Genomic DNA, 72089 nt, shown 5'->3' with positions numbered 1-72089 from the left:
ACGTGGCATCCAATGAGAGTCGTCGCCGCGACAAGAAGGTTATGAGGCTCTTTGGAGAGGACGCCTCTAGCGGTTCTAAGGATTCCATCACGCCAGAGGCTGCATGGATGGCGAAGCAAGGCTTCAAGTGGACTAGTTCTGAGGAGGACATCGAGGAGACCGTCCCCGCCGCCGAGTCTGACGAGGAGCACGAGGAGAGTTGCGATGATTTCTCTGCCTGAGCCACCCCTTGTGTGTAGGTGTCCTCTCTGCCTTTTTGGCGTCTCGATGCCAAAGGGGGAGAGAGTGTAGGGATTTGCATGCTTGCGAGTCGTGTGTCATGTTTGGTGTGTTTGCTTTGTCGTTTGGACCTCATTTGCTTTGGTTTGGTTTGCTCCTTTGATACTTATCCTTCATATGATGTAAGACATATGCACTCTATCCTATCTTAGTGAGCCTATGATTGTGCTACTTATATTATGCTCTCGTACTTGCTATCTTGTCTAGTGTTAGCCTTACTATTGCAAGATATGCCTTGTCTCTAAAATATAGGGGAGTTTTGATCCTAGTATGTGTGCCATGCAGTCCAAAGCACCCATCTTGTTTGCACACATCTAGGGGGAGCTCGTTTATATTCTAGAGAGGAGGGATTTGCGTTTGCTCAATATCATTTCCCTTTGTGCAAATCCCGTATTGTCATCAATCCACCAAAAAGGGGGAGATTGTAAGGGCATTTTTTATCCCCAAAGTGTTTTGGTGATTGATGACAATGCTTTTGCGGACTAATCGTGTGCCTTGAGTTTCCTAGACGTTTCATCGCTAGGCACAAGATGGTTTGGTGCCCCTCGAAGACTATTGAAGACGGCGGTTTTTTCTACGTTTCTTTTTGGTGGATTTGAGTCATAGGAAAGCCGTCCTATTAAGAGGGGGTTCGCGTCGGAAAAGGTTCGGGTGGAATTATCACATACACGTTTTCTTCCTTGACCCCTCCTTTCCCCTGCCTTTGGAGCATCCTCCGTTTATCCTCATTGCCTTATCCTGGTTGTTGTTGTTGGGCTTGCGGTAGTACTGCTCCCTGGAGCGGTAGTACCGTTCTACGGCGCGGTAGTACCGCTCCTTTGGAGTCGTAGTACCGTGGCCCCCAGGCCAAGTACCGCTCCATCGCGGTAGTAGGGGCGGATGTAATTTTTTACATCCGCGCCACCGCGGTAGTACCGCATCTCTTGCGCGGTAGTACCGTGCGCGGCCTGGCTCAGCTGCCAGGCGGTAGTACCGCTCCTCTGCGGTAGTACTGTGTCGGAATTTTGCTTCGTTCGTTTTCCAGCGGAAGTAGGAACGGATGTATTTTTATTCATCCGCGCTCTTCCCAGGCTAGGGGTTTCCTGCCTTGCGGTAGTACCGCAAGGGGGAGCGGTAGTACCGCGCCTACGACAGTACCGTCCTCAGCCCTTGTGCTATAGGTCTGCCCTAGCTACTGCTGCTGCTGCGGTAGTACCGCGGTTCCTCACGGTAGTACCGCATGGCCTTGCGGTAGTACCGCTTGTCAGGAGCGGAAGTACCGCATGGCCTTGCGGCAGTACCGCTGGTCTGCGGTGGTAGTACCGCTGGTCGTGGGCTGGTAGGTGGATAACGGTTGGATTTTTGTCCTCAGCAATAAAAGGGGTGTCTTCTTCCTCTAGTTGACTACCTCTTCCAACCCTAAGCTCCATTGTTGCTCCAAGCTCCATTTTCGCCCGATCTCATTCCCTAGCCAATCAAACTTGTTGATTTGCTCGGGAGTGGTTGAGAAGGCCCCGATCTACACTTCCACCAAGAGAAATTTGATTCCCTCCCACTAATCCCTTGCGGATCTTGTTACTCTTGGGTGTTTGAGCACCCTAGACGGTTGAGGTCACCGCAGAGCCATAGTCCATTGCGGTGAAGCTTCGTGGTGTCGTTGGGAGCCTCCAATTGAGTTGTGGAGATTGCCCCAATCTTGTTTGTAAAGGTTCGGTCTCCGCCTCCAAGGGCACCATAGTGGAATCACGACATCTCGCATTGTGTGAGGGCGTGAGGAGAATAAGGTGGCCCTAGTGGCTTCTTGGGGAGCATTGTGCCTCCACACCGCTCCAACAGAGACGTACTTCCCTTCAAAAGGGAAGGAACTTCGGTAACACATCCTCGTCTCCACTGGCTCCACTCTTGGTTATCTCGTGCCTTTACTTGTGCAAGCCTTTTGTGTTATATCTCTTGCTTGCTTGTGTACTTATCTTTGTTGCATCATATAGGTTGCTCACTTAGTTGCATTTCTAGACAACCTACTTTGATGCAAAGTTTAAATTGTTAAAGAAAAGCTAAAAAATTTTAGTTGCCTATTCACCCCCCTCTAGTCAACTATATCGATCCTTTCAGAGAGCATGATCTAGCTAGATATTCTATGCTAGCTTTACTTTCTAAATGTGATGGAGCTAAAACTCTTTGACAATACAAACCCACATGCTTTCTCAATGCTATATTTATTTTTTACTAAAGTAATTAATAAGGAAGTTATTAGAGTAGCTAATAATGTAGTTGCTTTGGTACAACTGTATTTATAAAGGGGAAATATATAGTATATGGTGTTACTATTTTACCAAAAGTTCATAGGGAAAAAAGAAAGTGTTGTTTTGTTCTAAATATATGTTGAGAAAGCATACAACAAATTTAAGTGGGAGTTTCTGGAATTTTTTATGGAGAAGAAAGGATTCTCTCATAAATTTATTAGTTGGGTTATGCAAACTATTGAGAGAGGTAAAGTAGTTGTAATGGTAAATGACCAGATTGGTCATTTTTTAAAATAAAAAAAGGTTTGAGCCAGGGGCATGTCCCCAATCCTTTTTTAACCTTGCAATAGATACTTTACTTTTGTTGATGGAAAAAGCTCATGAACAAGGTCTAAGTCAGAATCTAGCGCAACACTAATTGCGAAATGGTATCAACATGCCACGGTATGCAGACGACATTGTTTTTGTGTTTAAAGACGAGTTGGGAAGTGTTAGGAATGTAAAGTTAATTATTTATCTATTTCAACATTTTTCTAGTTCAAAAGTGATTTTTCATAAGAGCGACATTTTTGTTTTGTTTTGGTAGAGCTATAGAGAAGCAAGACAATTATGTTGCTATTTTTACTTGTGCTGTAGGAATTACGATTTGAATACTTATGTATTCCAGTTAGTTCAGTTAGACTACGTAATAGTGAATGGGATTGGCCATGGGAGAAAATGGAGAAGAAATTATGTGTATGGATGGCTAGAGGTGGTTCATATGGAGGGAGAATGATTTGAATTGATTCAAGGTTAGGCAACATACCTTTGTATCTAATTTCTCTATCGGAACTCTCTAAAGGTCCTAGTAAAAAGATGATTTTTTTATAGAAGAAGAATTTTATGGCAGGGGGAAGAAGACACAAAAAGTACCATTTGGTTAAATGGGGAGGATGTGTGTGGACCCAAGGATATGAGTGGTTTAGGTGTAACTGGTCTAGATGTTTTGAGCATTTGTTTACTTTCCTAATGGATTTTTAAAGTTGAAAATGGACAGGGTGTGTGGCAGAGTCCAGCTAGGAAAAAATACATAGGAAAGTCTACTTTAAGGTCATGTAAGAGCAAACCTGGCTAGTCTCGTTTCTTGCAAGGTTTAATGAAAGTTAAACCTATTTTCCTATTGTATGGTAGAAACATGGTAGGTGATGGGGAGAGGACACTTTTTTGGGAGGATTTGTGGATTGGAGATAGACTCTGCATCTTACCAAATTATATATACTTACCTCAGTGCAAATTTTATTAAAGCTCCAGAAGATGAAACGAGCAAAGTTAGATGTAGAAGAGTATTATGGGGAAAACCTACTGACATGTAGGCTTAGCCTAATGATATATGTAGAGATGTAATTATTTTTGACAAATAGGATAAGTATACATGGCTTTAACCAAGTCCGGTAAATTTATTATTAGATCATTGTACTTAACTCTGATAACTGATCAGGTGGTATGGCCGTATAGAACTACGTGGAATGCAAAAAATCCTCTAAAGATTAAAGTTTGCATATGGCTAGTGTTTAGGAATAGTGTGTTTACTAGAGATAATCTTGTTAGAAGAAATTGGAAAGGAAATGACGCTAAGTATAGTTTTTGTGATCGTGAGGAGATTGCAGAACACCTTTTCTATAACTTGTTGTTGCAAGATCTGTGTGGAGTGGTATGAAAAGTGTGGCTGGTGTGAGCAACATCCCCCAAAATAGAAATAGTTTAGTGGATGGATAGAGAGTTTCTCCAAAGAACACATACATGTAGTGTCCGTGGGTGCGCCAACAATAATTTGGACTTTGTTGAAAGCCAGGAATTCTACTACATTTCATCATGTCTACCCACATGATTGTGGTGTTCTCTTCTTTCAATCTTATCGGATATCATATTGGAAAGGTATGCAGAAAAGTGGCGGTCGGCTGATGCTTCAACCCATGGCATCATTGCTAATTGAGACTGCTATGGGCTTCTTTGCCAAGAGCATAGGATGGGCACCGAGGACGTGCACACTTGGAGTAGGTTAGACTCAAAGCTGATAATCATACGAGAGAGATAAAAAGTTCTAGAAGAAAATTGCTTTATCTTCCGGTCTACCTTGTTTCTTTGCCTCTTTTGTTGTAGTTTTATTATACCTGATACTAGTGTATGATGTAGTTTTATGCATAATACTTACATTTTCATAGTGTCGAGGAGTCATGTGTGATGACCCTGCTGCGTGTATTCCCTTTGCACATGTTGCCATGATAGGGTGCATGTGTTTGCTTCCCTGGTTTGAGATTTGGAACACTTAAATGGCCCTGGATGTTGTTTATTGGTTTCTTTTCTATTATAAAATGAAATTGGGGTGACAAGCTCCTCAATTCGAAAAAACGATAATTATATGTGTGTTACATCGACCCGAATGTGCATGAGCCATATTAGCCAATTAATGTGCAAAGTTTGCAGCGAATAAGAGCAACTCAACCAAATTCTTTACCATGTCAAGATACTAAGTTTTTTCCTTTTCGTTTTTGCTTCCATACCACTGAAAATACACATAATGAGCTCTCTTGACATATGGAAGTGTTGGCCTAAGAGATGCAGATGATACATGGGTTTGTCCGCAAAGTAGTCATGGACGAGTTGGTCATAGTTAGCTATTTCGTTCCATAATATTCACATGCCCTATTTGCGAACCTGGATGCTTCCTCTTCATGTTTCTTTCTACCCATCATTAATTTAGCAACAATGCAACCTCTTCAAAGCCATTTTTTTGAACAAACCCTCATCACAATCATATGAGGACGAAGTATCCTCGATGAGCGAGCTCATCTACATAAATTGTGCGATCAAACACACATTGTATATGATTAAAACCCCGGAATTAAAGCTGAAATGACCTCTTGAGCAATTCATAAAAACGCCTTAAATGTGTCTTTCTATGTGGAAGAATGGGTTGCGCGGAGACTCCACGAAGCCCTAGTCGGGGTGAAAGTCAATGGCGCAGGCTCGACGCATGTGGTCAGAGTTCTCTCCGCCGGATGGATGAAAAGAGAGAATGAGTTTGCGATAGCAGAGGGTTGGTGTAATGAGATCCCGCGGTGCAACCACGGTGGCGGTTGGCCAAGCCGCGATAGTGACGATCACGTGCAGACTGCATATTGCATTCTATCCAGGCAACCCATGGCGGGTGAGTAGATATGTTTGGCGACTATTTGGCAAAGAAAAGCGGGTGGCACAATTAGATGGTTGGCATCAAGAGCATGGAAAGAGGGAACACTTCCTTGGTGCTAATAAAGCGAGGTTATAGGGGCTTTTATATTTCCCCCCTCTTTCCCCCCTATTTTAGATGCCATGTGGATGATTTTAGAGGGTCCTCTTAGCATGTTAGGGATACAAGGACTTTTAGGAAAATTTTAGAATGGATATTTTGTCATTTTTAGTAGGTTTTTAGGAGGCGGATGGATCTGTTATAGTTGCTCTGGTGCTCCAATGACCTTGCCTTGTATTTCTCTCAATCTCCCTTCTCTCTGTGCAATAAGGGGCTCCTAGATGTCTTCTTCGATGACAGGAGGTGGAGGAAACCCTGTTCTGTGCGTGTCTGATGCATATCTACATTATAGTGATGTTACTCGAGGTGCGGCCCAATCCACTGTTATGTCGAATAGTGGAGCGAAGTTTCAACCCCAACTCGGTTACATGGTCGACAATGTCGAGGAACCAATGGGCTGGTGTGTGGTGTTGGTTTGTTCATCGACTTGTTGGTCTCGTGCCATCAGCCTCGGCTTGTGTGCAGGTTGTTCCCATCAGCCAGGTCATCGATTTTTGCCAATGGCACTAGCCTGACTTTCGACACACAAAATGAGACGTGGCCCCTGCCGAGTCAGCTTCTTCTTCCGGACACCACCGTCCACGGTGGGTATATACCGTGGGGCCAACAAGGAGGAGTAAAATATCTTTGGATAATCCATGAATCTCAAAGGGCCCGTTTGCAAAAAGAACAGCACCCAGGAGTCTAAACACAAAATATCTCCTTTAACAACTTCCTATAAAGCAACAGGAAGTGGAGCCGAAGCAAAGATAACCCACCCAGACAAGCAACCAAGAAAATCCCCCCAATGGATCATCGCCTCGTGGCCGCTCTCCTCGTCCTCCTGGGCCTCCTCCTCTCCCCGGCGCCGGCAGCGGCGGCCGCGGGGGACGAGGAGCCCCTGATCCGGCAGGTCGTCGGCGGCGCCGACCCCCTCGACAACGACCTGGAGCTCGACTCGCAGTTCCTCGGCTTCGTGCAGCGGTTCGGGAAGACCTACAGGGACGCGGAGGAGCACGCGCACCGGCTCTCCGTCTTCAAGGCCAACCTCCGCCGCGCGCGCCGGCACCAGATGCTCGACCCGTCCGCCGAGCACGGGGTCACCAAGTTCTCCGACCTCACCCCGGCCGAGTTCCGCCGGACCTTCCTGGGCCTCAAGACGACCCGGCGGTCGTTCCTGCGGGAGATGGCCGGGTCGGCGCACGACGCGCCCGTCCTCCCCACCGACGGCCTCCCCGAGGACTTCGACTGGAGGGACCAGGGCGCCGTCGGCCCCGTCAAGAACCAGGTTTCCCCTGATTCTTTGGCCGTTTTAGCTCCCGATCTGGCCTCCGTCCCTGACCCTTGTTGATTTTGCAGGGTTCGTGCGGGTCGTGCTGGTCGTTCAGCGCGTCCGGGGCGTTGGAGGGAGCCAACTACCTGGCCACGGGCAAGATGGAGGTGCTCTCCGAGCAGCAGCTGGTCGACTGCGACCATGAGGTGAGGCTCCTTTTTCTTCCTTTTTTGTGATTGGTTGATTGTTCACAAGATAGGTTGGATTTTTGTGGCATGTCACTATGTTTTGTCCGGTGGTGTAGACTTTTTTTTATGTTGTCGACTTCTGATTGGGCAACGCACCAAACGAAATAAAGGGTCTAGGTGAGTTCTGAGAGGGGAATTGGGATCAGTATTCCATGGAAAACTTTACAAGGGAAATTTGGAGGACAAGAGTGGCAAGATCCTGTTAGATTATTACTAGTTAACAGTCAACAAAAGCGATTGACTTCTTTTATGAAAAGAGCCAAAATAATCAACATAGTAATCACCTCAAACTTACTGTGGAGAACCTGTTGGTGGTGGTGGGTGGGGTAGCTTAAAGCCTTCCTTTTGTTGAGATGATAGCTTCAAACCTAGAATAAAGATGAAGATAAAAATGTTTGGTGAGTGGATGGATGTCATAATTTAGGATAATGGATAGGTTGAGACAGACATATCATCGGTCAGTGACTCAGTATTCAGTATTCACCAAGGCGCCTTGTGCTTATTCACTGATTCGGTGGGTGAGCTGTGAGGGTGCCACTTTGATCTCTATGGACTATCCAGCTTATTGTCCATCCACCAGAATAGGCATAGCCACTGAATTTTTTGTGTAATTAACCGAAGTTGTTTGATGATTTCTATATTGTCAACTCATTGAACTGGATGCCACTTAACTTGATATTCTGATCTCTAACTGAATGGGAAAGAAGCAAACTGTTAGCTGGGTAGGTCTTATATTGCTGTCATCAAACCAATAAGGGAAATGACAAATGTAATTATTGCATAGGATGTGTCCTTTGGTAGTGCCCGATGTTTGGTTCATGACTCCAAATTGTAAAATATTTCTTTTACATGGGATTTAGTATGTGTAATACATGGTATAAGATTCTGTGACCCGTACTAGTACCTGTAAGGGCACATCAACCGTAGCTCCATTTTACTCATATGCAGTGTGAGGCATCCAACTTTTGTTGAAGGGCCTTTTACCCGTGCTGTCTTGCTGTTTACTTAGTTTTATTTCAATGGTACTACATGTTTGTTTGTATTTATCTCAGTTTACCTATCTTCTCCAGTCGAGAACCGCTGGTATCACATGAAACTGTTGTCTAGAAAAATACTACTCCCTCCGTTCCTAAATACTTGTCTTTCTAGGCATTTCAACCAGTGACTACATACGGAGCAAAATGAGTGAATCTACACTCTAAAATATGTCTACATACATCCATATGTAGTAGTCATTTGAAATGTCTAGAAAGACAAATATTTAGGAACGGAGGGAGTAGTAAGGTAGATGCCGTGCTGTTTTGCATTGAACAATTCTTTCTGCAATGCGAATTCAAGGGTAGTAGAACAATTATATTACCTTTTATTGCCTGGTTACCTTGATGGGCGCCTCAACTTAATATGCTGCATCATATTGTGAATTTTTCAGTGCGACCCAGCAGAACCTGATTCATGCGATGCTGGATGCAATGGTGGGTTGATGACTTCAGCCTTTAGCTATCTGTTGAAATCTGGTGGCCTTGAGAGAGAAAAGGATTACCCTTACACCGGGAAGGACGGTACCTGCAAATTTGAGAAGTCCAAGATTGCTGCTTCAGTTCAAAACTTCAGCGTTGTCGCTGTTGATGAAGAACAGATTGCTGCTAACCTTGTGAAATATGGACCGCTGGCCAGTGAGTATAACTGTCTCACATGGAGTTTACATCCCAGATCTGTGTTTCTAAGCACATGGAACAATCAATCTATATATATTAGAAACCACTGACACATATTTTTCCTCTCCTGTGCAGTCGGTATCAACGCTGCATACATGCAGACATACATCGGCGGAGTGTCATGCCCATACATCTGCGGCAGGCACCTCGACCACGGTGTCCTTCTCGTCGGCTACGGGGCGTCTGGCTTCGCGCCTTCCCGCTTCAAGGAGAAGCCCTACTGGATCATCAAGAACTCATGGGGCGAGAACTGGGGGGACAAGGGTTACTACAAGATCTGCAGGGGCTCGAACGTGCGCAACAAGTGTGGCGTCGACTCCATGGTCTCCACGGTGTCCGCCACTCACGGCTCCAAGGACGAGTAGGCTCTGGTCTGATCTGATCTGATCGGCGGCCCTCCTGGTGTCGATCTTGGTTTCGGTGTGTGTATCGCTAGAAAGAAACTTTAATACGTAGTAGTCGGCTAGGCTCCATCGTCGTTGTGGTATCAGCAGCGAAGATGCGAAGCCGCAATAGAATGCTTGCTGTATAACTTATGCATTTGCTAAATTTGCTACGCCATGCATGTCTGCCACACGCTATTTGGATGTGGCTAAAGAACTCCTGAATAATTCTGTACATAATTTGTATTGCTTCCATCAGAATGGTGTTCCGTCTTTGTTGGCTTTGCTTGCGAGGTACTTCCTATGTAAAGAAATTGGAAAATAGTGCCAGCTGCTTCTCATTTCTTCAACCAGTAATTGTACTAAGTGGTCTTCTAGGTAATCCCTCTTTCCTAATAGTACGATACGAGTTCGAGTACCATGGACCAGGATCTTTTTTTTTCTTCAGCCACTTTATTGTGATTGCCAGTTTGCAAAAAACACCCACTACAAATTAACCAAAGCGCTAGGGGTCTAAGGTATGTTGACATGGCAGCCACATGGCCGTATTTTACCCCCTCAAACAGTTTTGCCTTATTTGATCAAATAAACAAGTTTATGGTTTAAATTGATCGATTCTTCGGTTACTTGGCCTAAAGCGTGCAATCGGTTTGAGTTAATGGACAAATGACACATTTCACTCTTGGGATGACACATCGGGGCTTGTTCATGATGAAGAGGTGAGGACGGCGAGGGGATTGGCAAGATCGGCGGCATGAGAGTAGGCGATGGAGACGAGGACGAGCGATGGGGTGAGTTTGAGGCTGGCGGGGACATGGGGTCAATGCGGGAGGTGTTATTGCCTTATCGGAGAGGATGCACGACAAAATTGAATGGGTTGTTTTGGAATCTCATCAAACGACGAAACCACCCTTGACCGTGAGATTTAAGCGAATCGATGGCGTGCGGCTGGTCTGACAAATGACTTCCATCCGACGTTTGTTGTAAATGTTTCCCTTTTTATTTAACCGAAATTGGGAAATTCGGGAGTTGCGGACACTTTGCATCGATCCCTTGCTGTCCCAGCCTAAACCAAACCCTAGACCAATGCGGCGGCCATCGATTCACCGCCAGGCGCTTTCCCCTCTGACATCTCGTCTCCGGCGATTGCCTGCTCGCCGCCACCTCTCTCGGTAAGACAAACTCCTTCGTCTCCTCCGCACACAACCCCATCTGAACCCATCATTGATCTGGTTCGCTCGCTTGCTCACGAGATCTACTTACCGCAGTGATGTCGTCCTCGAAGCTGCGCCCCTCCGCCTCCAGATCCGACGACCTGCCTGCCGATGCGCTGTACGAGATCCTCCTTCGCATCCCGGCCAAGGAGCTCTGCCGCCTGCGCACCGTCAGCCCCTCCTGGCGCGCCCTCACGTTCGACCCACTCTTCATCACGGCGCACAAGTCCCGCCACCACACGGCGCCCCCGCTCCTCGCCATAGCCTATTGCGATGATAGTGGGACCAACGGCGTTGCAATTTCAGATATTTCCGGCAATGTGCTGAAGCGGATACCAAGCACCGGGTACGAAATTGTTCTAGTGAACGAGTCATCGGGCGATCCGGTAAGCCAGATCTCAAGCAAGGGCGATAGCATCCGTGTTGTACGCACGCGGCTAGATCTTGCCTGCTTCAACTGGATTTTCTACTCTCGGGATCTCTGGGTGTTGAACCTGGCCACTGGATCTACCATCACCTTGCCGACTGATTTCTCAGAGGAATTGGTGCATGAGCTACAAGTGGAGGGAATAAAAGAGTGGCACTGCAAAGTCGAGTCGTGTGCGTTTGGGCAGGTCTCCTCTACCAGAGAGTACAAGGCACTCCGTGTCTCTACAATTGGTGACCGAAAGGTATGTGAGATTATCACCTTTAATGAGATGAACCATCGAAGATGGAGGAGGAAGCAGGACCCTCGGTCCCATATCTGTATTGGTCGCGAGATAAGATGTGTGGTCGTCAACGGGGTGGTGTACTTCTTGATGGACTTCTATTCCACATACTTTGAAACTGGGGTTATAACCATTGAGTCTGGTAGCGTGGCTTCGTTCAACCTCGAGACAGAAGAGTGGGGTGTTCTACATGGTCCACAACAGGTGCAGAGATTTGTGCAAGAAAACGAGGATTACAGTTACTCAAAACTTGAAATTGAGTTATCATTGGCTGAATTGAACGGATGTTTAGTTATGGTTCACAATATTCATAACATATCTATGGACTTGTGGTTTTTGACAGATTTTGAGAAATGTATCTGGGTTAAGAAATACAGCATGCCATCACATGTTGCTAGGCCTTGTATGTATCCTTTTCTAATGTTAGATGATGGGAGGATATTTTTCAGTGCAGAGGGTTATCTACAAGGTATCCTTGGTAGTGGAGAACCAGGAGATGGATTTCTGCGAAGTTATGATCCAAGAATGGACACCTTTCTTGATTCGTTAGAATTGGGAGATTCCAAGTCCATTGGCATTTATACGGGAAGTCTACTAAGTTTATAGAGTAGCTATCACCGATGAGGGAAATAATGTATCGTGGTACTTGTTGTTAGTTACCTTATGTGAACAATCAGTGAGACAATTACTGATGGATGTTCTGATGAAATCGTACTTTTGTGCCTTCAAAGTTTATTATGTCTGAAAATATTTATATGAGAGGATTTTGTAGTTTTATGTTGGCTCCATTATGCATCCTAATTTTAGGAGTTCGGTTAATTATTTACTATATGTATAACTATTATGTTTAGTTGGTAATAAACAAGCTTTTGAATTTGGTGTTTGAGAATATAATACCATGCTCCGAGTGCAGCATGTGAGTATATGAATGCATAATTTGTTCCTTTCTTTGTACAAATAATGATTTGCTAGGTAAAGTGATCTTTACCTTGATAGAATATGATGTTTCATGCTCACAGATCAAAGTATCAAGCTGCAAGTTATAGTAGGTTCCTTCACAGTTGCTTGAAAAACGAAACAGCGGTACTTTGTGTACATTGGTAACACTGAATCACATTGTTTGTTTCACTATTATTCTTCCATCTTGAGGTTGCTTTCTTTTGCCACCATTATTTTACTGAATTTTGTGCTTGTAGCCCGCTCCAATTTTGAAGTGCAAAAATTAACGCTGAATTGATCTGTTGCTCTTAGCAAGAAATCCAGGACACTGTGATCTGTGAGCGGCTGTTATTGAATGGATATTTAAAAAGAAGTTCACATACTCTCTGGATGTGGCAATTTTGAAGATCTCTTCTCCACTCAGAACCCTAGTCTCAAGATCAACATTTACTGTACAAATAGGATGCTTATGTAGAAAGTATTTTTACATCTGCATTTAGGTGGATGTCTTTAACATGTTCTGAAATGATCGATATGGTTGACTAGAAGGGGGAGGGTGAATAGGCAACTAACAATTTTTAAACTTTTCTTTACCAAATTAAACTTTGCATCAAAGTAGGTTGTCTAGATATGCAACTAGTTGAGCAACCTATATGATGCAACAACAACAAGCAAACACGCAAGCAAGAGAAGTAACATTAATGAGCTTGCACAAGTAAAGGTAAGAGATAACTAAGAGTGGACCCGGTGAAGACGAGGATGTGTTAAGTTCCTTCCTTTTGAGAGGAAGTACGTCTCCGTTAGAACGATGTGGAGGCACAATGCTCCCCAAGAAGCCACTAGGTCCACCGTATTTTCCTCACGCCCTCACACAATCGAGATGCCGTGATTCCACTATTGGTGCCCTTGGAGGCGGCAACCGGACCTTTACAAACAAGCTTGGGGCAAACTCCACAACTTAATTGGAGGCTCCCAACTAAACCACGAAGCTTCACCACAATGGAATATGGCTCCGACCTCAACCGGCTAGGGTGCACAAAGCACCCAAGAGTAACAAAATCCACACAAGAAAGTATGGGAAGCAAATATCCTTTGGTGGAAGTGTAGATCTAGGTCTCCTCCTTCAATCCCTAGCAAATCAACAAGTTTGAGTGGCTAGAGAGAGAGATCGGGCAAAGAGAGCTTGAGTAGCATTAATGGTGGAAAGAGAGAGAGGTTAGAGGTAAGTGTGGTAGGTGGAAGAAGCACCCTTATATAGCAACCCTAAAAATCCAACCGTTACTGTGCTCTCAGTGCTGCACCGGTACAATCGCTCCTGGTCCCGGTACAACCGGGACTCACAGTTTACGTGCAGAACCCTACCAGACGGTACAACCGGGCGACCAGGCGGTAGTACCGGTTGAAAAGAACAACCGGACCAACCGCCCAGCCACCGCCCAACCACCGCATAGGAATAGAAGTGAGTCACCCCTGAGTGCGGTAGTCGAGCGGTACCGGGCCGGTGCAACCGCATGGCCTCGAGCGCTCGGGCGGCTAAGTCATGAGCGGTAGAACCGCTCCGGACCCCGGTGGTACCGGTATGACCGGACCAACCAGGCCACCACCGCACGAGTACCGCATCAAAACAGAGGCCAGGCCGGTACTTGGGCGGTGCCTGGCCGGAACAACCGCCCTAGTCCTTGCTAAGCATTGGCGGTACCACCGCCCGGAAGCAGCGGTACAACCGCTCGAACAAAACTGGTCAGCGCCAAGACCCAGCGGTACAACCACTCCGGAGAGCGGTACAACCGCTGGAGCCCACAGTAGATAGTAGGAAGGAAGGGGAAGACAAGAGAGGGGTGAGGTAAGTGTACGTGAATGGATACCCCCAACACTTTCCAATGTGGATTCCCTCTTGATAGTACGGGTTCCCTATGACCAAAAGAGATAAACAAACGCGTAGAAAACACCGTCTTCGATCCTTTTGCCTTCAGAGAGAATAGCTAACCGAAGAAGACCTAAAACCGAAACCTGAAACACTTAGCATAAGATTAGGTCAATAAAGGGTTGTCATCATCCTCCAAAACACAAAGTAGGGAAATGACCTTACATGTTCCCTATCTTTTTTAGGAGGCAAAGACCATATATTCAATACAGAAGAAACTGGGAGAATTTCTAAAAACTAGTTAGTTAATTTTAGTTTACTAGTAACCATGCATATGCAAGACGCTTCTCAACCAGTATAAATTAACTTTTAAGAACATAATTCACACAACTAAGAGAACAATATCAAGGTGTGCTATTTCATAAAGTTAATTAGTCCCGATCAGCCAAATTACAATATCAAGGGATTTAGTTTATTCAAAACCAAAATAAACTTTTCAATGGGGTGTACTGAAGCACATCAAGGGCTGAGTGAAAACTGCAAGTGTGCAGAATTATGCAAGCGGGAGGTGATGTGTGCTTGTGTCAACCCCTAAGGCTCAAATTCGTGTGATGTGTGCTTGTCATAACATCGTATGCTGACGCAGAGTGCTGTCTAGGCCAGGATTGGCATTTCCCTTGAAGTGGTTGGACACCTATTATGGGCCTCCCCTGTGATTTCGGCCTGCCATACCGACGTCCGTTGCTTGTACCACATTTTTTTTGGAAATTCGCTTGTACCACTTTTATCGTGGTCCGCACCATGGCGACGACGGAGGATGAACTAGGGGGCTCGGACTGCGGCAGAGGGGGTAAAATGAGGAGAATGGGCTCAAAGATAGAGTTTGGGAGTGGCTGGCCAACTTTTTAATGGGCGGGGTAGGCTCCTTGGGCGGCTCGCCGGCGACCCTACCATTAATGCGGCGGACGGAGCTGAGCTAGCTACAATTTTGGGTGGGACTCGGTTGTCGGACGCAAGCGTTCAGACTCCCCTAGAACTTTGTGGATTTTGGATCGGCCTAGGGGATTTTAGACGTCCAAACCAATTCAGCCCAAAATGAGTGTATGCATTGAAGGCCTAAAAGTGCTCGAACCATCCCGTTCGAATATTCGGGGGCGATTTGGTGAGCCGTGTTGGAGATGCCTTGGGTACTCCCTACTTGGTAGCCGATAGAGATGAGTGTTAAGACACCTCGCTGGATGCCTTAGCCTACTAAGCGTGGGCAAACTGAATATTGATGCCAATTTTGACGGGGCTGAGATCCTCTATAGTACTATACGGTGCATTACTGGAGATAACGTGGGGACCCAACCCTACATGTGAATGACCGTACTGCACGGTGCGCTACAATAGAGGATCTCAACCCACTTGATGACTCCGGGTAAACATCAGCGAGTGCATTTTTTGTAATTATGCAGGTGATGTGCTTTCAGACTATGGCAGTGCAAAGGAGGCAGAAATCATGTTGTATGGGCTTAGGGCGCAGGGTTGACATACATATGATAGTTGAAGATATACCAGGCCATCCGTCGAGCCAGGCCGGGCCTAACAAAGCCCGGGCCCGACCTGACCCGGCCAGCAGGCCCAACCTCGTCCCGTCAGTGAAAAAGCCTGCCGGGCTTCTTTCCTAAAATGCAAAAAAGACAAGCCCAAGCCAGGCCCGCCCAGCCCGCCTGGCCCGCCCTTCGGGCTCAGGTTTCACGCCTAGGCTCGGCCCATAGGCAAGACCGCGTCGGCGGAGCTACGCCAATGGAGCGCCTATACAGCGCGGTACGCGCTCGCATCCACGGGAGCGCGTACCCTCCCTGGTCCCCCGCGCGCCCTCATGGGCCGACCCATGTGCGGGGCGGGGAGCCCCTTGTTTTTTAGCCTTTTTTCTATCTTCAGCTTTATTTTGTTTTTAAATATAATTAGTATTTTAGAAAAAGTTACAAATTGTCCAATTATTCGTGAATTCAAAAATTATTTATAATTTCAAAAATGTTCATGATTTCAAAAAAATGTCCATGATTTCAAAAACTATTCACGATTTCAGAAAAATGTTCATGATTTAAAAAAATGTTCATGATTTTAAAAAAAAGAAACAGAACGTTAAAGAATGTTCACAATTTCAAAAAAATGTTCATGATTTCAAAAAAAGAAAGAAACAGAACATTAAAGAAAAGAGAAAAAGAAAAATGTTCACGATTTTAAAAAATGTTCACGATTTCAAAAAAAGAGAAACAGAACATTAAAGAAAAGAGAAAAATAAAAATGTTCACGATTTAAAATAAAATGTTCATGATTTGAGAAAAAGAGAAACAAAACATTAAAGAAAAGAGAAAAAGAAAAAGAAAAAGAAAAAGAAAAAGTTCAATCAGAAAAGTTAAAAATAAAAAGGAAATACCAAATAAAAAACCGGTTCTGAAAAGGTTCTAGAACCTTCCCAAAACTGGTGGGGAGGAATCCTATACGGGCCGGCCCAGAAAGCTACGAACACTCAGGGGGGTATGCGCCGAAATCACTAATTAAGGAGTACTCGTTGCAAAGAACACTCCACTTCCCCAGGTTGCGACAAGTGGCGGACATGCAGCGCGCCACTTGTCGCAACCTGGGAGTTTTCCTTTTTTCGTAGATCCGTTTATTCAAAACGTTTTATCTTTTAAACCGTGCGTCCAAATCTCGAACCGTTTTCATCATTGGATTCCTCGAGTCGAGATCTTCAAAATTAGATCCCATGTTGATAGGTTTTGACGATTTTTTTATGAAAAAAATCGGAAGAAAAAAACCGGGCGAAAAACCGAACCGGGAGCACGGTTTTTTCCCTTTCCGAAAGAGGCACGCCCGTGCCTCTCGCGAAATCACACCCGTGCCTCTTGTGGAAGCAAAACCGTGCCTCTCGCGGAAGCAAAACCATGACTCTCGCGAAAGAAAAAAAAATTGAAAACGCGTTTTGTTTTTCCCTTTCCGAGAGGCACGGCCGTGACTCTCGCGAAAGCACAACCGTACCTCTCGCAGAAGCAAAACCGCGACTCTCGCGAAAGAAAAAAAAATAGAAAACGCGTTTTTTTCCGTTTCCGAAAGGCACGGCCGTGACTCTCGCTAAAGCACAACCGTGCCTCTTTGCGAAAAAAACCATGACTTTCGCGAAAGAAAAAAAAACGTATTTTTCGTGCAATTTTTTTTGATTTTTTAATCGAAAAGCTATGGAAGAGCGGGAGAAAACCAAAACGTAAAAAACCCCCGGAAAAAAATCGTTTAAAAAGCCGAAAACGCATGCAGAAAAATAAAAAAACAAAATCCGAAAAAAGCGTCCAGAACGTGACACGTGGCGAATGACTGAGAACGCGCCAAGTGACGCTAATCATTGCGAAGCTTCCGAAGACACGCTCGTTAACTAGTTGCTCCCAGTATGCGCCCACTCGCTAGCGGGCATCCTACGCGTTGCATAGGAACCCCGCTACGCCAAGGCCGAAGTGGCCGTGGCCCGCCCAGGATATCTATGTTTTTTCTTTCATACACTATGCATAGGTAGCTAGTTGGTATACTGGCGGACACCACTTAGGCCCCTAATTAATTATTGGCCACAAGGAGCAGCCGAGCAACAGCGGCACAACAAGCAGCAGCGGCCATCTTGTTTACCTGGCCAACATCGTCCATCGCACAGAAGCGGAGATTGCCTTGCCGTGCGAGAACCGGCTGTATATATTTGTTGATCTAGTTAAAAACCCGCTGATCCTTAAAAACAAAAAGTTTAAAAATTACTGAGGATTTACTTATCTCTAATGAAGTAGCACGATTTATCTTTTTTTTTAGAATGTGCACTTGCTTGCCTGGCCCGCCCAACTATTTCTACGTAGCTCCGCCACCGCAAGACCGGGCTAGGTCGGGCCGGGCTTTTTCAGGCCGGGTATCCCACGGCTAGGTATAGTTGAAGATGACTGTCCACAGCCTTTTGACGAGCTCAATCTTCCCAGGTGGCACATCAGCCATTTACTCGATGCCCTTCGGTAGCCCTTACAGGGACTGCAACGGCACAAAAGCGACAGGTGTGTGCGTGCACATGCAGGAGTCTAGCGAGGTCGTTCGTTGTCGTTGATGTGTAGGGCGGATGCTCATAAGCTAGGTGCTTGTGTATGATAAATGGGAGGAGGGGGGAGAAAAGGAGTGACATGTCGGTGGTTTCATCTCGTTTCAGGTTTTAAACGAATTCTATCTAGTTTCAAAACACAAGAGGCTGAATGCCGACAAAAAGGACGAGGTCAATTTTATTTTACACTTGAGGACCAGAAACATACTTCGCTCTTTGTTTTTTTTTGTGATCTTTTCAATGGCTGAGAAAATGCAGTTCAAAGCTCAAACTATTTGTGTTGGAAGCTGAGTATTACCCCCTCCTTTCCAGTTTATAAGGCTCAATTCAAAAATCTCACCAACCAAAATAGATGATGAGTGGTGAAATATTTTTTGTAGTTTGCAAAAGCACCCAATTAATACTCTTATTTTCCTCAAAAAATTATGTTTACAAATGCATTAATTGCAATGCATGGGTCAGTTTTCTCTTAATACTGCATGCAATGATTTAATGCACCTTAAAGTCTGAACATGTGATGAGAAACAACCAAATTGAGTCTTATAAAATGCAAAAATTAAAATTTTGAGATAAGCTCTATAAACCGAAAAGGAGGGAGTAGTAGAAGTTGAAAACTGAGGGCATTGGTCCTGAAATCGCCCCCGCGCCAAGCGATCAGTGCTCTCCCGTTTTGGAGGCGGTCAACCGGTCAACAGATGCAAAGGGGGCGTGGCCGTTCAGGTGGGCCCACCCCGCAGAGCCCATCGTCTGCAAAAGCGAGTAGGATTTTAGCCTCGCGCTCGCTGCTCTCACCCACTAGCCGCACGCCACGCGTCCCCGCGACGCTTCTTTCCTTTTTGGTAAACCCCATTGCCCTGCCCGGAACCTCCGTCCCATTCCACCACGCCGCCATGTGTTTCCTCAAACCCCTTCTCCTCCGCTTCCTCGGGCTCCCCACCCACCGACCAGCGGCGGCGAGCGACGATGACCTAGACTCCATCCTGATCCAGGCCATGTGCGCCGCCAGGAACATCCGGGCACAGCGCGACCGCCTCCTGCAGCAGCAGCCGACCACGGCCTAGGTGGTTTTGGTAATTCATAACAACATATAGCTCATTGAGCTAATGCTATTCCAAGATGACTATTTCAGGAAAGCTCAATGATTGGCATGGCATGGATGTGAAAGTGGAACCCTCAAAATGCTAAGGACAAAGGATTGGCTCAAGCTCAAAAGCTCAAGACTCTTCATTTTATATTTTAGTGATCCAAGATCACATTGAGTCTTTAGGAAAAGCCAATACTATCAAGGAGGGATGAGGTGTTGCTTAATGAGCCTCTTGCTTCATGTGCTTAGTGATATGCTCCAAAACCCTCAACTACTTTCCCATATCCACATATGACCTAAACCCTAAGCCAAACTCGGTCCTACCGTTTCTTTCTATCCGGCGCCACCGAGTTTCACTTGTCATAAGCCACTGCCAAACCCTAGCAATTCGGTTCTACCGATAAGGATTTCGGTCTCACCGAGATGGGATTGCAAACTCTCTGTTTCCCTTTCGTAACTTTTCGGTCTCACCAAAAGAGCGAATCGGTCCCACCGAGATTGCAGTGTAAACTCTATGTTTCCTTTTTGTAACTTTTCGGTCTCACCGAAAGAGCAAATCGGTCCCACCGAGTTTACCTGACCAACTCTCTGGTTAGCTTATTACCAAACTCGGTCTCACCGAATTTGTGTAATCGGTCTCACCGAGATTACGTTATGCCCAAACCCTAACCATATCGGTCCTACCGAGTTGCATGTCAGTCCCACCGAAAATCTCTAACGGTCACTAGGTTTACCTTTTCGGTCCGACCGAGTTTGTTGATTCGGTCCCACTGAGATTGGAAAACTGTGTGTAACGGTTGGATTTTGTGTGGAGGCTATATATACCCCTCCACCTCCTCTTCATTCATGGAGAGAGCCATCAGAACACATACACAATTCCAACTCATATGTTCTGAGAGAGAACCACCTACTCATGTGTTGAGACCAAGATATTCCATTCCTACCATATGAATCTTGATCTCTAGCCTTCCCCAAGTTGCTTTCCACTCAAATCTTCTTTCCACAAAATCCAAATCCTATGAGAGAGAGTTGATTGTTGGGGAGACTATCATTTGAAGCACAAGAGCAAGGAGTTCATCATCAACACACCATTTGTTACTTCTTGGAGAGTGGTGTCTCCTAGATTGGCTAGGTGTCACTTGGGAGCCTCCAACAAGATTGTGGAGTTGAACCAAGGAGTTTGTAAGGGCAAGGAGATCGCCTACTTCGTGAAGATCTACCGCTAGTGAGGCAAGTCCTTCGTGGGCAATGGCCATGGTGGGATAGACAAGGTTGCTTCTTCGTGGATCCTTCGTGGGTGGTTGCTTCTTCGTGGACCCTTCGTGGGTGGAGCCCTCCGTGGACTCGCGCAACCATTACCCTTCGTGGGTGGAGCCCTCCGTGGACTCGCACAACCGTTACCCTTCGTGGGTTGAAGTCTCCATCAACGTGGATGTAGGATAGCACCACCTATCCGAACCACGGGAAAAACACCCGTGTCTCCAATTGCGTTTGAATTCTCCAAACCCTTCCCTTTACATTCTTGCAAGTTGCATGCTTTACTTTCCGCTGCCAATATACTCTTTGCATGCTTGCTTGAATTGTGTGATGATTGCTTGACTTGTCCTACAATAGCTAAAATCTGCCAAGAACTAAAATTGGGAAAAGGTTAAGTTTTTATTTGGTCAAGTAGTCTAATCACCCCCCTCTAGACATACTTTCGATCCTACAAGTGGTATCAGAGCTTTGGTCTCCATTTGCTTTGATCTCCATAGCTTTTGGTGGTCATAGCCTTGGTTTCACAACCTAGGAGAGTATGGCGTCTAGCGAGGGAAATTATCACCGTAGAGGTCCTTACTTTGATGGTACTAATTTTGCTAGTTGGAAGCATAAAATGAAAATGTATATTCTTGGACATAACCCCGCCGTTTGGGCTATTGTGTGTGTTGGTTTGCAAGGTGACTTCTTTGATGGGAAAGAACCAAACCGTGAAGCTACCGCGGATGAGTTGAAGATGTTGCAATACAATGCTCAAGCTTGTGATATTCTCTTCAACGGATTGTGCCCCGAAGAATTCAACAAAATCAGCCGTCTTGAAAATGCAAAGGAAATTTGGGACACTTTGATTGATATGCATGAAGGTACTGACTCCGTCAAGGAATCCAAGTTGGATGTGCTTCAAAGTCAACTTGACAAGTTCAAAATGAAGGATGGTGAAGGTGTCGCTGAAATGTACTCTAGGCTTGCTCTCATCACAAATGAGATTGCCGGCTTAGGAAGTGAAGAGATGACCGATAGATTCATCATCAAGAAGATTCTAAGAGCCTTGGATGGAAAATATGATACCGTGTGCACATTGATCCAAATGATGCCCAATTACAAAGATCTCAAGCCAACGGAGGTGATTGGAAGAATTGTTGCTCATGAGATGTCACTTAAGGATAAAGAGGAACTTCACAACAAATCAAGTGGTGCCTACAAAGCCTCATGTGAAGCCCCTACATCATCAAGTGAGAAACAAAACTTCAATGAAGAATTGAGCTTAATGGTGAAGAACTTCAACAAGTTCTACAAGAGTAGAAGCAAAGATAGAAGCTTCAAGTCAAGGTCCTACAATGACAAAAGATCTTCTAGTCGAGAGCGAAACTGCTACAGTTGTGGAAGACCCAGACACTATTCCAATGAGTGTACGGCTCCCTACAAGAGAAGAGAAGATTCTCCAAAAAGAAGAAGCAAAGAATCACCACCAAGAGAGAGAAGGAGTAGAGATGATTGTTATGAACGAAGATACTCACGGAGAAGCAAGGATTCGGAAAGGAAGGAAAATCATCAAGGAGCTACACAAAACGAAGACATCAAGCTCATGTTGGTGAATGGGTATCCGGCTCCGACTCCGACAGCCACTCCGAGAGAAGTTATCACTCCGACTCCGAAGATACTCAAGATGAAGGTGTTGCCGGTCTAGCACTTGTGTCAACCAACTCCTACGACATATTTGACTCACCAAATGAAGGAATTGGAAGATGCTTCATGACCAAAGGTCCTAAGGTAACACACCCCGAGTATGTTGATTTCAATAGTGATGAAGATGACTTGTTAGGTGATGATTTGCTTGTTGACAACTCTAGTGATGAATACTATGATAAAACGTCAATTAATCATGCTAATCAAGATAAAACGAATGACAATGATAAGGAGAAGATTGAGGCTCTAACTAAAGAACTAAACACTCTTAAGTTAGCTCATGAAACTATCTTCGAAGATCATCGAGAACTTTTAAGAGCTCATGAGAAATTACGCTTTGAAAAGCTCAATCTTGAGCAAGAGCATGAGTTCTTAAAAGCAATCAATGATGATCTCTGCAAGAAAAGTTCTTCTTACATTGCCAAGCGTTTACTCTTATCCACTTACATGCCTCAAGTCAAGTCTAGTAACAAGAACAAGAAAGATTCTTCCTCTAGCAGTAACAATGATCATGCTAAATCCAATATTGTTGCTTCTAGTAGCTCTCTTGATTCCACTAATGATTCTCTTAGCCAAGTTACACTTGAGCAAGAAAATAGCTTATTGAAGGGAATTATAGAGAAAGGAGTGTACAAAAGCCTTGCCGGGAGTAAGCAATTCGAGGAAATTGTGTGCAAGCAAGGAATGCACCGGAAGAATCAAGGTGTTGGTTTTGAACGAAAATTCAATGCCAATGGAGTTGAGTGGGAAGAAGATCAATACCCCAAGACAAAGTTTGTTCCTCAACAAGATAAGTATGATACTTCTTTCAAGGGGACACAAGCTCAAGATGATCTTCCACCACAAGACTACAAGCAAAAAGGCAAGGACAAGCTTCAAGAGGAAATTGATGCATTTGAAGAAGCTCCTAAGACCTTAGTCAAGTGGATTCCCAAGACTACTTCAAGTTCCACTTCATCAAGTACGACTACAACTCCAAGGATTCCCATCAAGATGGTGTGGATCCAAAAGAAGAAGAACTAGAGAGTTCTTGAGGGTGACTCCGCCAACATACTTCACTCTTATCATTTTGGCAAGAACAAGTGCAATCAACTTCCAAATCTTGCACTAGTTCAAGGAGTCACAAACCCTCTTGTTGGTAAGACAAGGGACAAGGTAACCTAAAAGTTTTCATGGACATCATCTTGTGTGTGCATCACTCTATGTCTATGGATATCCTTGTTTGTTCCTTGTGGGACTAACCCATGTAGGTATTGAAAGTGCAATTCACTCAAATGGATAGCTCCAAGTGATCTACATCAACATTGAGCATCCACATCTTCAACATCTACATGAAGTCATCATCGACAAAACCCGAGGTTAGTTCATTCCTCTAAGGGGGGATATCACATCTAGGGGGAGCTTTACTCTAAGACTTGAGCTAAAGCAACTCTAAAGATGTGAACACAACAATGCTTTATGTAAAAGTGGTAACCCCACTTGAGCTTAAACGATGAGTATGATCTATGATCAAGTGTTCTCACTTGACTCCTAAGTCAATATACCCATATATAGATGACCTTGTCATCGCAAATTGCTTGATAGATGCTAGAATTGGTTGTGCATGCCTTGTCACATATTTCATTTGCCATCTTATTGTGTGAGCACGCTGGTTGCATATTTTACTCATTCGAGGACATCCACTTGTTGTTTTGATTGTTTGGTTTTATTTCCTTTTGCCAAGTGGATGGACAAGAATGCCTAAGAACCTCCTCTAGCTATCTATGCTTTTCTCGTCTCAAACTCTATTCATGCTACATCACAAAATTTGATCAAGTCAGATTCGAACCACTCTGTGTGAGGAGCGCTCGGAGTCCCCGATTCGTCATAGACTTAAACTTCCAAAACCTCTTTATGATTCTCGGTCTGACCGATACCCCACTTTCGGTCCTACCGAGATCATTAAGTTGATCTAGGTTTTCGATCTCGGTGCAACCGATTTGAACCATTCGGTCACACCGAGTTGCAACAACTGTATACAGTTTTGCATCTCGGTGCCACCGAGTTGTTCCACTCGGTCACACCGACAGGGTCGGGCTATATATAGTCACGGGCAAAAATTTGGAAATTTCTCCGAACCCCTTCGCCCGCGCGATAGCCTGCTCTGCCGACTTGGTCTTCGGATCGTCTCCTCGCCACCAGCCGCCTCCAGTCGCTGGTCTCCGTCGCCGTCAAGGGAAATTCAACCCCGCCGTTGCCGCCGTAGCGAGTCTCCGCCGAACTAGGGTATGGACTCGATCTTTGTGCTATTCCCCAATCCGATTCTTAGCACATTGTGATCATCATGATTCTTGCCACGTTTGTTAAACTTCTATCCAGTCAATGAACTCATAGATTAGGTTTAATTCAAAAATTTTAGGGTTAGGTTTCCGCCGAAACCATCTCGGACCCACCGAGTTGAAAAACTCGGTCCCACCGATTTGGCTTATGCCATTGCACAAGTGAGACTCGGTCTGACCGAGAATTACTTATCGGTGTGACCGATTTTGGAACTCTGTGAAACCCTACCAGTCTCGGTGCCACCGAACTGTGACTCGGTCTGATCGAGTTCATTAGTTTAGGTGCCAAAACTGCTTCGGTATCACCGAGTTTAGAAATCGGTAGATCCGAGATGCTTTCAGTGGGAAACTAAAACTAAGTTTTTGAATTATTCTTTTGCAATTTTTTTTGCATTTTGTGATGCTTATCCACTCTATCTCATCTATAACCTATTCACAGGGTCAGCAGTCAGAGTTTGCATCATGTCAGACCAAAGTCATAGCCAGAACTTGTCAGAGCAGCAAGTGCAGATGAGTGAGGGCACTAGTCCCTCAAGTTCCTCAGGTGATGGCAGCAGGAGCACCCCTAGCAATCTGCCTAAAGCTGCCACAAGACAGAGAAAGAAGAGAACCTCAGACTCAGAAGATGAGGATTATGTGGCAGAAGAGGAAGCAACTTCCTGTTGGGTTTCGTAGTAATTTCAAAAATTTCCTACGCACACGCAAGATCATGTGATGCATAGCAACGAGGGGGAGAGTGTTGTCTACGTACCCAACGCAGACCGACTGCGGAAGCGATGACACGACGTAGAGGAAGTAGTCGTACGTCTTCACGATCCAACCGATCAAGTACCGAAACTACGGCACCTCTGAGTTCGAGCACACGTTCAGCTCGATGACGATCCCCGGACTCCGATCCAGCAAAGTGTCGGGGAAGAGTTCCGTCAGCACGACAGCGTGGTGACGATCTTGATGAACTACAGCAGCAGGGCTTCGCCTAAACTCCGCTACAGTATTATCGAGGTATATGGTGGCAGGGGGCACCGCACACGGCTAAGGAATAGATCACGTGGATCAACTTGTGTGTTCTAGGGTGCCTCTACCTCAGTATATAAAGGAGCCAAGGGGGGAGAGGGGCGCCGGCCAGGGAGAGGGCGCAGGAGGAGTCCTACTCCTTCCGGGAGTAGGACTCCCCCCCAATCCTATTCCAACTAGGATTCCCCAAGGGGGGAAAGAGGGAGAGGGGTGGCCGGCCACCTCTCCTAGTCCTAATAGGACTAGGGGAAGGGGGGAGGCGCGCAGCCCTTATGGGAAGCCCTTTCACCTTTCCACTAAGGCCCATGAAGGCCCATATGGCTCCCGGGGGGTTCCGGTAACCTCCCGGTAACCCGGTAAAATCCCGATTTCACCCGGAACACTTCCGATGTCCAAACATAGGCTTCCAATATATCAATCTTTACGTCTCGACCATTTCGAGACTCCTCGTCATGTCCATGATCACATCCGGGACTCCGAACAACCTTCGGTACATCAAAATGCATAAACTCATAATGTAACTGTCATCGTAACCTTAAGCGTGCGGACCCTACGGGTTCGAGAACAATGTAGACATGACCGAGACATGTCTCCGTTCAATAACCAATAGCGGGAACTAGATGCCCATATTGGCTCCTACATATTCTACGAAGATCTTTATCGGTCAGACCGCATAACAACATACGTTGTTCCCTTTGTCATCGGTATGTTACTTGCCCGAGATTCGATCGTCGGTATCCAATACCTAGTTCAATCTCGTTACCGGCAAGTCTCTTTACTCGTTCCATAATACATCATCTCACAACTAACATATTAGTTGTAATGCTTGCAAGGCTTATGTGATGTGTATTACCGAGAGGGCCCAGAGATACCTCTCCGACAATCGGAGTGACAAATCCTAATCTCGAAATACGCCAACCCAACATCTACCTTTGGAGACACCTGTAATGCTCCTTTATAATCACCCAGTTACGTTGTGACGTTTGGTAGCACCCAAAGTGTTCCTCCGGTAAACGGGAGTTGCATAATCTCATAGTCATAGGAACATGTATAAGTCATGAAGAAAGCAATAGCAACATACTAAACGATCGGGTGCTAAGCTAATGGAATGGGTCATGTCAATCAGATCATTCAACTAATGATGTGACCTCGTTAATCAAATAACAACTCTTTGTTCATGGTCAGGAAACATGACCATCTTTGATTAACGAGCTAGTCAAGTAGAGGCATACTAGTGACACTTTGTTTGTCTATGTATTCACACATGTATTATGTTTCCGGTTAATACAATTCTAGCATGAATAATAAACATTTATCATGATTATAAGGAAATAAATAATAACTTTATTATTGCCTCTAGGGCATATTTCCTTCAGTCTCCCACTTGCACTAGAGTCAATAATCTAGATTACACTGTAATGAATCTAACACCCATGGAGCCTTGGTGTTGATCATGTTTTGCTCGTGGAAAAGGCTTAGTCAACGGGTCTGCAACATTCAGATCCGTATTTATCTTGCAAATCTCTATGTCTCCCACCTGGACTAGATCCCGGATGGAGTTGAAGTGTCTCTTGATGTGCTTGGTCCTTTTGTGAAATCTGGATTCCTTTGCCAAGGCAATTGCACCAGTATTGTCACAAAAGATTTTCATTGGACCCGATGCATTAGGTATGACACCTAGATCGGATATGAACTCCTTCATCCAGACTCCTTCGTTCGCTGCTTCCGAAGCAGCTATGTACTCTGCTTCACATGTAGATCCCGCTACGACGCTTTGTTTAGAACTGCACCAACTGACAGCTCCACCGTTTAATGTAAACACGTATCCGGTTTGCGATTTAGAATCATCCGGATCAGTGTCAAAGCTTGCATCAACGTAACCTTTTACGGTGAGCTCTTTGTCACCTCCATATACGAGAAACATATCCTTAGTCCTTTTCAGGTATTTCAGGATGTTCTTGACCGCTGTCCAGTGATCCACTCCTGGATTACTTTGGTACCTCCCTGCTAAACTTATAGCAAGGCACACATCAGGTCTGGTACACAGCATTGCATACATGATAGATCCTATGGCTGATGCATAGGGAACATCTTTCATATTCTCTCTACCTTCTGCAGTGGTCGGGCATTGAGTCTTACTCAACTTCACACCTTGTAACATAGGCAAGAACCCTTTCTTTGCTTGATCCATTTTGAACTTCTTCAAAATTTTGTCAAGGTATGTGCTTTGTGAAAGTCCAATTAAGCGTCTTGATCTATCTCTATAGATCTTAATGCCTAATATGTAAGCAGCTTCACCGAGGTCTTTCATTGAAAAACTTATATTCAAGTATCCCTTTATGCTATCCAGAAATTCTATATCATTTCCAATCAGCAATATGTCATCCACACATAATATCAGAAATGCTACAGAGCTCCCACTCACTTTCTTGTAAATACAGGCTTCTCCGAAAGTCTGTATAAAACCAAATGCTTTGATCACACTATCAAAACGTTTATTCCAACTCCGAGAGGCTTGCACCAGTCCATAAATGGATCGCTGGAGCTTGCACACTTTGTTAGCTCCCTTTGGATCGACAAAACCTTCCGGTTGCATCATATACAATTCTTCTTCCAGAAATCCATTCAGGAATGCAGTTTTGACATCCATCTGCCAAATTTCATAATCATAAAATGCGGCAATCGCTAACATGATTCGGACGGACTTAAGCATCGCTACGGGTGAGAAGGTCTCATCGTAGTCAATCCCTTGAACTTGCCGAAAACCTTTTGCAACAAGTCGAGCTTTGTAGACAGTAACATTACCATCAGCGTCAGTCTTCTTCTTAAAGATCCATTTATTTTCAATTGCTTGCCGATCATCGGGCAAGTCAACCAAAGTCCATACTTTGTTCTCATACATGGATCCCATCTCAGATTTCATGGCTTCAAGCCACTTTGCGGAATCTGGGCTCACCATCGCTTCTTCATAGTTCGTAGGTTCATCATGATCTAGTAGCATGACTTGCAGAACAGGATTACCGTACTACTCTGGTGCGGATCTTACTCTGGTTGATCTACGAGGTTCAGTAGTATCTTGATCTGAAGTTTCATGATCATTATCATTGGCTTCCTCACTAACTGGTGTAGGTGTCACTGAAACAGTTTTCTGTGATGTACTACTTTCCAGTAAGGGAGCAGGTACAGTTACCTCATCAAGTTCTACTTTCCTCCCACTCACTTATTTCGAGAGAAACTCCTTGTCTAGAAAGGATCCATTCTTGGCAACGAATGTCTTGCCTTCGGATCTGTGATAGAAGGTGTACCCAACAGTTTCCTTTGGGTATCCTATGAAGACACATTTCTCCGATTTGGGTTCGAGCTTATCAGGTTGAAGCTTTTTCACATAAGCATCGCAGCCCCAAATTTTAAGAAACGACAACTTTGGTTTCTTGCCAAACCACAGTTCATAAGGCGTCGTCTCAACGGATTTTGATGGTGCCCTATTTAACGTGAATGCGGCTGTCTCTAAAGCATAACCCCAAAACGATAGCGGTAAATCAGTAAGAGACATCATAGATCGCACCATATCCAGTAAAGTACGATTACGACGTTCGGACACACCATTACGCTGTGGTGTTCCAGGTGGCGTGAGTTGCGAAACTATTCCACAATTTTTCAAATGTACACCAAACTCGTAACTCAAATATTCTCCTCCACGATCAGATCGTAGAAACTTTATTTTCTTGTTACGATGATTTTCAACTTCACTCTGAAATTCTTTGAACTTTTCAAATGTTTCAGATTTATGTTTCATTAAGTAGATATACCCATATCTGCTTAAATCATCTGTGAAGGTGAGAAAATAACGATATCCGCCACGAGCCTCAATATTGATCAGACCACATACATCGGTATGTATGATTTTCAACAAATCTGTTGCTCTCTCCATAGTACCGGAGAACGGTGTTTTAGTCATCTTGCCCATGAGGCACGGTTCGCAAGTACCAAGTGATTCATAATCAAGTGGTTCCAAAAGTCCATCAGTATGGAGTTTCTTCATGCGCTTTATACCGATATGACCTAAACGACAGTGCCACAAATAAGTTGCACTTTCATTATCAACTCTGCATCTTTTGGTTTCAACATTATGAATATGTGTATTACTACTATCGAGATTCAATAAGAATAGACCACTCTTCAAGGGTGCATGACCATAAAAGATATTACTCATATAAATAGAACAACCATTATTCTCTGATTTAAATGAATAACCGTCTCACATTAAACAAGATCCAGATATAATGTTCATGCTCAACACTGGCACCAAATAACAATTATTTAGGTCTAATATTAATCCCAAAGATAGATGTAGAGGTAGCGTGCCGACGGCGATCACATCGACTTTGGAACCGTTTCCCACACGCATCGTCACCTCGTCCTTTGCCAGTGCCCGCTTATTCCGTAGTCCCTGTTTCGAGTTGCAAATATTAGCAACAGAACCAGTATCAAATACCCAGGTGCTACTGCGAGCTCTAGTAAGGTACACATCAATAACATGTATATCACATATACCTTTGTTCACCTTGCCATCCTTCTTATCCGCCAAATACTTGGGGCAGTTCCGCTTCCAGTGACCAGTCTCTTGTAGTAGAAGCACTCAGTTTTAGGCTTAGGTCCAGACTTGGGTTTCTTCTCCTGAGCAGCAACTTGCTTGCCGTTCTTCTTGAAGTTCCCCTTCTTCTTCCCTTTGCCCTTTTTCTTGAAACTAGTGGTTTTGTTAACCATCAACACTTGATGCTCCTTTTTGATTTCTACCTCCGCAGCTTTCAGCATTGCGAAGAGCTCGGGAATAGTCTTGTTCATCCCTTGCATATTATAGTTCATCACGAAGCTCTTGTAGCTTGGTGGCAGTGATTGGAGAATTCTGTCAATGACGCAATCATCCGGAAGATTAACTCCCAATTGAATCAAGTGATTATTATACCCAGACATTTTGAGTATATGCTCACTGACAGAACTGTTCTCCTCCATCTTGCAGCTATAGAACTTATTGGAGACTTCATATCTCTCAATTCGGGCATTTGCTTGAAATATTAACTTCAACTCCTGGAACATCTCATATGATCCATGACGTTCAAAACGTCGTTGAAGTCCCGATTCTAAGACGTAAAGCATGGCACACTGAACTATCGAGTAGTCATCAGCTTTGCTCTGCCAGACGTTCATAACATCTGGTGTTGCTCCAGCAGTAGGCCTGGCACCCAGCGGTGCTTCCAGGACGTAATTCTTCTGTGCAGCAATGAGGATAATCCTCAAGTTACGGACCCAGTCCGTGTAATTGCTACCATCATCTTTCAACTTTGCTTTCTCAAGGAACGCATTAAAATTCAACGGAACAACAGCACAAGCCATCTATCTACAATCAACATAAACAAGCAAGATACTATCAGGTACTAAGTTCATGATAAATTTAAGTTCAATTAATCATATTACTTAAGAACTCCCACTTAGATAGACATCCCTCTAATCTTCTAAGTGATTACGTGATCCAAATCAACTAAACCATAACCGATCATCACGTGAGATGGAGTAGTTTTGAATGGTGAACATCGTTTACGTTGATCATATCTACTATATGATTCACGCTCGACCTTTTGGTCTCCGTGTTCCGAGGCCATATCTGCATATGCTAGGCTCGTCAAGTTTAACCTGAGTATTCTGCGTGTGCAAAACTGGCTTGCACCCGTTGTAGATGGACGTAGAGCTTATCACACCCGATCATCACGTGGTGTCTGGGCACGACGAACTTTGGCAACGGTGCATACTCAGGGAGAACACTTCTTGATAATTTAGTGAGAGATCATCTTATAATGCTACCGTCAATCAAAGCAAGATAAGATGCATAAAAAGATAAACATCACATGCAATCAATATAAGTGATATGATATGGCCATCATAATCTTGTGCTTGTGATCTCCATCTCCGAAGCACCGTCATGATCACCATCGTCACCGGCGCGACACCTTGATCTCCATCGTAGCATCGTTGTCGTCTCGCCAATCTTATGCTTCCACGACTATCACTACCGTTTAGTAATAAAGTAAAGCATTACATCGCGATTGCATTGCATACAATAAAGCGACAACCATATGGCTCCTGCCAGTTGCCGATAACTCGGTTACAAAACATGATCATCTCATACAATAAAATTCAGCATCATGCCTTGACCATATCACATCACAACATGCCCTGCAAAAACAAGTTAGACGTCCTCTACTTTGTTGTTGCAAGTTTTACGTGGCTGCTACGGGCTTAAGTAAGAACCAATCTCACCTACGCATCAAAACCACAATGATAGTTTGTCAAATAGACTCCGTTTTAACCTTCGCAAGGACCGGGCGTAGCCATACTTGGTTCAACTAAAGTTGGAGAGACAGTCGCCCGCAAGCCATCTATGTGCAAAGCACGTCGAGGGAACCGGTCTCGCGTAAGCGTACGCGTAAGGTTGGTCCGGGTCGTCTCGTCCAACAATACTGCCGAACCAAAGTATGACATGCTGGTAGGCAGTATGACTTGTATCGTCCACAACTCACTTGTGTTCTACTCGTGCATATAACATCAACATAAATAACCTAGGCTCGGATGCCACTGTTGGGTTTCGTAGTAATTTCAAAAATTTCCTACGCACACGCAAGATCATGTGATGCATAGCAACGAGGGGGAGAGTGTTGTCTACGTACCCAACGCAGAACGACTGCAGAAGCGATGACACGACGTAGAGGAAGTAGTCGTACGTCTTCACGATCCAACCGATCAAGTACCGAAACTACGGCACCTCCGAGTTCGAGCACACGTTCAGCTCGATGACGATCCCCGGACTCCGATCCAGCAAAGTGTCGGGGAAGAGTTCCGTCAGCACGACGGCGTGGTGACGATCTTGATGAACTACAGCAACAGGGCTTCGCCTAAACTCCGCTACAGTATTATCGAGGTATATGGTGGCAGGGGGCACCGCACACGGCTAAGGAATAGATCACGTGGATCAACTTGTGTGTTCTAGGGTACCTCTACCTCAGTATATAAAGGAGCCAAGGGGGGAGAGGGGCGCCGGCCAGGGAGAGGGCGCAGGAGGAGTCCTACTCCTTCCGGGAGTAGGACTCCCCCCAATCCTATTCCAACTAGGATTCCCCAAGGGGGGAAAGAGGGAGAGGGGTGGCCGGCCACCTCTCCTAGTCCTAATAGGACTAGGGGAAGGGGGGAGGCGCGCAGCCCTTATGGGCAGCCCTTTCACCTTTCCACTAAGGCCCATGAAGGCCCATATGGCTCCCGGGGGGTTCCGGTAACCTCCCGGTAACCCGGTAAAATCCCGATTTCACCCGGAACACTTCCGATGTCCAAACATAGGCTTCCAATATATCAACCTTTACGTCTCGACCATTTCGAGACTCCTCGTCATGTCCATGATCACATCCGGGATTCTGAACAACCTTCGGTACATCAAAATGCATAAACTCATAATGTAACTGTCATCGTAACCTTAAGCGTGCGGACCCTACGGGTTCGAGAACAATGTAGACATGACCGAGACATGTCTCCGTTCAATAACCAATAGCGGGAACTAGATGCCCATATTGGCTCCTACATATTCTACGAAGATCTTTATCGGTCAGACCGCATAACAACATACGTTGTTCCCTTTGTCATCGGTATGTTACTTGCCCGAGATTCGATCGTCGGTATCCAATACCTAGTTCAATCTCGTTACCGGCAAGTCTCTTTACTCGTTCCATAATACATCATCTCACAACTAACATATTAGTTGTAATGCTTGCAAGGCTTATGTGATGTGTATTACCGAGAGGGCCCAGAGATACCTCTCCGACAATCGGAGTGACAAATCCTAATCTCGAAATACGCCAACCCAACATCTACCTTTGGAGACACCTGTAATGCTCCTTTATAATCACCCAGTTACGTTGTGACGTTTGGTAGCACCCAAAGTGTTCCTCCGGTAAACGGGAGTTGCATAATCTCATAGTCATAGGAACATGTATAAGTCATGAAGAAAGCAATAGCAACATACTAAACGATCGGGTGCTAAGCTAATGGAATGGGTCATGTCAATCAGATCATTCAACTAATGATGTGACCTCGTTAATCAAATAACAACTCTTTGTTCATGGTCAGGAAACATGACCATCTTTGATTAACGAGCTAGTCAAGTAGAGGCATACTAGTGACACTTTGTTTGTCTATGTATTCACACATGTATTATGTTTCCGGTTAATACAATTCTAGCATGAATAATAAACATTTATCATGATTATAAGGAAATAAATAATAACTTTATTATTGCCTCTAGGGCATATTTCCTTCACTTCCAAGAGAGTTGAGCCAGCACAGGGCATAAAACCAGTGATGAAGATCAAAAGGCCAGCAGGCAGGCAACCTATGTCAAAGGCCAGAGCTTCAACTGAGAAGCCCACTCCCATTGAGCCAGTTGCTGCTGAAGGCAAGAAGAGGAAAGAAAGGGTGAAGAAAACTGTAGCCAGAGTTCTTGGCAAGGCTTCCATCATGGAAGATGAGGAGGAAGAAGAAGAGGTAGCTGCACCAGCACCTAAGGCACCCAAGCTGATGGGTGATGCCATAAGAACAGGGGCAGCTGCTTCCAAGGCCAAGCCAGCTCCAAAGCCAAAGCCAAAGAGGAACACAAGAAGCATCCCAGCTACTGAGAAGAACAAGGCCCCAGTGCCTGAAGCTGCAGAAGAAGAAGAAGAGAATGTTCTTAGAAAGCTCAAGCCCAAGATCCCAGACCACAACGATGCTCATCCTGTGGCTGAGGATATGAAACTCAGGAGAGATTCAGGGCTCCGGAAGTGGAGAGAAGCAGACCCGTATGCTTCAAGGAGAAGGACTGCAGTTGACTATAGGTTTCACACCAAGGAGCAGCAAGACTTTTATGAGACAGTGCTGCTAGACAAGAAGCCAATTTTCTATGATATGAGATGGGTTGATTGGCAATACATCAAGGACAACGAAGAGTACTACCCTGGAGTGCAGGACAGCTTCAAGGCATGTGGAGTAGAGGACTTTGTTGGGCAGAAGCTCACAAAGTGGAACGAGGAACTCATCATGCAGTTCTACTCCACAACCCATTTCTATCCAGATGGCAGGATTGTATGGATGTTAGAGGGTACGAGGTACCAGTCTACAGTTGCTGAATGGGCTCAGCTGATTAATGCCCCAGAAGAGAATGACGATGACTTGGACATTTATGCCAAGAAGAAGATGGACCACAACTCAATGTCAAACATGTACAAGGAGATTCCAAATGAAGCACTTGATACGTTCAAGTTTGGCTCAGTACACTATCTTCTGTCAGGGCTGCCAACCATCAACTGGATTCTTAGGCACACCCTATTGACCAAGTCTGGAGATCACAAGATGATCAGGGGCCACGCGATCAACTTGCTTCATATCTTTGACGTGCCACAGAAATTCAAAGTCATGAGCCTTATGATTGAAACAATCAAGAGGACAGCAGCAGACCAGAAGAGGAGCTGTGGATATGCCCCACAGATTCAGGAGCTCATCAACTCTAAGATGGGCACGGGCATATACTTATTGGACAAGGAACACCTGCCCATCCGTCCAGACTTTGAAGATAATCAAGTGGTCATGACTGAGAATGAGCCATCATCTGCCCAAGCACAAGCCAAGAAGGAGAAGGCGAGGAAGGGGAAAGCTGCCAAGATGCCTACTCAAGAGGAGGCATCTGAATATTTCCTGAAAACCAAACAAGAGCAGCTTGGTTACTTGATTGCATCCACCCTGCGGATTGAGCAAGGACTAGCCACCCTAACTCAGAACCAGGCAAGCTTAGAGAGGATCATGGAACAAAAGTTCTATGACTTGGATGTCAAAGTGACAGAGATTCAGACTGCAGTGGAGCAGCTCCAGGATGACATGCAGGAGAGGAGAGGCAAGACTACAAATGATGCCTTTGGCAGAGTGCCATGAGGTCCGAGGTCGTCTGCAGTGCCAGTTGCTGACCCCAGAGCCACCACGTCTGCACCAGCTACAGCCTCAGTTCCACCAGCTCCAGCGTCCACTTCAGCCTCGACTCCGACCACGTCTACAGAAGGCTTCATCCTTGGAGTGCTCCGGACTCCACCACCACCTGAAGATCAAGCCTGAGTGTCGACTTAGCACTATGCATTTTCTAGGAACTTTTTGGTAACTTGTTGCCAAAGGGGGAGAAAATGTATAGATCATAGGCTTCGAGAGAGAGTGTTGCTTTTATTCTCTCTTGTTTTATTTGGTGGTTTTTCGAACTTTGTTTGCTTTTGTGTGAGATACTATGTCATTGCTCGTGAGACATTGATGATCATGTGTTTGATCATAAGCTACACTTAATGTTTGCTTAATATTATCATCTTATCTATCTTATGTGATCATTCACTATTCTTGGTGATGAGTGCATGTATTTCATTCTTATCATTTTAAGCGCTCCACCAAGATGTATGTGACATGGAAGAGTAACCCATGACTCTAACTCTTTGTGCATTTGCAGTCCAAAGCAAATTTTAAATATGCACACATTTAGGGGGAGCTCTTACTTGTCACATACTTCTCAAAGCGACGATATATTTCATGCTTATTATCATTTGTCAAAGCTTTGATCTATATGTTGTCATCAATTACCAAAAAGGGGGAGATTGAAAGTGCAACTATCCCTAGGTGGTTTTGGTAATTCATAACAACATATAGCTCATTGAGCTAATGCTATTCCAAGATGACTATTTCAGGAAAGCTCAATGATTGGCATGGCATGGATGTGAAAGTGGAACCCTCAAAATGCTAAGGACAAAGGATTGGCTCAAGCTCAAAAGCTCAAGACTCTTCATTTTATATTTTAGTGATCCAAGATCACATTGAGTCTTTAGGAAAAGCCAATACTATCAAGGAGGGATGAGGTGTTGCTTAATGAGCCTCTTGCTTCATGTGCTTAGTGATATGCTCCAAAACCCTCAACTACTTTCCCATATCCACATATGACCTAAACCCTAAGCCAAACTCGGTCCTACCGATTCTTTCTATCCGGCGCCACCGAGTTTCACTTGTCATAAGCCACTGCCAAACCCTAGCAATTCGGTTCTACCGATAAGGATCTCGGTCTCACCGAGATGGGATTGCAAACTCTCTGTTTCCCTTTCGTAACTTTTCGGTCTCACCGAAAGAGCGAATCGGTCCCACCGAGATTGCAGTGTAAACTCTATGTTTCCTTTTTGTAACTTTTCGGTCTCACCGAAAGAGCAAATCGGTCCCACCGAGTTTACCTGACCAACTCTCTGGTTAGCTTATTACCAAACTCGGTCTCACCGAGTTTGTGTAATCGGTCTCACCGAGATTACGTTATGCCCAAACCCTAACCATATCGGTCCTACCGAGTTGCATGTCAATCCCACCGAAAATCTCTAACGGTCACTAGGTTTACCTTTTCGGTCCGACCGAGTTTGTTGATTCGGTCCCACCAAGATTGGAAAACTGTGTGTAACAGTTGGAGTTTGTGTGGAGGCTATATATACCCCTCCACCTCCTCTTCATTTGTGGAGAGAGCCATCAGAACACATACACAATTCCAACTCATATGTTCTGAGAGAGAACCACCTAATCATGTGTTGAGACCAAGATATTCCATTCCTACCATATGAATCTTGATCTCTAGCCTTCCCCAAGTTGCTTTCCACTCAAATATTCTTTCCACAAAATCCAAATCCTATGAGAGAGAGTTGATTGTTGGGGAGACTATCATTTGAAGCACAAGAGCAAGGAGTTCATCATCAACACACCATTTGTTACTTCTTGGAGAGTGGTGTCTCCTAGATTGGCTAGGTGTCACTTGGGAGCCTCCAACAAGATTGTGGAGTTGAACCAAGGAGTTTGTAAGGGCAAGGAGATCGCCTACTTCGTGAAGATCTACCGCTAGTGAGGCAAGTCCTTCGTGGGCGATGGCCATGGTGGGATAGACAAGGTTGCTTCTTCGTGGACCCTTCGTGGGTGGTTGCTTCTTCGTGGACCCTTCGTGGGTGGAGCCCTCCGTGGACTCGCGCAACCATTACCCTTCGTGGGTGGAGCCCTCCGTGGACTCGCGCAACCGTTACCCTTCGTGGGTTGAAGTCTCCATCAACGTGGATGTAGGATAGCACCACCTATCCGAACCACGGGAAAAACATCCGTGTCTCCAATTGCGTTTGAATTCTCCAAACCCTTCCCTTTACATTCTTGCAAGTTGCATGCTTTACTTTCCGCTGCCAATATACTCTTTGCATGCTTGCTTGAATTGTGTGATGATTGCTTGACTTGTCCTACAATAGCTAAAATCTGCCAAGAACTAAAATTGGGAAAAGGTTAAGTTTTTATTTGGTCAAGTAGTCTAATCACCCCCCCTCTAGACATACTTTCGATCCTACAAATGAACAGCAGTAGGAGCATGTAAAAACTGACAGACCTTGTTAACAACATATGCAATATCTGGCCATGTCAAGGTTAGGTACTGAAGTGCTCCCACGATGCTCCTGTACTTGGTGGAATCTTCGGCTGTGAGAATAGCTCCATCGCGAAGAGATAACTTCTCGGAGGTAGACAGGGGTGTAGGCGAAGGTTTGCATCCAGTCATGCCCATCCGCTGAAGTATCTCTTGCACATATTTTTCTTGTGACAGAAGGATTCCACGTGCAATACTTTTCACCTCAATACCAAGAAAGAAATGCAGAGCACCCAAATCCTTGAGTGCAAAATCCATACTCAAATCTTTGAGAAGAGCTGCAACTGCTTTTGGTGAAGAGCTTGTAACAATAATATCATCAACATATATCAGCATAAAAATAGTGACTCCATGCTTATGATAGAAAAACAATGAGGTATCTCCTTTAGAAGCAAGAAAGCCAAGAGATCGAAGTTTGGAGTACAAACGATAATACCAGGCTCGTGGTGCTTGTTTCAGACCATAAAGAGCTTTGTCAAGCTTGCAGACGTGTCGTGGTGAGACCGAGCTCTCATACCCAGGGGGTTGCCTCATGAAGACTTCCTCTTCCAGAACACCATGCAAAAACGCATTCTTGACATCTAGTTGACGCATGCACCAATTCCGAGAAATTGCATTGGAAAGAACTAAACGGATAGTAGCAGCTTTTACCACAGGGCTAAAGGTGTCTTCATAGTCCACACTGTACCTTTGTTTAAAGCCTTTGGCAACTAACCGGGCCTTGTACCTGTCAATAGTGCCATCAGACTTCCTCTTGATCTTGTACACCCACTTGCAGTCAATCACATTTCTCCCTTTGACAGGTGGAACAAGACGCCATGTTTTATTATCCATAAGAGCAGAGTACTCCTTGTCCATTGCCTTCTTCCACTTTGGGTCACCAAGAGCATCCTGTAAAGTTCTCAGTTCACCTGCAGCATAAAAAGACCCCCACCGAACGCAACCATCTTTATAAACTTTGGGTGTTGCAATGCCACTTTGGGACCTGGTATGTGTACGCGTAGGAGGAGGCGGTGCTGGTTGGTTAGCCCAAACTTGTAGCCTGTTTGTCGGTACAGAAACAGCAGAGTCGGAGATGGCTGCACCAGGCGCAGAAGATCTAGAGTCTGTCGCACGGGATCCCACACCGGATCTGAGGTGGAACTCCTGTGGAGATCCGATCGCAGGGTCTGATAGCGACCCGTCACGCGGCTGCGGCTGTGAAGGGCCCGCCTCGCCCAGGCCAGCGTGCCCCGCACCGAGACGACCACGTGGGCTGTGCGCGTTTGCAGAGGAGGGGGCCCCGGCCCGCATCAAGGCTGGGGTGGCCCGACCAGGGGACAGGAAGGCAGCAGGCCCACTTGGCCGACCACCTGTCCGCCTGCGGGCTGCGATCCCGAGGGAGATTTGCCTGGCGCTGCAACAGTGCCGGATCCCGAGAGGATTCGCCCGCCAGAATCAGCATCGGAGCGGGCGCCTGGATCTTCTGCGGAGTTTTTTGATTGCTGCATAAAATCATGAGTATTTTCACCAATTTCTTCAGGGTTGACCGGTCCTGATTCTTGCACACTATCAACAGACCCCTCATCAAGAGTATTAGCTATTTACACATGACCAGCAGTATCATCAACTCCCCCTGGAATAAACGTGGATGATGGAAGGAGGTGGGAGGGCAACAGGACAAGCTCTTTGCGAAGTTGTGCACCGGCATTAGGATGAAGGCTAGCAAAAGGGAAAACTTGTTCGTCAAAGACGACATCGCGAGAAATATAAACCCGACCGGAAGAGATGTCGAGGCATTTATATCCCTTGTGAAGAGTACTATAACCCAAAAAGGCACACTGCTTGGAACGGAACTCAAGTTTGTGTTTGTTAAAAGGGCGCAGGTTTGGCCACACGACACAACCAAAGGTGCGAAGAAAACTATAATTGGGTTTAGTACCAAAGAGGCGTTCTAGTGGAGTTTGGTTTTTGATGACTCGACTAGGGATACGATTAATGAGATACACGGCCGTGAGAAAGGCTTCATCCCAAAACTTCAAGGGCATGAATGCATGTGCCAGAAGGGAGAGGCCAACTTCCACTATGTGACGATGTTTTCGCTCAGCAGATCCGTTCTGTTGGTGTGCATGAGGACAAGAGACGTGGTGAGTGATGCCAGTGCGCTCAAAGAAAGAATTCAGACTTTGATACTCACCACCCCAATCTGTTTGCATGGCAATAATTTTGCGATTAAATAGGCGTTCAACATGGGCTTGAAAAAGATGAAACTTCTCAAAAACGTCAGATTTATTTTTGAGCAAATATATCCAGCTAAACTTGCTAAAATCATCGATAAAACTGACATAGTATTTTTGCCTGCCTACAGAGATGGGTCCAGGACCCCAAACATCTGAGAAAATTAGCTCTAAAGGAGCTTTGGATTCACTAACTGAGCGAGGATAAGGTAGTTGATGGCTTTTGGCCATCTGACATGCATCACATACGAGGAGGTGATCTTGCTTATTGGACACGGGAAGATTAAAGTCTCGAACAATTTTCTGGACAACTGGAAGGGAAGGATGCCCTAGACGCTTGTGCCACCGGGATGTAGATGGTTTGATCGCCCCAAGTGCTTGCCGTTGAGGAGCACTGTGCCGCCCCGGTGACCGGAAACAACCGCCATCTACTCTTGTTTTGAAGTATGGTCCTCTGGGTATCCTGATCCTTGACATAAAAAGTTTCAGGATGAAGTTCAATAAACACGTTATTATCTTTCATGAGTTGATAGGCATAAAGTAGACTTTGCTCAGAGTTAGGAACATGAAGGATATTATTTAGTTTCAATGATCCGGAGGGAGTAGATAAAACTGAGTGGCCAATGTGTGCAATATCCATACCTTGTCCACTAGCAGTGTGGATCTGTTCATTGCCGATGTAGCGATCCCGAACAGCCAGTTTTTCCAGTTCGCCGGTGAGGTGGTCAGTCGCACCGGTGTCGAGATACCAATTGGTATCTACACCGTATGAATGAGCCGCGTTGGCAGCGCGGTGTTGGCCACCATTGCCACCGTCGCCGTTGCCTCTGCCGCCACCACCGTTTCCGCCACCGCCGCCTCCTGCGGGGTTGCGGACATTGTTGTTGTAGTTCTTGTCGTAGCGCTTTCGGCAGCGCCACGCACCGTGCCCTTCTTCTTTGCAGATCTGGCATCGCTCGAAATCATCACGGTCACCGCGATCACCACCTGTAACACCCCGGATGTAACTTTCCCTATTTGTACTCCAACTCTTGCCGTTTCCGGCGTTAAGTTATATTTATTTTCTCGGGTTCGGGTTTTTGTCTCCGTGTGTTGTTGTCGTTGTCATGCATCTCATATCATGTCATCATGTGCATTGCATTTGCATACGTGTTCGTCTCATGCATTCGAGCTTTTTCCCCGTTGTCCGTTTTGCATTCCGGTGCTTCGTTCTCCTCCGGTGGTCATTTCTAGCCTTCTTTCGTGTGTGGGGTTTAAACATTTCCGGATTGGACCGAGACTTGCCAAGTCGCCTTGGTTTACTACCGGTAGACCGCCTGTCAAGTTTCGTATCATTTGGACTTCGTTTGATACTCCAACGGTTAACCGAGGGACCGAAAAGGCCTCGTGTGTGTTGCAGCCCAACACCCCTCCAATTTGGCCCAAAACCCACCAAACTCTGCTCCATCATCTAGAGCGTTCGATCACGATCGCGTCGCCTAAAACCGCACCTCATTTGGACTCTCATAGCTCCCTCTATGCCTATTTAAACACCCCCCATTCCAAATCCCGGGTCTCCCCTCGTCCCTAACCCTAAATTCCCAGATCCGCGCCGGCCGGACACGTCCGCCCCGGCCGGACGCGTCCGCCGCTGCCCCCTCGCCCAATCGCCGCCTGCCACGTCAGCCGCCACCTACCCGCTGCCGCCCGAGGCCTGGGGAGCCCGGAGCCGGCCCCCACGGCCCGAGCCGCCCGCGCCGCCTCCTCCCTCGCCCCGGCCGCCGCGCCGCCGCGGTCCACCCCGCCACCGCCGTCGCCACCTCGTCGCCCGGGCCGCCGCAGCCGCTGCCGACCCCGGCCGCCGCGCGCCGCCTCTCCTCCCGAGCCGCCGCGCCACCAGCCGCGCCGCCGCGCTCCGGCCGCCGCGCCGGCGACCTCTCCGGCCTCGCCTCGCCCTCGCCAGCCGCCGGCGACCTCGGATCCGCCAGCCGTGAACAGTGCCGCCGCCGCCTCAGATTGCGCGCCTGTCAAACCCTAGATCTGAGGGTTGTTTTTTTTCTCTAAGTCCTCAGAATTTTTAGTTCATATGCCCATGTTCGTGGCTCCGTAACTTTGCATCCGTAGCTCCGATTCATGCATATAGCATATCAAAATGTTCATATCAAAGAGTAAATCATTTCATTCCATTGCATCATTTTCATTTGAGTTCATCTTGATGCCCGAAATGCTGTTAGAAGAGGGCTACTTGAGTTAATTGTCAGATCTGCTACTCCGTTTAGCACTTTTGTCATTTTTTCCATGATTATTGTGTGCATGATATGCCCGTGTTCTACATGTGTTTTGTTAAGGGTTTTGTCTTCTTTCCAGAGGTGCAACCCATGTATTTTTAGGATGTGTGTGGTGACTTGTGCAAGCTTGCAAAGTGGTGCACTCGCTAAGTCTGTTTTCAGGGACTTAGTTTTTCACTAAGTCCTGGAGCTGTTTATCTCATGATGCCATATGTTCATGTTGTTTCCTAGTGATCCGTGCCTCTTTTGAGGATGATCAGTAAGGGAGTTTTGTTAATATTGTAGTGATCTATCCATCCTTGTCTTTGTTTGCAATTAGGGAGCACCCTATCTTGAGTCAATCGAGCTCTACTTTTGCTACTTTGTGAATCTGGGCAGATTGTCAACTTGTTTGCAATTTTGCCGGTGATGTTGTAGTTGGTCCGTGCATGCTATGCTATTGTTCTTGCCATGTCTAGCTTGCATTTTGTGCCTTCTTGATGGGTGTATGCTTGCCTTGCCATGACTTGCACCGTAGTGAGTGCATCGAGCTCGTAAACATGCCTACTTGAGCTATATTTCGGCATGTGCCAGTTTTCACTAAGTATGAAAACTGATTATGTTTTTGCTATGTTCACATGCTTGCAATTGTATTTTCTGATCCCTTTTGGCTCAAGGTCACTAAGGGACTTTTGTTAAGCTCTTTGAGTAGCTCCATGCCATGCTTTACTTTGCCATGATCAGGTCCTGTAGCATGTAGTTTTGTTGCTCCAAAGAGGGCTACCTGATCTGAAATTCCAGACAAGTGTTAATTTCACTAAGTCTGAGATCTGTTTGCCATTTGCATTTTTGCCATGCTTGTTTGAACCTGTTAATGGATGATTTGGCCGTAGCTCAGTGCTAGACTTTTGTTAAGCATCTTGTGTGCATCCCTGCCATGTATTTTGCTGTCATGTTTGGGTGCTGTAGCATGTTCATTTCATTGCATTTAGAGGCCTACTTGCTGTAAATCGCAGACCGGTGTCATTTTTGAATCGCTTGCCATTTCCAAACCGTAACTCCGATTCCGGCGTTCTTTATATCGTTTTCAAGAGATTTCATCTCATCTTTCCAGTGGCACACTTGGTTTTCCAAGTTGAGGCCAGGTTCATGCATTTCCTGTCATATCTTGCATTTTGCATCCCACATCGCATCCCGCATAGCATATCATCTTTGCATCGTGTTGTTTGAGTTTGCACGTGGTTGATTGTATCCTTGTTGCTTGTTTGTCTTGTTTGGGTAGAGCCGGGAGACGAGTTCTCTAACGAGGAGCCCGTTGAGTTTGCTTTCGAGGATCCAGCCAACTCTGACAACTGTGCAGGCAAGATGATCATACCCTCGAAATCACTACTATCTTTGCTATGCTAGTTTGCTCGCTCTTTTTCTATGCCAATGCTACGATGCCTAACACTTGCTTTCAAGCCTCCCAAATTGCCATGTCAAACCTCTAACCCACCATTGTCCTAACAAACCGTTGATTGGCTATGTTACCACTTTGCTCAGCCCCTCTTATAGCGTGCTAGTTGCAGGTGAAGATTGGAGGCCGTTCCTTGTTGGAACATCTTTTATTTACTTGTTGGGATATCATTATATTGCCATGTTATCTTAATGCATCTATATACTTGGTAAAGGGTGGAAGGCTCGGCCTCTCGCCTAGTGTTTTGTTCCACTCTTGCCGCTCTAGTTTCCGTCATATCGGTGTTATGTTCCCGGATTTTTGCGTTCCTTATGCGGTTGGGTTATAATGGGAACCCCTTGATATTTCGCCTTGATTAAAGCTTTTCCAGCAATGCCCAACATTGGTTTTACCATTTGCCACCTAGCCTTTTCTTTCCCTTGGGTTCTGCAGACTCAAGGGTCATCTTTATTTTAACCCCCCCGGACCAGTGCTCCTCTGAGTGTTGGTCCACCTGTCAGGTACCAGTGGCCACAAGGGGCAACTCTGGGCTGGCCTACCCGTACCTAGGACAATCTGAGTATGCCCTGAGAAAGAGATATGTGCAGCTCCTATCGGAATTTGTCGGCACATTCGGGCGGTGTTGCTGGTCTTGTTTTAACCTGTCGAAGTGTCTTGAATTACTGAGATACCGAGTCTGATCGGAACGTCTTGGGAGGAGGTCTATTCCTTCGTTGACCGTGAGAGCTTGTCATGGGCTAAGTTGGGACTCCCCTGCAGGGATTTGAACTTTCGAAAGCCGTGCTCGCGGTTATGGGCAGATGGGAATTTGTTAATGTCTGGTTGTAGATAACTTGAACCTTAATTAATTAAAATGAATCTACTGAGTGTGTTACCGTGATGGCCCCTTCTCGGCGGAGTCCGGGAAGTGGACACGGTGTTGGAGTAATGTTTGCGCAGGTTGCTCTCTAGTTTCTCGCTCATGCTTTGCCTTCTCTTCTCGCTCTATTTTGCGAATAAGTTAGCCACCATACTTGCTAGACGCTCGCTGCAACTCCACATATATTTACCTTGCTTTACCTACGAGCTTAAATAGTCTTGATCGCGAGGGTGCGAGATTGCTGAGTCCCTGTGGCTCACAGATTACTATTACACCAGATGCAGGGCCTGATGATTCCGCTCCAGCAGACGCGTATGAGCTCAAGTGGGAGTTCGACGAAGACTCTCAACGTTACTATGTTTCCTTTCCCGATGATCAGTAGTGGTGCCTAGTTGGGGGTGATTGGGACCGTGTCGCATGTCGGGTTATCTTTTATTTTGGCGCCGTAGTCGGGCCATGAGTGTTTGGATGATGTAATGTTATTTATGTACTTGATTGACGTGGCGAGTATAAGCCAACTATGTTATCTCCCCTTTATTATTTATATTATATGGGATGTTGTGAAGATTGCCTAACTTGTGACATATGCCTTCAATGCGATTATGTCTCTAAGTCATGCCTCGACACATGGGAGATATAGTCGCATCGAGGGTGTTACACCACCGCCGCGACCGCCGGCAGAGTTGTTGTTGTAGCCGCCGTTGTTGTTGTAGCCACCCTGTCCGCCGCCACCACGGCCGCCGCCGCGGCCACCACCACGAGATGCAAGGTTGGCGGAGTGGTGGGGGGAGAAGGCGGCCTGTTGGGCGGTGATGCGGGCCTCAGCCGCCAAGAGCAACGAGAAGAGCTCCGTGAGCCCAACCTGTTGGTCCATGGCAGCGCGTGTGGAGATGGCAGAAACGAAACCGTTGTAGTCCGGTTCATGCACCAGACCTTGGAGGATTTGGTCGACGAGGTCGTCCTCTCCAAGGGGCTTCCCAGCGGCGGCGAGCTCATCGGCGATGCCCTTCATCTTGGTGAAGTATGCTGCAGCCGAGAGGTCTCCCTTGCGCGTGTTACCCAGGGCGGAGCGGAGCTGGATGGTACGCGCCCTGGACTGCGACGAAAAACTCTGGAGCAGCACTTGCCAGATGCTAACAGAGGTAGTGTGGTTGGAGACTTGCATGAGAACGTCGCGAGAAAGAGAGGCAATCAGGAACGTGAGCACCTGTTGATCCTGCGTGACCCAAATGGCGTACTCCGGGTTTGGCGTGGTGATGATCTCCTTCTTCCCTTCCCTGAGATCCTTCTCAGAGACGAGGGTGGCATCCAGCTCCTTGATGGAGCCGTCGAGATAGCCCATCATCCCTGCCGCTTTGATATGCGGCAGGACTTGCGCCTTCCATACCAGGAAATTCTCCCTGGTGAGCTTTTCGGTGATGGTGTGGCCAAGCGATGCGAGGGAAGGGGAGGCCATGGCAACAGAGAAGGAGGAGGAGGATGACATAACTAGATGCATTGGAAGAGAGAGGCTCTGTATACCATATAGAAAGATGAGGCTGAAGCGTATACAATGAGCAGGGACGCGTGCGTGTTAATATAGGCGAGGTGCCGCGGGATATACAGGTTGTTAGGCTGTGGATTGATCTTCAAGACACAATCTAAATAAGATGCAATCTCAACAGCCCAATCTATTGTTATAACAATTATACGCACGCCAGCAACTACACGCACGCGATACACATATACGATTTATAGTTATACCGTATGTACAATGTTTAACAACGGAGGCCTTCTCCCGCGTCGAGGCCTCCTTACACGCCGTCAAGCTGGCCCAGGAGCACCACCTCCCGCGCTGCATCGACCACCTCGTCAAGATCGCCCGCGCGCCCCTGGGCCACGGTCCACGCGGCGGCCGCCGCCGCCATGGCCGGAAGACCGCCCCTCCGGAAGTCACCGGGATGGACGAGGCGGCCTTCGGCAGCATGGACGAGGCGCGCACCTACCTCGACCGCGCGTGCACGCTCGCGAGCCTCGCCGTCCAGCACATCGACCTCGCCGTCGCCGCCATCTCCCGCTTCCTCGACCCGGAGGATGTCGCCGACACAGCCGCCTTCGCCAACCAAGTGGCCATCATCAATTAGGTGCGTATACTGCTAGATGATCACCTTGGATGCAGCAGACGTAATCGACGCAAGGAGTAACTCCACCAAAGTAGCTATTTTTCTTCACCTCATCGAGGAAGTAAAGTGACGAAGGGGGTGGGATCCCTTGCATTATCCATTGAAGCTCACCTTGATTTCAGTTCAATTTAGTTATATATGTTCTTCACTCTGGGTAACGCGATGCGCGCGATGCCGGCCGTATCTGAATCTTACGGCGATCGGACGAGACAGGTTAAGATGGGATATTTTGGAGATGTGGTGCTGTGTTTTGGTTAATTGATCATGTCTTTTTTTGTTTGCTGTGTCTTGTCCGGTGTGATACTTGGCTACTGGTGTTTATTCATGTTTGTGCTTTGCGAATTTGTTCATGTTTTGCATTGCATATTTGCATGACAGTAGTCTGGTTGGGTTCTGATGATAGAGAGACACCATGAGCATTACCAAGTTTTTTCCCTTGTCATATGCAAGCACTTTGAATAGGGAATAAGGATTTTGTTGGCTCGGAAACAAACGTGTTCTATGTGGAGCACGAGGGGAGCAGTCCTTGGATTATGCTTTAGTCCAAGGCAAAATCAATCAATGTGACAAGTGCCAAACTGAAGAAAACTGTAGGATCATTCATCAGTTTGGCTGCAGTTTTCAAAGCTTATATATAAGCCACAACTGACATTCGCCAATGCACATAGTTTCTCGATATATGTCAGGTTGAAGATAATCCAATTCTATGCCATTTAGTTCAGAATTCAGATAGTACACTGATGATAAAGAGATTCAGAGTCATATTGCATCTACTCCCCTTGACATTGATCTGCGACTTTGGTGGAGCAAAACATCATTCTCGGTTCAGATTATGACTGCTCCACCTGGACTGAACTAATAAACACCCCACCTTGACTGAACTGATACAAGCAAAACAGAGTCCGGCTCTTGCTGGAATTTGCCTGGACTGAACTGCATCTTGAATAGGGGAGTATGGATTTTGTTGGCTCACAAACAAACGTGTTCTGTGTGGAGCAGTCCTTGGATTACGCTGTAGTCCTTCTGAATAATTATTTACAGAGTAAGCATTGCTTTACATCAAAATTGTGTCATATAGCAACATCAGTGTGACAAGAGTCGTACTGCAGGAAACTGAACAATCATTCATCAGTTTGGCTGCAACTTCCAAACCTTACATATAAGCCACAACTGGCATTCATCAATTCACATATAGTTTCTTGATATATGTCAGGCTGATGATAATCCAATTCTATGTGATTCAGATCAGACAGTAATGACCGATGATAAAGAGATTCAGAATCATACTATTACATCTGCTCCCCTTGACATTGATCTGCCAATGCGACTTGGGTAGAGCGATACACCGTACAGGACAGCACCGAGTATCTGCCATAACACACAGGAGCAGAAGAGCATTCACAATCTATTTTTCATGGCAACAGACAAATATGCAACGACTTGATCTGGCCATCTTGTGGTAGACGATGGCGCGATCTCCCTCCTGCATTTTGCCCGCTATGTGTTCATCACGCACCTCCGCTCCATCGGTGTTTCGCTTGGTGGATGAGGACCTCGAGGATGCATCTTGTTTATTGTTAGATTGCTTGTCTTGTTTGTTTTCTTGTAAGCTGACCCTTTAGCATCATGTACCATGTTTCTTTCGCAGTTTCCTGTTTATCAGGGTGTCATTGATTTAACGCCGAGCATGTAAACCGTGTCAATAACGAGAAATTGAAGTGTAAATCTGGATGGTTTGAAGTGGAGAGTAGGCCTTTTTTCTATAATGTGCAACGACAACCATAAATGGACGGAGCAGATCATCACTCGCAGTTCAGATTTGACTGCTTCTGGTTATGTTAACATATCACCCAACCTGGACTGAACGTAGTAATATTACCGCCAGGATTTGGATGCATATTACTATGAAGCATATACATTACAACGTGGAAGGCTGGAAGCACAAATGGTTAAGAAGCATGAACATCATGGTGCAGTTACATAGTACTCCTACATAATAGTAACCGGAAGTCTGGACGCATGGATATTTCAAAAAGAATCCTAAAAGATATTGCTACCAAGATTGGGAAACACATGTGCGTGATGTACAAAGCGAATCCAGATATGTAAGTTGAAGATTCAGTCATACACACTGGTAGAAAAAGGGCCTATAGTCCCGGTTCGTAAGGGCCTTTAGTCCCGGTTCCGGAACCGGGACTAAAGTGTCGGTACTAATACCTCCCTCCTTTAGTCCCGGTTCAATCCAGAACCGGGACTAAAGGCCCTCCACGTGGGCAGTGCGCAGAGCCCAGTCAGGAGACCCTTTGGTCCCGGTTGATGGCACCAACCGGGACCAATAGGCATCCACGCGTCAGCACTTCTGTGCCTGGGGTTTTTGTTTTTTTTTGAAAGGGGGGAGGGGAGGTTGGGGGTTTTGGGGGGTTAATTTAGGTGTTTCATATATTGTGTTAGCTAGTTATAATTAATAGAGAGAAGTGTCCTCTGTTATGTCCGTGCTTGGTCGACGCTACGTACTATACATACGTATAGAGAGGACTAGACACGCTAGCTAGCTAGTAAGCAAACGAAGGAAACAGAAGATCGTCATGAACATATATGCATACAGAGAGAAGTGATATCGACCACCTCTCCTTCTCCGAGAGATTGGTCGAACAACAAGTTCTCGTATATCTATCTGACACTACCGGCTACATATATACAATAATTATCTCTTACAAATATAATCATACGGACTCAGGGTCCACATAGAATTCTCCGTCTTCAGGGATCACGTGGTCAAGAAAGAATGCCACCAATTCCTCTTGAATTGCTCGCATGCGAGCTGGTGCTAGGAGTTCATCCCGCTTCCGAAACATCTAATTTGAAGAAGGGGGTCAATACATATATATATATATATATATATATATATATATATATATATATATATATATATAAATGAATGAAACTCAACACAAATGATGGTAATAAAATAAAATTGTGAATGTTGTTATTTACGTACTTCATATTGTTCGTTAGAGTACCCGCCCCGCTCACAGGTCGTGTGGCGGATGGACTCGCAGATGTAGTATCCACAGAAATCATTCCCTTGTTCCTGCCACAACCACTTTACAAGAAATAGAGGTCAATCAAACTGATAAGCAAGAATGCTAAATGGTATTGATGAAGCTAGCGCTTGAATCACTAGGAGATGCGCGGAACATGCTACTATAGTACTTACTTTCGGGTGTCTAAATTCCAGCTCCTTCGGCAGTCCCGGAACTGTTTTGGTGAATTTTCTCCAAACCCTGCCGGACAAAGAAAACAATTACTTGATATCAGGAAATGAACAAAGTTGCTGATATGGTGGATAATGATCGATTTAACTTACTTCTTAAGGATTTCAGTCATGTCCGCATACTCCTTGGGATCTTTTCGTTTAGAGTCCAAGACGGTTACTACTCCCTGCTCAAGCTTAATCTCTAGGAGAATATAGTGGAAACTGCACACACATGCATAACTCATGAATTACATTAGTATAACCTTGACTAATATATAAGGGAAATCGAATACGCACAAGACAGTAACACTCACCTGAAGTTGTAAGGAAAGAGTATTATATCTTTGTTTTGATTTATTACGAACGATCGTAGCAAGTTGGCCTCGGTAGCTGTGGCATGAAGTTTAACCTGAGTTGCATCTATGAGATATGTTTAATGAACCCAATATCACCGACTTGTCTTTTCTTCAATTCAGCGATCTTCAATCTGCATAATATAGTGAGGATGATTATAAATACATGCAATGAAAGAGCTAAGCTATATAGAGAAACTTAATGACAGAAGTTGTACTACTTACAGACAGTAGCAGGCGACCGTTGTTTTATCGAGGGCCAATTGATTGAAAAACTGATAGAACTCCTCAAATGAAACAGGCAACGGATCAATTCCAACGAGGTCATGCTCCTTTTTAACTTTCACATACAAAGTACTCCTCCCCCCAGAGTCTCTGCAGATTTTCAAGTACCAATCATGCAATCTTCGCATCATCATTGATAGAGATCTTTCATCTTTGACGAGAGGCTTCCCGTACTCGTATCTTTGTATCTGCACGTCCATGGGTTCATAATGTACTTCGTCGGGCAGGTAATTTGCAAGATTGCTATAACCGGGCACCATCCTCGGATCATTAGCGACGTTGTGGCTAGGCACCTTGAGCGGGGGGCACGATTGCTTCGCTTGTTCGCCGAGCTGGGCAATTTGTTTCCCAGCTCGTCGTTCTTTCAGCCTTTGATCACTGACAGTACTTCCCGACCGCTCCGCTTCGGCAAATTCCTTTCCAATAATGCGGTCATAGTTTCCTTTTGGCGGACCAGACTTCGGTGGTTTTGTCAGGGCAGCCAGAGTGCGCTTCACTTTCACCCGATCTACCTTCTCCTCCGGAGGTGGATGTTTCTTTGCTTTCACCCCTTCAAAGAAGTTCCTCACTTCTTCTCGCGCGATCTCGGCGTTCTCCTCCAGGGTCCTCTCATATGGTAACTTCTCTGGAGTCTTCAGAGAAGGACCGAATCTGTATGTCCTCCCGCCTCTGGTTGTACTGCTAGACGCCGACCGAGCAGACGGAGCGGTTGTCTTCTTTACTTGCTTAAGAGGCGGAGGAGAAGGACTACGACGCGCCGGAGCAGCTGGAGCGGCGGCATGTCTCTTCCGCCCTTGCTGATGAGGCGGAGAAGGAGGAGGCTGGCTGCTCGGGCGCGTCGGCGTAGGCGGAGAAGGAGGCGGAGTGCCGCCACGCGCCGGAGAAGGAGCCGGCCGAGGGCCCTGATCGTCACTCGCCGGAGGAGGAGGCGGTGGAGGCGGAGTGCCCTGACTCGCCGGAGGAGGAGGAGGAGGCGGTGGCGTCCAGTTCGGAAGGTTGATGAGCTCCTTCCGCCATAGGCATGGAGTCTTCAGAGCAGACCCCAGCCGAGTCTCCCCTTCACCGGTAGGGTGGTCAAGCTGGAGGTCCTCAAATCCCTCTGTTATCTCATCCACCATCACCCTAGCATATCCTTCTGGAATCGGCCGGCAGTGAAAAGTTGCGCCGGGTTCAGTAGGATAAACAGAGCCAACATCCGCCTTGACCTTCAAATTCATCCATTGCGTCATAAGGTGCCAATTTTGAGACTCCGTTATAGCATCCACGGGATAGCTGGCAGGAACCATCAAGGCATGCTCCAGCTGAAGCAGCTCGGTGGAAGCCACGCTGCTTCTGCGCTGAGATGGCGGGGTAGCTTCGGGGGAGGCTTCGGCAGTACGTTTGCTGCGATTTGCTTCTCATTCCTCTATCGCGTCTACCCTTGCTTGCAGCGCCTGTATTTGGGTCTGCTGCACTTTTTTCCTCCTCTCATGGGATTTGTAACCACCTGCGTCCGGAAACCCAACCTTCCACGGAATGGAGCCTGGCGTGCCTCGTGTCCGTCCAGGGTGCTCAGGATTCCCGAGGGCCATTGTGAGCTCGTCGTTCTCTCTGTCTGGAAAGAACGTCCCTTCCTACGCTGCTTCGATATACTACTTAAGCTCACTGACTGGTATGTCCATTTGATCGTTCGTCCAAATGCACTTCCCTGTTACAGGGTCCAGTGTTCCGCCAGCCCCGAAGAACCAAGTCCGGCAACGGTCCGGCCAGTTAATTGTCTCTGGTTCGATCCCTTTATGAACCAGATCATTCTCAGTCTTGGACCACTTAGGCCGGGCTACGAGGTAGCCACCTGACCCCGTGCGATGGTGAAGCTTCTTCTTCGCAGCATTTTGCTTGTTTGTCGCCGACATCTTCTTACTCTTTTCTGATGTCTTGTGGGCCACAAATGCGGGCCAGTGATCTCTGATCTTCTCATATCTGCCCTTGAATTCTGGTGTCTCATTATTTTCGACAAACTTATTCAGCTCTTTCTTCCACCTCCTGAATAGTTCTGCCATCCTCTTCAGAGCAAAAGACTTGATTAATTTCTCTTTAACTGGGTTCTCTGGATTATCCTCAGGCGGTAGGGTGAAATTTGACTTCAGCTCAGTCCAAAGATCATTTTTCTGCATATCATTGACATAAGACACCTCAGGGTCTTCTGTAGCCGGCTTAAACCATTGCTGGATGCTTATCGGGATCTTGTCCCTAACCAGAACCCCGCACTGAGCAACAAATGCGCTCTTTGTCCGGAGGGGTTCAATAGGTTGGCCGTCGGGCGCGATTGCTATGATCTCAAACTTTTCATCCGAGCTCAACTTTTTCTTCGGGCCTCGTCTCTTTACCGAAGTTATGCTCGATCCGGAGGGCTAGAAAAAAGAACAAAGACTTAATTAATATGTGTACATACCAAAACAATGAATGCATCTATCAGCTAGTCAGCATAGGCTTAACTAATATATATACCTGGCCGGACTCGGTTCGGAGCCATCATCACGGTCTCCTTCTTGCACCGGCATTGGGTCACCGAGCCGTCCTCATGTTCTTCTTCTTGCACTGGCATTGGGTCACCGTAGCCAGCTTGTTCACCCTCTCCTTCCAGACCATCGGTTTCGTTGAGAAACAACGAGATGGCATCACTTCCTTCTGCGATTATGTCCCTCAACAACGCTTCTTTTGTTGCTTCGTCTAGGGCGGTGTCCATAGTTTCTACAAATATTTACAACATGGCAATTATTATTCAAACATGACAGATGGATATATTAGTGCCAAACGTAGAACTAGCTACCTAATCATACTAAGCTATCGGGAGGGCGTATATTTCGACAACGACGACACTACATCTATGTCCCTCGACGACCCTCGTTCCCGATAAAAAAAAGAGGAAGAAGAAGAAAAAAAAGAGGAGAAGAAAGAATAGAGGAGAAGATCTCCTCTATTATTTCTTCTCCTCTTTTTTTTCTTCTTCCTCTTCTTTTTTTATGCTCTTCTTCCTCTCATGTTCGATAGGATCGCTGAGGGGTCGGGAGGTTGCCTAGTGTCAAGGGATTCAACAAAACCATGTCTTCATCATTAGGCGAAAGTAACATGTGCATGATGGTACGAAGCTCTTCAAAGTTGTTCTGGAACGGAGTCCCAGATAGGATAATTCGCTTTTTGGTACAAAGTTCAGCAAGAGCCTTCCGAATATCGCTATTTGGAAGGCCTTTGCTGAATTCGTACCAAAAGGCGGATTATTCTATCTGGGACTCCATTCCAGAACAACTTTGCAGAACTTCGTACCAACATGCCCTGGTTACTTCCGGCTAATGATGAAGGCATGGATTTCTTCAATACTTTGACACTAGGAAACCTCTCTCTACTTCCGGCTAATAAGAAGAAGAAGAAGAAGAAGAAGAAGAAGAAAAGAAGAAGAAAAGAAGAAAAAAAAGAGGAGAAGAAGAAAGGAATAGTGGAGAAGAAGAGAAAATAGAATATATTCTATTTTCTCTTCTTCTCCACTATTCCTTTCTTCTTCTCCTCTTCTTTTTCTTCTTTTTTCTTCTTCTTATTTATTTCTCCTCTTCTTTTCGGTAGAGGAAACCCTAAATAGCTAGCAAGTATCGTGGGTGTGAGATACATGTGGCCTTCGGTGTCGGACACTACATCCACGTCCCACAAGTGACGTGGGCGTCGAAGCCCGCGCCACTTGTGGGATGTGGGTGTACTGTCCGACACCGACGGTACATGTATCTCACACCGACGATAATTTCTATTCAGGGCTTCTCCTCTACCGCTCCTCGACCTCTCGACGACCCTTGTTCCCGATAAAATAAAGAGGAAGAAGAAGAAGAAAAAAGAAGAGAAGAAAGAATAGAGGAGAAGACTTCCTCTTCTTCCTCTCCTCTTCTTCTCCCTCTTCTTCCCCTTCTTCCTCGCCTCTCTCATGAATGTCCGACGTTCTCGACCCCCCCACGTGTCGAAGAAAAAAAAGAAGAAAAAAAAGAGGAGAAGAAGAAAGGAATAGAGGAGAAAAGAGAAAATAGAATATATATTCTATTTTTCTCTTCTTCTCCTCTATTCCTTTCTTCTTCTCCTCTTCTTTTTCTTCTTTTTTCTTCTTCTTATTTATTTCTCCTCTTCTTTTCGGTAGAGGAAACCCTAAATAGCTAGCAAGTATCGTGGGTGTGAGATACATGTGGCCTTCGGTGTCGGACACTACATCCACGTCCCACAAGTGACGTGGGCATCGAAGCCCGCGCCACTTGTGGGATGTGGGTGTAGTGTCCGACACCGACGGTACATGTATCTCACACCGACGATACTTTCTATTTAGGGTTTCTCCTCTACCGCTCCTCGACCTCTCGACGACCCTCGTTCCCGATAAAATAAAGAGGAAGAAGAAGAAGAAAAAAGAAGAGAAGAAAGAATAGAGGAGAAGACTTCCTCTTCTTCCTCTCCTCTTCTTATCCCTCTTCTTCCCCTTCTTCCTCGCCTCTCTCATGAATGTCTGGCGTTCTCGACCCCCCCACCCTCGACCCCTAGGCGACCATCGACCCCTCCCGATAAAAAAAAGATGAAGAAGAAAAAAAAGAGGAGAAGAAAGAATAGAGGAGAAGCTCCTCTATTCTTTCTTCTCCTCTTTTTTTCTTCTTCCTCTTCTTTTTTATCCTCTTCTTCCTCTCATGTTCGACGACCCTCGACCCCGATAACATTTTTTTCCCCGATAACATTTTTTTCTCCGAGATAGTTAGTGTTCCCGAGTGAACCGGAGGGGGACATTGGTCATATCGGATTCGTCATATTTTCTACGAATGTTCTATATACATACATCCATCGATATCATTCCATACATACATATACATCTACATTATATATGAACAAAAAAATATCAAAATTCATCATACATACATGTACAGTATATATGAACAAAAATTATAAACTTTCTCCCCAACTCATACATACATACATACATCTACATCATATCAATATTTTGCAAATTAAGGAGCAGGGAAGGAAGGAAGGGGGGAGGATGGGGCGGTAGCTACCTCTCCCGGAGGGATCGGGGAGGAGACGCGGGCGGCCGGCGTCGGGTGCGACGGCGACGAGGACGGGCTCGGGGTCGGCGAGGGCGAGGGCGACGGCGGGGCGCGCTCGGCGGCGGCAGACGGGCTCGGCGGCGCAGGGGGTGCTCGGGGGCGGCGGATGGGCTCGGCGGCGCAGGGGGTGCTCGGGGGCGGTGGACGGGCGGCCGGCGACGACGGCGAGGTAGGGCGCGCTCGGGGGCGGGGCAGGGGCAACGGCGGCGACGGCGAGGCGAGCAGAGGGGCAGCCTGGCGGTGACGTCGGGGCGGGATCGAAGAAACTGAACCAAAATTTTCACAAGTGTGGCTTATATAGACGGAGCATTGGTCCCGGTTGGTGGCACAAACCGGGACTAATGCCCCCTTTAGTCCCGGTTGGTGCCACGAACCGGGACCAAAGGCCAATTTTCAGCAGCCCAAAGGGCGGGAAGCGGCGGCCTTTGGTCCCGGTTGGTGGAACCAACCGGGACTAAAGGGGGGCATTGGTCACGGTTGGTGCCACGAACCGGGACCAATGCCCCCTTTAGTCCCGGTTGGTGCCACCAACCGGGACCAATGGCCTTTGCTGCCCCGAGCCCAAAAGTTTAGTCCCACATCGCTAGCTGAAGGGCGCCGACACTGGTTTATAAGCGCTGGTGTGCCTACCCATTCGAGCTCCTCTCTAATGCAGGCTTTCGGGCCTAAACTTGCTACTGCCTGTGGGCCTATTGGGCCTTTTGCGGGCCTGAATCCTGGCCCATGTAGGGTTTCTAGTCGTATTCAGGCCGTGGAGGCCCAGTAGGAGGCATTTTTTTGGTTTTTTCTTTTTTATTTCTATATTTTTTTGGTTTTTTATTTTTTTATTTCTACTTAAAACTAAATACTTACAGTTTTTAGTGATTTCTTTTTGCTTTTAGGTCACAAAAATTATAAACTTTCTGTTAGTGCCATTAGTTTTAAATTTTAAATAGTTTAAATTTGAATTTTTAAATATTTGTGTGAATCACTAGTTTATGAATAACTTTACTATAAAAATAGAATTTTTTTCTATTTATTTTTTATTTCTACTTACAACTAAATACTTACAGTTTTTTAGTGATTTCTTTTTGCTTTTAGGTCACAAAAATTATAAACTTTCTGTTAGTGCCATTAGTTTTAAATTTTAAATAGTTTAAATTTGAATTTTTAAAAATTTGTGTGAATCACTAGTTTATGAATAACTTTACTATAAAAATAGAATTTTTTTCTATTTATTTTTTATTTCTACTTACAACTAAATACTTACAGTTTTTTAGTGATTTCTTTTTGCTTTTAGGTCACAAAAATTATAAACTTTCTATTAGTGCCATTAGTTTTAAATTTTAAATAGTTTAAATTTGAATTTTTAAAAATTTGTGTGAATCACTAGTTTATGAATAACTTTACTATAAAAATAGAATTTTTTTCTATTTATTTTTTATTTCTACTTACAACTAAATACTTACAGTTTTTTAGTGATTTCTTTTTGCTTTTAGGTCACAAAAATTATAAACTTTCTGTTAGTGCCATTAGTTTTGAATTTTAAATAGTTTAAATTTGAATTTTTAAAAATTTGTGTGAATCACTAGTTTATGAATAACTTTACTATAAAATTAGAAATTTTTTCTTCTTTGCTATTTATTTTTTTATTTATACCTACAATTAAATACTTATAGTTTGATTTTAGGTCACAAAAATTATATTCTTTTTGCTATTGAAGAATATTATAGTTTTATTTTAGTTGATCATAACATAATATTTTAATTGATTGTTTTTATTTTCATAAAAGTTTTGTAGTTTATTCTGTTTGCTATTAATTCATTCTTTGAGCTAAATGACTCTGAAATTGGAAAGCATTTCAAAATGAACTCTGAAAAGGTTGAAAGTTGGCATGGTATCATCATTTCACCCACATAGCATGTTCCAAAAAGTAGAGAGGGTTACGACAAAAACTTGATGCACTTCGTGTACAAAATGGACAATCACTTTCGAAGTATCAAAGTTTCAAACCATAAGACATGAAAGCATTTCAAATGAACTCTGAAAAAGTTGAAAGTTGGGATGGTATCATAATTTCACCCACATAGCATGTGCATGTACAAAACGGACAATGGTAGCATGTTCGTCTGTTACAAATTTGGGATGGTATCATCATAATAGTTGCGAGAGAAAGTCTTCACTTTTTCTTCGCTTGTGTCATTTGCTTATTGCGCCGTAACCATGGATAATCTTCATTGTTTATCAGGATGCTTGGGTCAGCCTTGACATTGAAGGGAGGAATTTCATGAAACTTTTCATAATCTTCAGACATGTCTGTCTTGCCGTCCACTCCCAGGATGTCCCTTTTTCCTGAAAGAACTATGTGGCGCTTTGGCTCATCGTATGATGTATTCGCTTCCTTATCTTTTCTTTTTCTTGGTTTGGTAGACATGTCCTTCACATAGATAACTTGTGCCACATCATTGGCTAGGACGAACGGTTCGTCAGTGTACCCAAGATTTTTCAGATCCACTGTTGTCATTCCGTACTATGGGTCTACCTGTACCCCGCCGCCTAATAGATTGACCCATTTGCACTTAAACAAAGGGACCTTAAAATCAGGTCCGTAGTCAGCCACAGCATTCTCTGCCTTCCACTGCAGCAATTCCAGTACGGTACCGAGCTTTGTGTTGCCATCTTCGCAATTGGGGTATAACCCTTTTTTTGTGATCCTCTAACATGCGATCGAACTTCAGCTTCTCCTTTTGACTAATGCATTGCGTCCTTGCATCGACAATGACCCGGCGGAGATCATCATCATCGGGCACATCGTCTGGTTCCTCTTGATCTTCAGCAGCTTCACCCGTGGCAGCATCATTGGGCACATCGTCTGGTTCCTCTTGATCTTCACCAGCTCCCCCCGTTGCAGCATCACCGTATTCAGGGGGCACATAGTTGTCATCGTAGTCTTCTTCTTCGCCGTCTTCCATCATAACCCCTATTTCTCCGTGCCTCGTCCAAACATTATAGTGTGGCATGAAACCCTTGTAAAGCAGGTGGGAGTGAAGGATTTTCCGGTTAGAGTAAGACCTTGTATTCCCACATTCAGTGCATGGACAACACATAAAACCATTCTACTTGTTTGCCTCAGCCGCATCGAGAAACTCATGCACGCCCTTAATGTACTCGCGCGTGTGTCTGTCACCGTACATCCATTGCCGGTTCATCTGCGTGCATTATATATAATTAAGTGTCCAAATTAATAGAAGTTCATCATCACATTAAAACCAAAGTGCATACATAGTTCTCATCTAACAACATATAGCTCTCCAGAGCATCTAATTAATTAAACCATACATTGAAACTATGTAAAACATTTCAATGCGAAAACAAATGCGATCATAATCGCAACCAAGGTAACAATTGATCCAACGGCATAATGATACCAAGCCTCGGTATGAATGGCATATTTTCTAATCTTTCTAATCTTCAAGCGCATTGCATCCATCTTGATCTTGTGATCATCGATGACATCCGCAACATGCAACTCCAATATCATCTTCTCCTCCTCAATTTTTTATTTTTTCCTTCAACAAATTGTTTTCTTCTTCAACTAAATTTAACCTCTCGACAATAGGGTCGGTTGGCATTTCCGATTCACATACATCCTAGATAAATAAAATCTATGTCACGTTGGTCGGCATAATTTTCATAAACAATAAATGAACCAATAGTTATAAAGATAATATACATACCAAATCCGAATCATAGATAGGACGAGGGCCGACGGGGGCGGATACCAAAACCATCGCACTATATAAGATGTAATAATAAATGTAAAAAAATGATACAAGTATCTATCTAAACATACAAGTAAGAATATTTTTCCTTTCAGAAAGAAGATAAGAACAAGAGGCTCACCACGGTGGTGTCGGTGATGAGATCGGCGCGGGTGATCGACGGCGGTGAAGACGGGGACGGGGCGTGACGGACCGCTAAATCTAGACAAATCTCGAGGAAAATGGAGCTTGGAGGTCGAGCTTCGAGAGGAGAAAGCTTAAGTAGTGTGGCTCGGGCATTCCATCGAACACCTCATGTGCATAGGAGGTGAGCTAGAGCACCACAAAGGCCTCTCCCCCTCGGCCAGAAAAAACAGAGCACTGTGCTCTGCTCTTGCGCGAGGGGGTATATATAGGCACCTCATTGGTCCCGGTTGATGACATGAACCGGGACTAAAGGGAAGCCTTTGGTCCCGGTTCAAGCCACCAACCGGGACCAATGGTGGTGGGCCAGGAGCGAGGCCCATTGTGTAACGCCCTCGATGCGGCTATATCTCCCACGTGTCGAGGCACGACTTAGAGGCATAACCGCATTGAAAGCAATGTCGCAAGTCAGGAAATCATCACACATCCCATGTACATAAATAATATAAAGGGGAGGTACATAGTTGGCTTACACTTGCCACGTCACATCAAAATACATAAATAACATCCATCATACAAATCACTCATGGCCCGACTACGGTGCCAAAATAGAAAAGACCCCCAACATGCGACAAGGCCCTGAATCGATAACCCCAACTAGGCACCACTACTGATCATCGGGAAAGGAAACATAATAACGCTGAGAGTCCTCGTCGAACTCCCACTTGAGCTCGTACTCGTCACCTGGAGCGGAATCACCTGGACCTGCATCTGGAATTATAGCATCTGTGAGCCACAGGGACTCAGCAATCTCGCACCCTCGCGATCAAAACTATTTAAGCTTATAGGAAGGATAAGGCAAGTATGTGGAGCTGCAGCAAGCGACTAGCATATGTGGTGGCTAACTTATACGCAAGAGAGAGCGAGAAGAGGAGGCAAGGCGCGAGCAAGAATCTAGAGGAACAACCTGCGCAAGCATTACTCCAACACCGTGTCCACTTCCCGGACTCCGCCGAGAAGAGGCCATCACGGCAACACACTCAGTTGATTCATTTTAATTAATTAAGATTCAAGTTATCTACAACCGGACATTAACAAATTCCCATCTGCCCATAACCGCGGGCACGGCTTTCGAAAGTTCAATCCCTGCAGGGGAGTCCCAACTTAGCCCATGACAAGCTCTCACGGTCAACGAAGGAAAAGACCTCCTCCCAAGATGTTCCGATCAGACTCGGTATCTCGGTAACTCAAGACACTTCGACAGGTTAAAACAAGACCAGCAACACCGCCCGAATGTGCCGACAAATCCCGATAGGAGCTGCACATATCTCTTTCTCAGGGCACACTCAGATTGTCTTAGGTACGGGTAGGCCAGCCCAGAGTTGCCCCTGGTGGCCACCGGTAGCTGACAGGTGGACCAACACTCAGAGGAGCACTGGCCCGGGGGGGGGGGGGTTAAAATAAGATGACCCTTGAGTCTGCAGAACCCAAGGGAAAGAAAAGGCTAGGTGGCAAATGGTAAAACCAAGGTTGGGCATTGCTGGAAAAACTTTAATCAAGGCGAAATATCAAGGGGTTCCCATTATAACCCAACCGCGTAAGGAACGCAAAATCCGGGAACATAACACCGATATGACGGAAACTAGGGCGGCAAGAGTGGAACAAAACACTAGGCGAGAGGCCGAGCCTTCCACCCTTTACCAAGTATATAGGTGCATTAAGATAACATAGCAATATAGTGATATCCCAACAAGCAAATAAAAGATGTTCCAATAGGAACGGCTCCAATCTTCACCTGCAACTACCAACGCTATAAGAGGGGCTGAGCAAAGCGGTAACATAGCCAATCAACGGTTTGCTAGGACAATGGTAGGTTAGAGGTTCAATCATACAATTGGGAGGCTGACAAGCAAGTGGTAGGCATCGTAGCAGTGGCAAAGCAAAAGAGCGAGCAAACTAGCATAGCAAAGATAGTAGTGATTTCAAGGGTATGATCATCTTGCCTGCACAGTTGTCAAAGCTGACTGGATCCTCACAAGCAAACTCAACGGGCTCCTCGGTAGCGAACTCGTCTCCCGGCTCTACCCAACAAGACAAACAAGCAACAAGGATACAATCAACCACGAGCAAGACCAAGCAATATGATGAAATGATGACATGCTATGCGGGATGCGATGCAGGATGCAAAATGCAAGATATGACAGGAAATGCATGAACCTGGCCTCAACTTGGAATTCCAAGGGTGCCACTGGATAGAGGGGATGAAATCGCTTGAAAACGATATAAAGATCAATGGAATCGGAGTTACGGTTTGGAAATGGCAAGCGTTTTAAGATATGACACCGGTCTGCGATTTACAGCAAGTAGGCATCTAAATGCAACGAAATGAACATGCTACGGCCACCAAACATGAAAAAAAAATACATGTCAGTGGTGTACACAAGATGGTTAACAAAACACTAGCACTGATCCACAGGCAAATTCATCCATTAAGGGGTTCAAACAAGCATGGCAAAAACGAATATGCAAAACAGATTCCAGACTTAGTGAAATTAACACTAGCCTGAAATTTCAGATCACGATGCTCTCTTTGGAGCAGCAAAACAACATGATAAATGACCTGAACATGACAAGTAAGAACATGGCATGGAGCTACTCAACAAGCTTAACAAAACACCCAAAGTGACCTGGGGCCAAAAGGGTTCACAAAATACTCTACCGAGCTCACGAACATAGCTCGAACACAATCAGTTTTCAGACTTAGTGAAAACTGAGACATGCTGAAATTATAACTCACGAAGGCATGTAAACGAGCTCGATGCATTCACTACGGTGCAAGTCATGGCAAGGCAAGCATATATCCAGAAAGAAGACACAATATGATAGCTACCCATGGCAATAACAAAGGCATAGCATGCATGGAACACTAACGGTAGCATCGGCAAAATCGCAAACAAGTTGACGATCTGCCCAAATTAACAACGAAGCAAAAGTTGAGCTCGATTGAGTCAACCTAGAGCACTCCACATATGCAAACAAAGACATGGATGGAAAGAGCATAACATAAATATCAAAACTCCCTTACTGATCATCCTCAAAAGAGGCACGGATCACTAGGAAACAAGCTGGACATATAGCATCACGAACTAAAATATCCCAGACTTAGTGAAAATCACTAAGTCCCTGAAATCAGCAATCTCAGGTACCTCTCTTCGCAAGCTTGCACAAGACAACACACACATCCTAAAAATGCATGGGTGGCACCTCTGGAAAGAAGACAAAATGCTTAACAATTCATCCCAAAGGGGCACAGGCATATCATGCACGGATTAAACATGGCAAAAATGACAAAAGTGCATGATGAACTAACGGATCTGCAATTTAACTCACGAAGGCTCCTTCTAACAGCATTTTGGGCATCAAGATGACCTCAAATGCAAATGATGCAATGGAATGAAATGATGTACATGTCGAGACGAAGATTTTGATATATCATATGCCCAAAACGGAGCTACGGTTGCGGAGATACAAGCAGTCAAACATCGCATAAAAATTTAGGGTTAGGAGATAAAAGTCAACCGGGGGGGGGGGGGGGATCCCCAGATCCAGATCCAGATCGGGTCCGGCGGCACTGTAGCAGCCCGAGCTTGGGCTCGCCGGAAATGGGGCTCGCGGCGGCCGGAGACGGAGCGGGACGCCGGGAAGGAGGGGCTCGCCGGGGGCGGCGCCGGCGTGGAGGCGGGCGGCGCGGCGCCGGTGCTCCCGGGCGGCGAGGGGAGCCGCGGGCGGCGGCGGGGCGCGGCGGCGCCGGCGGACGGCCGCGGGGAAGAGGCGGCGAGGCGACGCGAGGGCGGCAGCGGGGCGACGTGGGCCTCGGGGGCCGGCTGCGGGCCTCCCGGGCCTGGCGGCGACGAAGTGGGCGCGCGCCCACGTGGCGGCGCGCGATTGGCTGGCGGCGGCGGGGCGGACGGTGTCCGGTCCGATCCGGACACGTCCGTCGGCGGGGGGTTTGATCTGTTCTTTTTTAAAAACGAGGAGGACGGGGAGGAAGACGAGATCCGAAATGGGGGGTGTATATATAGGCATAGAGGGAGCTAGGAGAGTCCAAATGAGGTGCGGTTTTCGCCCACGCATTCGTGGTCGAACGCTCTAGGACATGGAGCAAAGTTTGGTGGGTTTTGGGCCAAATTTGGGGGGTGTTGGGCTGCAACACACACGAGGCCTTTTCGGTCCCTCGGTTAACCGTTGGAGTATCAAACGAAGTCCAAATGACACGAAACTTGATAGGCGGTCTACCTGTAGTAAACCAAGGCCGCATGGCAAGTCTCGGTCCAATCCGGAAATGTTTAATCCCCACACACGAAAGAACGCTAGAAAAGGCCACCGGAGGAGAACGAAGCGCCGGAATGCAAAACGGACAACGGGGAAAATGCTCGAATGCATGAGATGAATATGTATGCAAATGCAATGCACGAGATGACATGATAAGAGATGCACGAAAAAAGAAAACAACACACGGAGACAAAGACCCGAACCCGAGAAATAAATATAACTTAACACCGGACACGGCAAGAGTTGGATACAAATATGGAAAGTAACATCCGGGGTGTTACAACACTCCACCACTATGAAAAGATCTCGTCCCGAGATCTAGGACTGAAAGAACTCCGGGTACTCAAAACGGAGGTGATCCTCGCGTTCCCAGGTAGCTTCACGGTCGGAATGGTGAGACCACTTGACTTTGAGAAATTTGATTGACTTGTTGCGAGTCTCGCGTTCAGTCTCTTCAAGAATAGCAACTGGGTGCTCACGATAGGAGAGATCTTCTTGGAGCTCAATGTCCTCGAAGTTGACGGTGCGGTCAGGAGTCTTGAAGCACTTTCGAAGATGAGAGACGTGGAACACATCATGAACATTTGCAAAGTTTGAAGGAAGCTCGAGTTGATAGGCGAGGTCGCCTCTCTTGCTGACAATCTTGAAAGGTCCCACGTATCTAGGGGTAAGCTTCCCTTTGATACCGAAGCGACGAGTACCTTTCATAGGAGAGACGCGGAGGTAAACATGATCTCCGATCTCGAAAGCCAAATCACGGTGCTTACTATCATAGTAGCTCTTCTGGCGGGATTGGGCTGCTTTGAGGTTATCACGAATGACTTTGCACATTTCTTCTGCTTCTGTGATTAAGTCATTACCCAGCAGCTGACGTTCACCGGTTTTAGACCAGTTGAGAGGGGTACGGCACTTCCTGCCATACAGAATTTCAAAGGGGGCCTTGCCCGAACTTGCTTGAAAACTGTTGTTATAGGAGAATTCAGCATAAGGAAGACAATCCTCCCACTTCATGCCGAAGGAGATCACACAAGCCCTGAGCATATCTTCAAGAATTTGGTTGACACGCTCGACTTGACCGCTCGTTTGAGGATGGAAAGCTGTGCTGAAGCGAATGTTGGTGCCCATGGCCTTCTGAAAAGAATCCCAAAACTTGGAGGTAAAGATGCTGCCACGGTCTGAAGAGATCACTTGAGGAATACCGTGCAGAGAGACAATGCGAGAGGTATAGAGTTCCGCCAATTGAGCTGCAGTGATCGACTCTTTGATAGCCAGAAAGTGAGCCACTTTGGTGAGCTTGTCGATGACAACAAATATAGCATCATTGCCACGCTTGGACTTTGGAAACCCAGTCACGAAGTCCATTTCAATGTGGTCAAACTTCCATTCTGGAATGGCAAGAGGTTGGAGGAGACCAGCTGGCCTTTGGTGTTCTGCCTTCACTCTTCTGCAGACATCACATTCATTCACGAATTGAGCGATCTCGCGCTTCATTCGAGTCCACCAATAAGCTTGCTTGAGATCCTGATACATCTTCGTACTACCAGGGTGGATGGAGAGGAGAGAGTTGTGAGCCTCGTTCATGATCACTTTACGAAGTTCAACTTTGGGCACAACAATACGATCCTCGAAGAAGAGAGTGTCCTTGTCATCATGGCGGTAGCACTTGTACTTGGACTGACTCTTTGCAATCCCAATCTTCACCTTTTTCACCATAGCATCAAGAAGCTGGGCTTGGCGAATCTGGTCTTCTAAGGTAGGAGAAACTTGAAGGTTGGCGAGGAAACCTTGAGGAACAACTTGAAGATTCAGCTTGCGGAAAGCTTCACAAAGCTCGGGTTGATAAGGCTTGAGAATCAGACTGTTGCAGTAAGCCTTTCTGCTCAAAGCGTCAGCAATCACATTAGCCTTGCCTGGAGTATACTCAATACTCGGATTGTACTCTTGAATCATTTCGACCCATCGAGTTTGCCTTAGGTTGAGATTAGGCTGGGTGAAGATGTACTTGAGACTCTTGTGATCAGTGAAAATGTCCACTTTTCTTCCCAATAGAAGATGTCTCCAAGTCAAAAGAGCATGCACAACTGCCGCCAACTCGAGATCATGAGTGGGGTAGTTCTTCTCATTAGGCTTCAACTGGCGAGATGTATAAGCAACAACTTTCTTCTCTTGCATCAATACAGCGCCAAGACCTTGGAGAGAGGCATCACAAAAGACCTCGTACGGCTTGGATTCATCAGGCGGAGTCAGAACTGGAGCAGTGATCAACTTCTCTTTCAAAGTGTTGAAAGCAATATCACACTCCGGAGACCAAACGTACTTGACGTGCTTCTGAAGAAGATTTGAGAGAGGCTTCGCGATCTTGGAAAAGTTTTCAACGAATCTTCGGCAATAGCTTGTGAGACCGAGGAAACTGCGGAGTTGCTTCACATTCTAAGGAGGTTCCCAATTCACAATTGCGGATACCTTCTCGGGATTCACGGAAATGCCCTTGGCAGAGATGATATGACCAAGATAAAGAACCTCATCGAGCCAAAATTCACACTTGGAGAACTTGGCATAGAACTGATGTTCCCTGAGCTTATCAAGAACCAAACGCAAGTGCTTGGCATGATCTTCCTTGTTCTTCGAGAAAACCAGAATGTCATCGAGATAGACCAAAACGAAGTCATTGGTGTAGGCGTTGAAGATGAAGTTCATCATGCGAGAGAACGTCGGAGGAGCGTTGGCGAGGCCAAAAGACATGACAGTGTATTCATATGAACCAAAGCTTGTTCTGAATGCTGTCTTGGGAATATCTTCTTCACGAATGCGAATCTGGTGATAACCCGTACGGAGATCAAGCTTGGAGAATACTTGAGCACCCTTGAGTTGTTCGAATAGCTCATTGATGTTGGGAAGTGGGTATTTGTTCTTGATGGTCTTCTTGTTCACTGGACGGTAATCAACACAAAGTCGACTCGATCCATCCTTCTTCTTCACAAAAAGAACACCACAACCCCACGGAGAAGTACTAGGCCGGATGAGACCCAATCTTTCTTGCTCATCGAGTTGTTTCTTCAACTCCTTCAACTCTTCGGGGCCGAGCTTGTAGGGACGTTTGCACACAGGTTCCGTACCGGGCTCAAGTTCAATAACAAATTCAACCGGCCGGTTTGGAGGCATCCCTGGGAGTTCTTCTGGAAAAACGTCTTGATATTCGCACACGACTGGAATTTGCGAAATAGCATCCAATTCACCCTTCTCATTGAGAGAAAACAACCGGATGGTATTATCCCGAGCGGCAAAGACAATGACATCCTCAGACGAATGAGTCAGTTGAATCTGCCTGGCTGCACAATCAAGCTGAGCCTTGTGCTTAGAAAGCCAATCCATTCCGAGAATAAGATCAATATCCGAATCACCAAGAACCGTTGGAGAAGATAGAAACTTGTAGTCACCCAAAGTAATAGTAACATCCGGAGCAATAGAGTTAGCCTGCATGCGCTTACCGGGAGAGACAACTACTAAAGGACTAGGCAAAATTTGCAAAGGAAACCCATGCTTAGATGAAAACGGTCTCGAGATGAAACAATGCGATGCACCCGTGTCAAAAAGAACATTTGCAGGAATATCATTAACAGGAAGGTTACCCATGATCACATCTGACGAGTCCTCTGCCTGAGCTGCATTCATCAAATTGACCTTGGCGTGCTTGGAATTATGCTTGACCACAGCTGTACTTGCCGATCTGACAGGAGGAGGAGGAGGAAGACGCCTCTGGTTGAAACACTTGTTGGCATAGTGACCCTTCTGTTGGCACTTGTTGCACGTGACCTCTGAAAGCGGACGGTGATACGGAGCACTCGATCTTGGAGCTTGAGACGAAGTCTTGTTCTGAAAGCCTGGGTTGGGTGGGTGGGAAGAACCACTGCCACCTTTGCTCTTCTGCTGATACGGCTGACGGAACGGAGGAGGAGGAAGCCAAAACTTCTGCTGCTTGGCCACTTGAGTAGAGGAAGACGGAGTAACATCTCTGACTCGCTTCCTGGAAGCATCACACCTCAACTGAGCAGCCTCTTGCTTCAGTGCCATGTTGTAGAACTCATCGTATCTCAACGGCTCAAAGAGGACAAGAGCGAGCTGAATTTCCTCACGAAGACCACCCCTGAACTGATAGATCATGCTCTTCTCATCAGGAACATCCTGCTTGGCAAAACGGGCAAGCTTCTGGAACAATTTGTTGTAGTCATAGATAGACAAAGAGCCTTGCTTCAGATTGCGGAATTCCTCACGCTTGCTTTCAACCACGCTCTGCGGAATGTGATGAGCGCGGAAATCTTGACGGAAATCATCCCAAGTGATCAAACGTCCACCTCTGGAATCCTTGTACTGCTGGAACCACTCTGCAGCCTGATCTTTGAGTTGGAAAGAAGCGAACTTGACGAAATCTTCAGGCCTGACGTTGCTGCACTCGAAATGCTTACACAGATCCACAAGCCAATCGTCAGCATCGGTTGCCTCAACACAATTACTGAAAGTCTTTGGCCCGTTAGCAAGGAACTGGTTGAGTGTAGCAAAGTGACCCTGATTGCTGCCTTGATTCCCTTGACTGCCTTGATTGCGCTCTTGGAGAATTTGCATGATCAGCTGAGTGTTTGCATTGGTTGCGGCCATCACAGCTTGCCATGCCTCTGGAGGAGGTGGAGGTGGTGGCGGATCAGGATTCGGAGTCGTGCGCGTTGGAGGAGCCATGCTGAAGATGTTGACCACCATTAGCACACAAATAGACAAATATTGAAGCTGAATCCAACGGAATGAAAATTGCAACATAAAGTCTTCACATCCGAACAAAATGAACGAATGCACTTCTCTTGAAGTGGTCACATATTCCTAAATTGCGAAGCCACGAAGAATCAGGTAGAAGGGGTACAACAACGAGGGATGGAATCAACATATGACGTCGGAGCAACTCGAATGCCACAACTGAAAATAAAACCAAGGGTTGGCTTGCGGAATAAGCCGGAACAAATACATGATAGAAATTTTCGTCCGAAGTTTTCGTGGTGGGACCTACACGGGCTCGATTGTACAGCACCATCATGTACAAGGCAGTGCACATGACATACGAAGCGTCCCCGAGTCAGCATAGCCAAGGACTCTTTAAGACACAACGAGACCACTGTAAAATCGACCGTGAATAGGCGAACCACTAGACGTCGAACCCCAATTTCATATCATACATCTGTCGGAAAGATATCCTAAGGCTACTTGAATTCCCACCTATGAAATTCCCGAAATTTTCCCGGTTATGCAATCAGGTGTTGGGGATACAGGGGAGCATAATATCTCACTCAAGCTAGCAATCCTACATCCAGCTGTATCCATCCTTCAACACATAACCAAGAAACCTTCGGAAACCATCTATCTCAACCTTCGAAAAGCATCCGTTATACAAGTTATGGCGATACTCCCGAACTCCCGCCCCAGTACTGGGTGGCGTCGAGGTTATCTCACCAACGAACTGCATAAAAGAGATTTTCGATGTCGCGCACAAATCTCAAGTATACCAGAATTGCAACGATAAAATTGTGACGACAACACCTCGGAGCTCAACTCCCCGGGACACTGCCACAACCCCTAAAGACAGGAGGCACCAAGAACAATGTTCTCGTCACAAAACCATCGGAACAAAACCAAGATACTCGCGTGATCCTGAAATTTTTTTTTAGTGAAATTTGAGAAGAGAAGAGTCAAAACTCTACGTCAGGATGCCTTACCAGAGTGATGAGGAGACTGGGAAGTAAAAAGAATTCCTAACTCTCCGATATATAATTCCTAAGTGACTCAAAACATTTTTCTAGACACAACTCGGCTGCTAAAAACGATCAAGCAATGGGGCTCCTATGGTCGGGGAAGGCTCTGATACCAACTTGTAACGCCCTCGATGCGGCTATATCTCCCACGTGTCGAGGCACGACTTAGAGGCATAACCGCATTGAAAGCAATGTCGCAAGTCAGGAAATCATCACACATCCCATGTACATAAATAATATAAAGGGGAGGTACATAGTTGGCTTACACTCGCCACGTCACATCAAAATACATAAATAACATCCATCATACAAATCACTCATGGCCCGACTACGGTGCCAAAATAGAAAAGACCCCCAACATGCGACAAGGCCCTGAATCGATAACCCCAACTAGGCACCACTACTGATCATCGGGAAAGGAAACATAATAACGCTGAGAGTCCTCGTCGAACTCCCACTTGAGCTCGTACTCGTCACCGGGAGCGGAATCACCTGGACCTGCATCTGGAATTATAGCATCTGTGAGCCACAGGGACTCAGCAATCTCGCACCCTCGCGATCAAAACTATTTAAGCTTATAGGAAGGATAAGGCAAGTATGTGGAGCTGCAGCAAGCGACTAGCATATGTGGTGGCTAACTTATACGCAAGAGAGAGCGAGAAGAGGAGGCAAGGCACGAGCGAGAATCTAGAGGAACAACCTGCGCAAGCATTACTCCAACACCGTGTCCACTTCCCGGACTCCGCCGAGAAGAGGCCATCACGGCAACACACTCAGTTGATTCATTTTAATTAATTAAGATTCAAGTTATCTACAACCGGACATTAACAAATTCCCATCTGCCCATAACTGCGGGCACGGCTTTCGAAAGTTCAATCCCTGCAGGGGAGTCCCAACTTAGCCCATGACAAGCTCTCACGGTCAACGAAGGAAAAGACCTCCTCCCAAGACGTTCCGATCAGACTCGGTACCTCGGTAACTCAAGACACTTCGACAGGTTAAAACAAGACCAGCAACACCGCCCGAATGTGCCGACAAATCCCGATAGGAGCTGCACATATCTCTTTCTCAGGGCACACTCAGATTGTCTTAGGTACGGGTAGGCCAGCCCAGAGTTGCCCCTGGTGGCCACCGGTAGCTGACAGGTGGACCAACACTCAGAGGAGCACTGGCCCGGGGGGGGGGGGTTAAAATAAGATGACCCTTGAGTCTGCAGAACCCAAGGGAAAGAAAAGGCTAGGTGGCAAATGGTAAAACCAAGGTTGGGCATTGCTGGAAAAACTTTAATCAAGGCAAAATATCAAGGGGTTCCCATTATAACCCAACCGCGTAAGGAACGCAAAATCCGGGAACATAACACCGATATGACGGAAACTAGGGCGGCAAGAGTGGAACAAAACACTAGGCGAGAGGCCGAGCCTTCCACCCTTTACCAAGTATATAGGTGCATTAAGATAACATAGCAATATAGTGATATCCCAACAAGCAAATAAAAGATGTTCCAATAGGAACGGCTCCAATCTTCACCTGCAACTAGCAACGCTATAAGAGGGGCTGAGCAAAGCGGTAACATAGCCAATCAACGGTTTGCTAGGACAATGGTAGGTTAGAGGTTCAATCATACAATTGGGAGGCTGACAAGCAAGTGGTAGGCATCGTAGCAGTGGCAAAGCAAAAGAGCGAGCAAACTAGCATAGCAAAGATAGTAGTGATTTCGAGGGTATGATCATCTTGCCTGCACAGTTGTCAAAGCTGACTGGATCCTCACAAGCAAACTCAACGGGCTCCTCGGTAGCGAACTCGTCTCCCGGCTCTACCCAACAAGACAAACAAGCAACAAGGATACAATCAACCACGAGCAAGACCAAGCAATATGATGAAATGATGACATGCTATGCGGGATGCGATGCGGGATGCAAAATGCAAGATATGACAGGAAATGCATGAACCTGGCCTCAACTTGGAATTCCAAGGGTGCCACTGGATAGAGGGGATGAAA

General features: G+C 46.0%; 3 protein-coding genes and 1 long non-coding RNA gene across 4 annotated transcripts; 3 read left to right on the top strand and 1 right to left on the bottom strand.

Moving 5' to 3' along the window:
- The first annotated feature begins 6557 nt into the window (after positions 1–6557).
- On the top strand, positions 6558–9777 carry LOC125510145 (cysteine proteinase 1). The gene is made up of 4 exons (XM_048675237.2): positions 6558–7096; positions 7168–7287; positions 8759–9002; positions 9120–9777. The coding sequence occupies exons 1-4, from the start codon at positions 6617–6619 to the stop codon at positions 9407–9409; spliced, it is 1134 nt and encodes a 377-aa protein (XP_048531194.2). The 5' UTR covers positions 6558–6616; the 3' UTR covers positions 9410–9777.
- Positions 9778–9949: 172 nt separating this feature from the next.
- LOC125510144 (F-box/kelch-repeat protein At3g23880-like) lies at positions 9950–12126 on the top strand. Its single transcript, XM_048675236.2, has 2 exons — positions 9950–10599; positions 10696–12126. The coding sequence occupies exon 2, from the start codon at positions 10698–10700 to the stop codon at positions 11955–11957; it is 1260 nt and encodes a 419-aa protein (XP_048531193.2). The 5' UTR covers positions 9950–10599; positions 10696–10697; the 3' UTR covers positions 11958–12126.
- Positions 12127–46459: 34333 nt separating this feature from the next.
- LOC147972416 (uncharacterized) lies at positions 46460–47303 on the top strand. Its single transcript, XM_087524326.1, has 2 exons — positions 46460–46472; positions 46665–47303. Exons 1-2 carry the CDS (start codon positions 46460–46462, stop codon positions 47048–47050), a joined length of 399 nt encoding a protein of 132 aa, XP_087380452.1. The 3' UTR covers positions 47051–47303.
- A 12073-nt stretch (positions 47304–59376) lies between these two features.
- On the bottom strand, positions 59377–60233 carry LOC147972415 (uncharacterized). The gene is made up of 3 exons (XR_015603412.1): positions 59965–60233; positions 59799–59856; positions 59377–59711 (listed from the first exon to the last, which is right to left on the bottom strand). It is a non-coding gene; the product is annotated as an uncharacterized LOC147972415 (long non-coding RNA).
- Positions 60234–72089: the final 11856 nt, after the last annotated feature.

The sequence above is a fragment of the Triticum urartu genome, chromosome 5A (genome assembly GCF_056163025.1).
Source record: "Triticum urartu cultivar PI428250 chromosome 5A, HENAU_Tu73, whole genome shotgun sequence".
Taxonomy (NCBI): domain Eukaryota; kingdom Viridiplantae; phylum Streptophyta; class Magnoliopsida; order Poales; family Poaceae; genus Triticum; species Triticum urartu.
The sequence above is the reverse complement of the archived record's forward strand: the minus strand, read 5'-3'. Positions and strand labels throughout refer to the sequence as shown.

Bases quoted from the DNA above. Each gene is read 5' to 3' on its own strand.
- LOC125510144 (XM_048675236.2), top strand. From the start codon at position 10,698: ATGTCGTCCTCGAAGCTGCGCCCCTCCGCCTCCAGATCCGACGACCTG.
- LOC125510145 (XM_048675237.2), top strand. From the start codon at position 6,617: ATGGATCATCGCCTCGTGGCCGCTCTCCTCGTCCTCCTGGGCCTCCTC. The intron at 7,097-7,167 runs GTTTCCCCTGAT...TTGATTTTGCAG, and splicing joins TCGGCCCCGTCAAGAACCAG to GGTTCGTGCGGGTCGTGCTG. The intron at 7,288-8,758 runs GTGAGGCTCCTT...TGAATTTTTCAG, and splicing joins TGGTCGACTGCGACCATGAG to TGCGACCCAGCAGAACCTGA.